General features: G+C 46.1%; 5 non-coding genes across 5 annotated transcripts; 1 reads left to right on the top strand and 4 right to left on the bottom strand.

Moving 5' to 3' along the window:
• Positions 1-3,544: 3,544 nt before the first annotated feature.
• Positions 3,545-3,615, bottom strand: TRNAG-GCC (transfer RNA glycine (anticodon GCC)). The gene has a single exon. It is a non-coding gene; the product is annotated as a tRNA-Gly (tRNA).
• A 7,605-nt stretch (positions 3,616-11,220) lies between these two features.
• Positions 11,221-11,291, bottom strand: TRNAG-GCC (transfer RNA glycine (anticodon GCC)). Its single transcript has one exon. It is a non-coding gene; the product is annotated as a tRNA-Gly (tRNA).
• Positions 11,292-14,289: 2,998 nt separating this feature from the next.
• On the bottom strand, positions 14,290-14,360 carry TRNAG-GCC (transfer RNA glycine (anticodon GCC)). Its single transcript has one exon. It is a non-coding gene; the product is annotated as a tRNA-Gly (tRNA).
• A 3,008-nt stretch (positions 14,361-17,368) lies between these two features.
• Positions 17,369-17,439, bottom strand: TRNAG-GCC (transfer RNA glycine (anticodon GCC)). Its single transcript has one exon. It is a non-coding gene; the product is annotated as a tRNA-Gly (tRNA).
• Positions 17,440-38,744: 21,305 nt separating this feature from the next.
• Positions 38,745-38,815, top strand: TRNAG-GCC (transfer RNA glycine (anticodon GCC)). Its single transcript has one exon. It is a non-coding gene; the product is annotated as a tRNA-Gly (tRNA).
• Positions 38,816-63,073: the final 24,258 nt, after the last annotated feature.

Below are 63,073 nucleotides of genomic sequence, written 5' to 3'. Positions count from 1 at the left end.
GGGCAAACAGAATTTACCGTCTGGGTCAATCGTATGTAGACGTCTGTGAATATTATCAGAGTGGGCTCTATAAGCCTTTGTAAGGTCCTGCATGAGTGCCTTGATCATGGAGTTGGTGTCAGGTCGCGAGTAGGCAATCCGTATTTCATTAGAGGAAGAGGAGGCCGATCTTGCCTCACTGTCAGCGAGTTCATTACCAAAGACACCACAATGGCTAGGCATCCATTGAAAGGTGATCACGTGGCCACTTAACTCGGCACTGTGATAAAGTTCGACGATTTCCAGCACGAGCAGATAGTATGGTCCTTTCTTTAAAAAGTGTTTTATCGCCTGTAGCGCTGATTTGGCATCGCACAATATCGTCCATTTATGGGGTGTCTGCGTTCTCATAAAACGGACAGCCTCTCGTATTCCCGCAAGTTCTGCAGCCGTAGATGTCGATTTGTGGTCTAATCGAAATCGTTGAGTAATTCCAAGTTGTGGGATGACCAATGCGGCCGTTGTGGCAGATGGCGTGACCGAACCATCGGTATATACTTGTACAGTCCCACTATATGATGTAAATATATGGGACAGGGTGAGCTGCTTCAAGCCAATGGAGGAAACGTGAGATTTCTTCCGAATTCCGGGTATCTGAAGCCTCACTAGTGGTCTTGGCAATGTCCATGGAGGTGTCACGGGGATGTCGGTGGCCTGGAATCTTGCTGGTACAATGCTTGCGTGACATGCAATAGCTTTAGAAAAAGCACAGTCAAGGTTGGTGCTTGGAAGTGTTGACAGTGGATGGTGTGAGTGTCTGGTTAGCAGGCGAAGATAGGTTCGCACAGGTTCACAAGACCTGTATATGTCGATAGGACAAGCCCGTGCTTCCGCTATTGTGCCCTTAGTTGACGTGCAGCGTGGCAAGCCAAGACATATTCGTAGTGCTTGTGCCTAAAGGCTCTCCAGCGTGCGTATACAAGATGACCCCATGTTAGATAACACAGGCATGCTGTAGCGCATGTAGCCCACAAAAAGTGCCTGGTACACTTGGAGCAAACTTCGCTCAGAGGGGCCCCATCTCAGTCCTGATATTACACGAAGAACGTGTATGAAGTTGGTCAATTTAGCCCTAAGCGCAGTAACATGTTTGGTCCAAGAAAGGCTGCGGTCTATTATCACGCCAAGATATCTCTGGTGGGTGACTAAAGGGAGCGCTGTTCCGTCGACAACGATTGGATAATGTGACATTGATTTGCGCGTGAATGCCATGACTGCACACTTAGTTGCTGAGAGTTGCAGGCCTCTACGGCGCAAGTACTTCGCCGTTATGGTAGCCGCACGTTGGAGCCTTGCACGCACTTGTGGACGTGTGACCTCAGATGACCAAATACAGATATCATCCGCGTACGTACTGATACGCGCTGTTTCAGGTAGCTCGTCTTCAAGGCCCACCAGTATGATATTGAACAATATTGGGGTAAGGACACCACCCTGCGGAACACCCCTGCGAACGTCATGTCTGTCAGTCTCGCCATCCGAAGTGGACATGAAAATGGTGCGGCCACTGAGGTAACTCTGCAGCCATGCATACATCCGGCCACCAACACCAATATCCTCAAGCGCCTGAAGAATCGGATGGTGGAAGACGTTGTCGTAGGCACTTTTGATGTCCAGAAATATTGCGCATACCAGACGACGGCGTCTCTTTTCCTGTTGAACAGAAGATACTAGGTCGATCACACCGTCAATTGATGATCGGCCTCTTCTGAATCCATTGATGAAATCAGGAAGTCCACCACTTTTCTCGAGTAGCCATTACAGTCTGTTCAGTACCATCCGCTCCATCACTTTACCGACACAGCTTGCCAAGGCTATTGGCCGATAATGTAAGAGATCATGTGGGCATTTCCCAGGTTTTAGTAAAGCCACAAGACGACTGCACTTCCAGTGATTAGGCACAGTTGCTGTATCCCACGTAGAGTTGTAGAGCGCCAGGAGAATTTCTCGAGCTTCTACTCCAAGATGACAGATCGCGGAGTATGTAATTCCGTCTGGTCCTGGACAAGTTGACCGGCGGGAAGCCATCCAAGAACCCTTTTCGTAAGTCTCCAGGTTTCTGCCCCGTACGTGAGTACTGGTAAGACGCAGCTGTTATACACTTTTCTCTTGAGGGATAATGGCGACCTGCTGTTCATGATCTGCGAATGCCTGCCAAACGCACCCCAGCCCATTCTTATTCCTCTGATTATTTCACTCTCATGATCCGGATCAGCAGTCACTACCTGTCCTAAGTAGATGTATTCCCTTACCACTTCCAGTGCCTCGCTACCTATCGTAAACTGCTGTTCCCTTCCGAGACTGTTAAACATTACTTTAGTTTTCTGCAGATTAATTTCTAGTCCCACCCTTCTGCTCTGCCTCTCTAGGTCAGTGAGCATGCATTGCAGTTGGTCCCCTGAGTTACTAAGCAAGGCAATATCATCAGCGAAGCGCAAGTTACTAAGGTATTCTCCATTTACTCTTATCCCCAGTTCTTCCCAATCCAGGTCTCTGAATACCTCCTGTAAACACGCTGTGAATAGCAGTGGAGAGATCGTATCTCCCTGCCTGACGCCTTTCTTTATTGGGATTTTGTTGCTTTATTTATGGAGGACTACAGTGGCTGTGGAGCCGCTATAGGTATCTTTCAGTATTTTTTCATACGGCTCGTCTACACCCTGATTCCGCAATGCCTCCATGACTGCTGAGGTTTCGACTGAATCAAACGCTTTCTCGTAATCAATGAAGCTTGTCCCTTGTAGCTTCAATTCAATTGGGACAAGGGAATCAATTCCCTTGTAGCTTCGTGCTAAATGTTGGGGTTCACGTTAACTTTCTCTGTCGTGAACTTTCCTCCACCCCGCGGGCTTCTGCAGAACTGTTTAATTTGATGACGCTTAGACAGCGAATGCAGCGGACTCGGCTTTTACTCATGACTTCAGTCAGGCACCAGCTGCGTGCACACAATAAGCGCTTGCGAATGCAAGCACTCTTGCCTCCACAAAGCCACAAAGGCGTATTGCACTTTTTGAAGGGGACCGGACTGTATACGAACGATTGTGAATGACAGTGAGCATTTATCTGCGTGTGCGTTCATGCTGTCTGACTCTTCATTGTGTTTCTTATTTTTCTCATGTGTCTTTATTCTTTTCTTCTTCGATCCTCTAGGATATGGCAGTCGACTGAGTGCGTCCTATAATAACGTGTTTGTCGTTTTTCGTCTCTGCTGTACGAGCGAGATTGGGTATATATATATATATATATATATATATATATATATATATATATATATATATATTGTTTTCTGTTTAACGTTCTAAGGCGCGAAGGGGCTAGGCCTAAGCATGGTTTTAGATTCAAGCGAAAATACCGGCGGCTAAATATGTGCTACATCACCTCTAAATAATTGTGCGACTTCGCACACGCACATTGCACATTGGGGTCTATAAACCCCAATGTGCGTGCCCAAATTGTACAAAAGTTATGTCTGAAGTTTACCGGCAATTAAAGAAAAAACATACAATGCGTCGGCCGGGAATCGAACCCGGGCCACCCGCGTGGCAGGCGAGTATTCTACCACTGAACCACCGACGCTTTTTTTTTTTCTTTATTGCCTGACCTTGACAAAGAAAGAACAGCAATAGCAATACGCAAAACAAAATATAAAGGACACAATGACCACGTCGTATTGACATAATCAGCCTGGTAGGGGGCTGGCTTCGCCACATTAAAATTCATTTAGAGCCATCAATGGCTCCACTTTTGACAGCCACTCGGGAGTATCGCCACCGGCCTTTAATATCTCAACAAACCGATGCACAGTTTCACGGAAATAAATTCGCGTAGGTCGTGCATCGGGATCGCACTATTATCCTGCCATTCGAGAGCGCCAAATACTGTGGAGGCAAATTAACATTATTAAATCAAACGGAAAACCATCCTCGTTAGTAATGGGTAGATACCGTATTGCCTGAGGGTCGAGGGGAAATTGTTTCTTTAACGTTCTTTGTAGTATGCCCCCCAAAAAATATCCCTCCCCAACAATGAAGAAAAACGTGATCTATCGTTTCTGGTTGTTTGCAGATAAGGCAGAGAGATCCACATGGAAAAAATAAGCCCTTTTCCTGTAAATACATTTGTACTGGCAACGTTTTAGTGTGTAACTTTAAAAAAGAGGTTTTAACCCCTGGCACCAGAAGCGTAGCCGGGGGGGGGGGGGGGGTCTTATGGGGCTTCAGCCCCCCCCCCCCGAAATTTTTTCGTGCTGTCGTGCGCCGCCAACCAAAATGACCCCCGGCGCCGGAAATCATGCTGGATTTAGTCTAGAATGACCTTTTCATGCTCGAAAAGACATTTCAGCTCGAAAATTGCGAAATTGGACTGGATTTCGCGGCAACGCCCATGCACAGGGAGTCGCATATCGTAACGCAAGGAGCCCCTCCCGAGCACAAAGTTTCAAGGGGGTTTTGATGGCAAGCGGGCTCGTCGTGGCCTCTCGCGGAGGCCGCGCAATCGACGGAGCGCATGATTTCAATTCTGGAACTTTACGGGTATGGCGTTCTCATAAACTGTTGATGGGAATGATTCACTTGCATTTCCAAAGTCGTGCCTTAGATTTTCAATTCCGTAACATTGTGGGCTTAATAAAGTTATAAACATTTGATGCCAAAGGTGCGTTCACTTTTCTAAAGTCCTACATCTGACCATACAACGAGACAAGCCAAATCAACACACTATCAGACAAGTTTACAAAGCACGCAGCGAGGTCCGAAGACGAAGCGTCGTGGTGGTTCATTTGTGGCAGATTGTCACAGAAAAGAATATCAACATTTTTCTTCCACCTGCGCCAAAGCATCCATGTCAAGGTACTAAAGCCAGCAAAGGTAACTACGTTCTTATTTATTTTTCTACTTTGACTTTCATTCCTGAGAACACATTGAGCCTCTTCGTTTTTTTTTTTTTTTTTTGTTCTCGCTACCCGCGGGCTGCCGGAACCACCCAGAACGTATGCGTTTTTCTCGTGTTGCCCCGATCACCGCGCAGCGCACTTCGATGCACGTTCGTTTTTCTCTGACCGAGTGGATTATCGTCTGGCATAGTTTTGGACGCTTTCTCGCTAGCAGACGAAAAAAAGAAACAAATGCATGGCCGCTCACCGCCATCACTACGGGGACTCGATGGATTGCAACGCGTTCGCTTGAGCGGAATTTCTCCGGAAAATTAGGATACGATACCGCGCAGCATGCGTATGGTTATCTGTGGACCAATCGTCTCACGTTTTCTTCGATATTCCTTCGGTAGCCGCATTAGGTGCCCAAAGTAGGCATTCGGTTATAGTCAACATGCCTTCCTTGCGTGTTTTTCATTTCCATGCCCCCGCCCTACAAAAGAAAAAAAATACATTGACGCGGCGCAGCAAATTGTCGCATGGTGAAAGTTTGATTTTGTTACTTCGTTTGTAGAAAGTAATGGGCCACGGGACGCTTCAGTTGGCGGATAATCACTATATTATTGCGGTAGCAATCTTGTGGACCCTCCAGGCGCATTCCTGCCGTCGCCCTCATGTTCCGTATACAGTCCAAGGGCGATAACATCGTGACCGCGTGCCGCATGTGAGAGGGAAAGCGTAAGGGGGCGTGGGGTGACATGGGTTTGCCGACGATGGGGTGGCTCAATCTTGGTGCGCAAGGGAGAAAAACAGGGAGGAAGCTCGCCGCCTCCTGTCGCGTGCGATACATCAGAGGGAGTTGAGGGAGGGGGGGGGGCTGCGATCTGTGAATCTGTGGTCGCGCAACATGTTTATTTGCCTTGTTTGACGCATTTTATATAGTGACTTTTTCTTAGATACGCAGATTTATTTGAGACTTATATTGAAATATCTTGTTGCGAGGTTTTGTGCATACGTGCAGTGAACTTTGTTTCCAGATACACTTTTTTGCCTTCTGTCAAGCTGTATCTTCGCATTTCTAATGCACGAGGGCGAGTGAAATGAAAGTGAGCCAACCCACCCCGGCCAATAAAGGTTCGGTTCATTATCTGCGAGGCATGCACATAGCACAGAGGCATCTCTCGTTTACGAAAGTGACACACAGGTGTGAGGATAAAAGTTCTTTAATGCTCTTGCACATTGGGTTGAACTTGGTTTCGTGGCATAATGGACACTCCGAAAGTGTCACAGAAGGTTGTCGTGAGGTTTTTGACAGCTTAAGATGTTTCGGAAAAAGAAATTAGTCGCCGTGTGGCTGCCGAGTGCGTTGAACATTGCATTTCATAGGCCACTGTGAAGCGTTGTAGCAAACGGTTCCAAGAAGGACGTGAAAGTTGCGAATACGATTCAAGACCGTGCCAAAGCCACTGTGCAATCAACCCAACACAATTGTAAAGGCTAATTAGAAAAGAACGGAGGATAAGCGTCGGAGAATTGGCAGAGCGTGTGAACATCCGTCATAGTTCGGGTCACACTATAATTCATGAACATCTCGGTTATCGGCTCTTGTGTGCGCAATGGGTGCCCAAGATTTTGAACCACGGCCAGAAGACGGAGAGGTTCGGTGCTGCCTTGACTCATCTAATCCTGTATCACAATGCGGGTGACGACCTTAGTCTGCAATTGCGACCGGGAACGAATCATGGTGCCACTACTACGAGCCTGAAAGACGACAGCAAAGCTTACAGAGGAAACATTTCAATTCATAACCCCCAAGAAAAGCAAAGGCCTTCATTTCTGCCGAAAAGGTGTTGACTTTTTTTCGGTCGTCAGGATCGAATTTGCTGAACCTAGAGACACTCAATCGTTTCGGATATCGTAAAACGTCGGATCGGCTGCGTGTCGCAATCAACAACAAATGGTGTGGAAATTCAGGAATGGGGTCATCTTGCTCCACAATGCCCGTCTCCACGTCGCTGATGTCGTTAACATAAAACTGGCAAAGTTCAAGTGGGAAACGCTGCAACATTTGCCATACAGCCTAGACCTGTCGCCTTGTGACTTCCACATTTTGGAGCATTTGAAAAAAAAAAACAGCTCGAAGGAACCAGAATTGTGTCGGACGATGACGTGAAAGAGTCCGTTACCGACTTTTTGAAGCGGCAACCCAAGGAATTTTATGAGACGCGAATCAGGCGGCTCGTTAGACAGTTGGTCAAATGTCTAAATGCTTATGGAAACTACTTTTAAACAAAGTACGCCGTTAGTCATATATTCGCATTGGCTGACTTTCATTTGACTCGCCCTCGTACATTTCGCCGAACTCCTTGTTTCTATATTTATTTCATTCATTCCATACTGATAGCCTGGGTGCCAGCCCTTAAGCAGGAGTGAGCATACATAATTTTTTTGGCAAAATAGTTGCAACATATAACATCACAAAGACATGGTGAAGAAAATGGAAAAATAACTGAACAAAGGAAAAAAAGCAGAAATAAACATGGCATTATCTATAATAAAGTGGATCATTATACAACCAACACAATAAGAAAAAAAATCAGGTTTGGTGCCTGAGCCCATTTATAAATAGTTCGACTATTTCACATTTTAACACATCAGCTGGTAGACAATTCCATTCACGGGTTGTTCTCGGAAAAATAAATTTTTGAACGTATCAGTGGAATTTATAAAATCTGCAACTTTCTTAGAGGGAAAAAAGCGCATTGTACATTCTGACGATGGTCTTATATACGATTCCTTATGAATTCCAATTTTGGCATGAAAAACTAAATAAAAGAATTTCAGCCTTTCCGTACTTCTTCTTCGTAGCCTTTGAAGTTCCGCTTTTTGTAAGACATGTGCTCTCTGTTGCGACTATAATTTCGGTGAAATTACTCACAATACACGGCCGATGACAGCTGCTCCTGCGCAATGCATTCTAACAAAGGACAGTGTTGTTCAGAGTTTTCCCTGTTCTTTGCATATGTACAAAAATGTAAACAAAGTTCTTGAACGACGGAGATAGAGAGATGCAAATGAGAGAAAAGCATGGAGGTTAACAAAGTTTCATTAAAATATTCGTCCTCAACTTGTTCATTCCATGGCCTTTACATGTTTCATATCAGCGGAATGCACTGCTTTGCTGGTTTCAAACTGATATAGTTCTAAAGTTCGTGGGATATTTTCTTTACGTATTAACTAGACAGAAAGCATGGAAGCATTGATATCAATTATTTCGGGAACAATTTTTGAGACATACGAGTATACTATTTTATGAAAAAATACATATTTTACTCCTCTAGCTGGACAGTGCGTAGCGTTCCACTATTCGTTTGCCGCATCTTTCGTAATGGCAATGCAGTTGTTATTTATGTATTTGATCCCTCGACAAATTCAATGAGGAGGAGGCAGAGCCGGACCGTGAGCCCCCCCCCCCCCCCCCTCCCGAACGAAATTTCTGGCCACGCCACTGCCTGGCGCAACTTGCATTTTCTTTAGTCTCTTTAACACGTCCCTACCAGGGCCTTCACTGTACAAGGCTCTGTACATGGGCTCCGGCAGAACAACGTCACACAAATCCTTGTACATTTTTTTTCTTTTTGACAGTAGATAAATATTCATTTGAAAACCTCGTTGCAAGGAATCGTACACTTGCGACAACTTCTCTAAAACATCCAAAAATGCCTCCCGTGAGTGTGGCAACAAAGTGTGGCAACGCGCGCCTGAGCCTTACTTGGCATGCGGTGCACAAGAAAGGATCGCTGACGTCGCGAAGGAAAAGAAACCTGTTCACAATCTGCCGCAAAAAAAAAAGGTGTCCCAGGCCCAATCCACCATTCTTCACTCCTTTGAACAAATTCGTTCGGCTGCACCTTTCCCATGGCGCATCCCACACGAAATTGGCGAAAATTCGATGCAGCTTCTGTACATTGAGCCTTGCACAATGTAACACCTGCATTACATACCACAGCCTACTAATAAAGAACAGATTGTACACGGTGGCTCTAGCAAAAATCGATAAGTTCGTTCCTTTCCACCTTTCCGCCTTTCCACGTGTATCATGCGTCTGCGCTGTCCAATATGTCGCGCTATCACGATAGCATTCTAGAGGTACTCCCAAGTACCTCGTTGGGGTCGTAACCCAGGACACGTTTGCAAAGCGGTCGGGCGTCGATTGCCATTCTCCGTGCCAGAGCCCTAGTGATTTGGCTAAGTTCACTCTGCTGTCTGTGACTTGGCAGAAGCTCTCTACACATTTAATAGCCTCAATTACACCTTCCCTACTGGTTGAAAAAACCGCCACATCATCCACATATGCCAACAGCTTGACTTCCGCTGCTTGCAACCGAAAGCCAGGAATTGTCTCTTTTTTCATGATGTTTAAGCACATCGCCTCTATGTATATGCAAAACAAAAGAGGGCTAAGGGGACAACCCTGGCGTACCGACCGCTGCACGCTAGTGGGCGCCCCCAGACTCTGGTTAACGATCAATCTCGTCGTGCAGTTCCGATACGCCAGGGCGGTGCCCTCGCGAATAACAGAACCAACATTAACATGGTCTAGTATGCAAAGCAAAATTTCATGCGCGACACAGTCGAAAGCTTTTTCAAGGTCTAGTTGCAAAATGGCCACGCGGCTATTTGTAATATCGCAGCACTCCAGCACGCATCTTGCTGCATTAAGATTAGTCGTAATAGATTGTCCCTTGATCCCGCACGTTTGATGCGGTCCAACAATTTCCTGGAATACTGACTGTAATCTTCGCGCTAAAGCTTTCATATAGATTTTGTAATCCACATTTGTGAGTGCAATTGGCCGGTACGCTGTTACTTGTCGTAACTTGTCTGCTTCGTCAGTTTTGGGGATTAAGACAGTCTGTGATCTTGCATAAGACGGAGGCAATTCGTTAATTTCGTAAGCTTCATTAAACACGACCGTCAATATTGGCGCGATTCCACGCTTAAAAGCTTTGTAAAACGCCGCGCTTAACCCGTCCGGCCCTGGCGATTTACCAGGGTTTAAATTGTCTATCGCCGTTTCTACCTCTGATTCGGTTATTGGCAGCTCTAATCTAATCCTTCTGCTCATCGTTGAGTCGCGGCAGTGCCCCAAGAAACTTATCCTTAAACGTGTTCGTGTCGGCAACATGTAAAGCGAACAACATCTGATAGTACTGAAAAAATGCACGCTTAATGTGTTCGTTATCATCCGATAGGACACCTCCCCATTCTATGTTGTCTGTGTGATTTCGACGAGCGTGAGCTTCTTCAATTCCGAGGGCTCGTTTAGACGGCGTCTCCCCAGCAGCTACATGTTCCGCTCTCGCCCGAATCAGCGCACCGCGATAACGCTCCTCTTCTATCACTTTAACTTTTTGTTTCGTTTTCCTAATGTCATCTATTCATTGACCAGGCGCTTCGCATTCTTTCTCGAGCAGTTTTGCAAGCATAGACCTTAGATTACGTTCATATAGTTTCTCCTCGTACGCCATGGCACAAGACCGCTCTATTGCTTTTATTTTAAGTTCTTCCTTACAAAGCTCCCACTGTTGCCATATTTTCAGTTCTTCATTCGGCTCTATTTTGCCGATTTCTTCAATTACCACACGGTTGAAAGCATCGTCTTTAATCAGCTTGTTATTTATCTTCCACAATTCCCAGCTAAAAGCACTGCCACGTTTTTGTGCCCGAATTCCGCACTCTACTAAACAGTGGTCTGTGAAAGACACCGGCGCTACTTGATAACTGTTGCATTTTGGAATCACGTCCAGCGTTACATAAATGCGGTCAAGACGGGCATGACTTGAACGCTGGAAATGTGTGCACTTCACATCCCCGCGCCTTGCATACACTCCGTCATATCCTCAAGGTTCCATTTGTCTATGATTTGCGACAGTACCTCAGTACTTGCGTCCCTGAACCCCCGATCACTAGTCTTATCACAAGCACTCAGCACACAGTTGAAGTCGCCCATGATAATCAGCTGTTTATCGAAGCTGAGACGCTGCTCAACACTTCTAAAGAAATCGACCCTTTCATCCACAACATTTGGTGCGTACGAACATAAAACCCGCCATTCTGTATCGCTGAGTGTGAAATCGACAGCAACACACCGACCTGACAAGCACGAGAAATCAGCATGCACGACCAGAGCCGGCAACGTCTTAATAAAAAGGACACAACCAGCAGATGTGCCGATGGCATGGCTTACAATAGCACGTTCAGCAATCATGTTTCAAGTTTAGAGACAATTAAAGAAGAAAAACATATAGTGCGTCGGCCGGGAATCGAACCCGGGCCACCCGCGTGGCAGGCGAGTATTCTACCACTGAACCACCGACGCCTTCTTCCTGTCGCAGCAGCGGTCGCCTATAGAAAGCTGGGCCGGTTGCGCAACTTGCTCACTGCATTGGGGTCATCGTGCCGGCGAGAACATGCAGGAGAGGCGGACTGCGTATACGTGGGGTAAACGTCGGGCTACGTATATCCTTGCGATTTCATCACGACGATGACGGATAGGGCAACTGGGACGCGTCGTTCAGGAGAGAAGTTGCTTCCCCTTGTTTATAAAATTGAAAGAAAAGTTCACAGTCGCTTTAATATACGCTAAAGAGGACGAAGGCGAAAGCCTGCGCACCCGCGAGACATTCGTTAAATTAGTTGACATTAGGATTCGAACACGTTGTTATTTCCTATTACTGATCTTGTCCCAGTGAAGCCCGTGGATTCGAGTGACTTTATTTACTCGACCTTGATTAATTGCGCCTTTATTACGTTCACCATAATTAACACGAAAGCTCGTGGGTTCAGCTCCCACCAAATGTGGTGCGTTCGAGTCCTACCAATAGTCGTGGATGGGAGCATCAATTTTGGCGAAATTGAATTTTGGTGCAATAATACCGTACGGTCAATTTTATTTATAATGCCGCAGACCAGATTTTTTCGACTCGTGAGCAACCTAAAGCTTTCGCCCTAAAAATACAAGAAAAAACGAAAAGCCCAGGAGCAAGTCGGCAGCACGATCGCTACTGACAGTCGAGTTGAGAAAAACAACAACAACCGAGGGTGCGCTCATTTAGCTGTTTTACAGTTTTTGAAGGGAAATCATTACCGTTCAGAAAGTGGAATATTGAAGCGGCTCCGCATAAAACGCCGTGCAACGTTTTTTTGTAATGTTTACGCGATATCCTATTTGCTCAGCCCAGTGCTGGAACAATGCTAACAAACACAGGTAGAGAAAGAGAGGTATTACCTTAATGATAGGTTGTTGATTGCCTGAAATGCTACTCCAGGTGTAAAAACAAGACAAAAACATTTGAAATTCTAGGTTTTACGTGTCAATTTTACGTGACTTTACGTGCTTTACTTATAATTTCCGGGATATTACGTTTTACACAATAATGGGGGACTCGGAATTAATTTTGACCACCTGTTTGTTTTTTCTTAGTTTCTTTTTTTACCCTGCTCCTAATGCGTGGTACAAGGGCGTTTTTGCATTTCGTCCCCAACGAAATGCGGCTGCTGTAGACGGGATTTGATCCCGCTCCCTCGGGCTTAGCGGTGCAACGACGAAGTGATCACAGTGGTCGCATAAACCCACAAAGGACAGATTCGGTCCATGGACATTCAAAGACACAATAAGTACATTCGCGGAATTTCCTTTAGGTCTGAGCACCTCAGAAACACCATCAGTGCTTTCGTGGCGCTTAACGAGCCGGTTTCATGACATTGACAATGAAGCGTGATAATCATTATACGATTGTATGGGAGTAACATCGGAAAGTGCAGCCCCAAGCGCAAGAGACATGTCTAAGTCAACCGCCAACAAGTCAAGGCGTTGGTCATGTTGCCCCCGCTTACAAAACTGTTAAAATGTTTCAACGAAAATGTCCTATTTTTGTAGCTTAGCTTATTGCAATTATTTTGGCTACATACAATGCACCAATTCATCCCTTGACTGAACTCTGTTATTACCAGAGATTTGCTTTTGGTTCGTGCGTCTGTTGCAGCCTCGTCAAAACCATCAATTTGTCTACATGACCTTCGTTTACGAAAGGTTCGAACGATCTTGACGCTGGGGTATTTATACCAGGCATTAGTAACTTTCTCCCTCTGTTTGCATTTTGCACAATAACCGTTCGCAAACGCAAGCACAAGACAATCAGTCATACCAATAAAGGAAATTTTACTAGCAAGAACGTTAGCCTTTTTTTCTCCCAGATTAAATGATCGAAATGGACAGTAGTCACGTACTTGGCATGCCCGACGACGTGACTACATTCGAAGCATATATGGAGACATACGAGACAACTCCGAGACATATGACATACCTTGGCTCATCCTTACACGGTGTTCAACAAAGCAAACATTTCTGCGGAACCCGTCTCCCGATGAATGCCGACGGTAATGCGATTAGTATTGAAGCAATGTAGCGACGCAACGTATCGTTCCCGACTGAAACGTGTCTTGTATGAGGCGTGTGCTGCAGCAGGGACTGCTCTCTTGCGCTTCCATTCGGACACGCTGCGCCATCTTGCAGTGCCGCCACGAAATACCCGCTTAGTCATTTTCGTGGCTTCTGCAATCGTATCGGTGGTGAGCCGATGTCTTTGATCCTCAAACTGCAGGTGCGTTAACCGGGCTTCTTTTCTTGCAGGCCTGCTACACCATCTAGCGACATCTTGTGGGCGTATATGGACACCTGTGATCATTTGTGCACCTGCTGCGCCATCTAGCGGTGCCGCCGCAAACACTGCGCGTGACCTCCTAAATGCATGCCACGCAAGTTCGTGCGAATGCTGAGAAACGCGTCATGTATGAGGCTTATACTGCAGCTGGGTTCCTCTTTCACCCTTCGATGATGATGATGATGACTTACTGGCATCCACATTGAAATGGGGCGGTGAGAAATAGTCACCCAGCCTGCTTGATTTAGTCAGGCATGCTATAAATGTTTGACATCATAGCATTTTTGTATACATCTCCTTAATCTCTTTTATTTTCTAAAAACTTCTACATGCACTTTGTACCGCTGCCTATAGCGGCACATGACCCAGTCGTGTCAATCTATTCGATGCTTTGTTTCAACAATACTCTTGACGTCTCTTGTTTATCTCGATTGCTCACTGGTTGATGCTTCCGCCTACTTTAAATCCAAACGCTTCTGGAAGGTGTACCTTGGGAACAGGTCTCGCTGGGTGCTGACGCCACCGCACGCTCACGTAGTCCAATAAAACCTTTGAAAAGATTAGTTCTAACAGTTTGCGAACGTATTTCGTTAAACAGACTTTTTTAGAAATAATGTTTCATGTTTAGAGGCAATTAAAGAAAAAAACATATAGTGCGTCGGCCGGGAATCGAACCCGGGCCACCCGCGTGGCAGGCGAGTATTCTACCACTGAACCACCGACGCCTTGTTCCTGTCGCAGCAGCGGTCGCCTATAGAAAGCTGGACCGGTTACGCAACTTGCTCACTGCATTGGGGTCATCGTGCCGGCGAGAACATGCAGGAGAGGCGGACTGCGTATACGTGGGGTAAACGTCGGGCTACGTATATCCTTGCGATTTCATCACGACGATGACGGATAGGGCAACTGGGACGCGTCGTTCAGGAGAGAAGTTGCTTCCTTGTTTATAAAATTGAAAGAAAAGTTCACAGTCGCTTTAACATACGCTAAAGAGGGCGAAGGCGAAAGCCTTCGCACTCACGAGACATTAATTAAATTAGTTGGCATTACGATTAGAATGCGTTGTTACTTTCTATTACTTGCGTTCTGCCACCGAAGGCCGGGAATTCTAGTGCCTTTATTTACTCTACCTTAATAATTTATGCCTTCATTACCTTCGCCTTAACTAACACGAAAGGTCGTGGGTTCAGCCCTCACAAATGATCGTGCGTTCAACCATCAATGGTGGCACCATCAATTTTGGTGCCATTAAATTTGCTTCCCGCCAAATGTGGTGGGTTCGAGTCCCAGCAATAGTCGTGGGTGGCGCCATAAGTTTTGGCGACATGGAATTTTGGTGCTATAACGCCGGTGGTCAATTTTTCGATAATGCCGCACACAAGAGTTTTCGACCCGTGAGCCACCTAAGGCTTTCGCCTTAAAAAAAAAATACAAGAAGAAAAAACGAAAAGTGGAGGAGGAAGTCGGCAGCCCGATCGCTTCTAACAGTCGAGTTGAGACAAGAAAAAAAAATATTAATTGAGGGCGCCAGAACCGAAAGTGGAATATATAAGCGGCATCGAATAAAAGGCCGTGCAACGTTTCTTTTTTTTTTTTTAATGTTCATCCGTCATCGTATTTGCTCAGCCCCGTGTTGGAACAGTGCTAACAAAGACAGAGAGAGAAAGAGAGGTATTAAGTTAATGACAGGTTGTTATTGATTGCCTGAAATCCTACTCCAAGTCAAAAAGAAAAGAATAACATCTTAAATTCTACATTTTACGTGTCAATTTTACGTTGCTTTGGGTGTTTTACTTATCATTTCCGGGATATTCGTGACTTTACGCGCTAGTGGGGGACTCGGGATTAATTTTGACGACCTGTTTCCTTTTCTTTTTTACCGTCAACCCAATGCATGGTACATGGGCGTTTTTGCTTTTCACCCCCAGTGAAATGCGGCTGCTGTGGTCGAGATTAGCACCGCGACGACGAAGTGATCACAGTGGTCACATAAACCCACAAACAACACATACAGTGCACGGACATTCAAATACACAATAAATACATTCACAAAATTTCCTTCAGGCCTGAGCGCCTCAGAAACGCCATCAGTGCTTTCGTGGCGCTTAACGAGCCGGTGATGACAACGATAATGAAGTGTGACAATGATTATACGCTAGTATGGGAGTGACATCGAAAGGTGCAGCCCCTACCGCAAGAAACACGTCTAGATCAACCGCCAACAAGTCAAGGCGTTGGTCATGTTCCCCACTTTACAAAACTGTTCAAATGTTTAAAGGAAATTTCCTATTTCTGTAGCTTAGCTTCTTGCAATTATTTTGGTGACAGATAATGTACGAATTAATGCCTTGACTGAGCCCTGTTATTACCAGAGATTTGCGTTTAGTTCATGCGTCTGTTGCAGCCTCGTCAAAGCCACCAATTTGTCTACGCGACTTTTGTTTTACGAAAGGTTCGAACGAACTTGACGCTGGGTTACTTATACGAGGCGTTAGTGACTGTTTCCCTCTTTTTGCATTTTGCACAATAACCGTCCGCAAACGCAAGCACAAGGCAATCAGTCCTACCTTTAACGGACAAACTACAAGCAAGAACATTACCCTTTCTTTTTGTTCGAAGATAAAATGCTCGAAATGGACAGTAGTCACGTACTTCAAATGCCCGACGACGTGACTACATTCCAAGCATATATGGAGACGTATGAGACAACTCGGAGACATATGCCATACTGTCGCTTTTTCTATTACGGTCTTCAACAAAGCAAACATTTCTGCAGAACCAGTCTCCCGATGAGTCTCGACGGCGATGCGATTAGTATTGAAGCAATGTTGCGACGCAACGTATCGTCCCCGACCGAAACGCGTCTTGTATGAGGCGTATGCTACCGTGGGGGCTGGTCTCTTCCGCTTCACTCCGGGCACGCTGCGCCATCTAGGCGTGCCGCCGCGAAGTACGCACTTAGTCCTTCTCGTGGCTTCTGCGATTTTACCCATGGGAAGCCGGTGCGAACGATATTTAAGCAGCAGGTGGATTAGCCGGGTTCCTTTCTGGCGGACATGCTGCACCATCTAGGTTCATCCTGTGGACGCATATGGAAATCTATGATCATCTGTGGACCTACTGTGCCATCTAGCGGTGCCGCCGCAAACACTGCGCGTGGCCTCCTAAATGCATGCCACGCAAGTTCGTGCGAATGCTGAGAAACGCGTCATGTATGAGACGATCACTGCAGCCGGGTTCCTCTTTCACGCTTCGAGGATGATGATGATATATTGTCATACACTTTGAAACGGGGCGGTGAGGAACAGTCACCAACCTGCTTGATTTAGTCAGCTATGCTATAGATGTTTGACATCCTAGCATTTTTGTATACATCTCCCCAATCTCTTTTATATTCTAAAAACTTCGACATGTACTTTGTGCCGCTGCCTATAGCGGCACATGACCCAGTCATATCGATCTGTTCCCCTGCTCTCTTTCCAGCAATACTCTAAACGTCTCTTGCTTATCTCGGCTGCTCACTGGTTGATGCTTCCGACCCCTCCACATCCAAACGCTTCTGGAAGGTGTACGTTGGGAACTGGTCTCGCTGGGTGCTGACGTCACCGCATGACACGTAGTCCAGTAGAATCTTTAAAAAATAAGTTCTAGCAGTTTACGAGCGCATTTCTTTAAACAGACTTGTTCAAAAATAATGCCTGAAGTTTAGAATCAATTGAAGAAAAACAGTACATGCGTCGGCCGGGAATCGAACCCGGGCCACCCGCGTGGCAGGCGAGTATTCTACCACTGAACCACCGACGCCTTCTTCCTGTCACAGCAGCGGTCGCCTATAGAAAGCTGGACCGGTTGCGCAACTTGCTCACTGCATTGGGGTCATCGTACCGACGAGAACATGCAGGAGAGGCGGACTGCGTATACGTGGGGTAAACGTCGGGCTACGTATATCCTTGCGATTTCATCACGACGATGACGCATAGGGCAACTGGGACGCGTCGTTCAGTAGAGAAGTTGCTTCCTCTTGTTTATAAAATTGAAAGAAAAGTTCCCAGTAGCTTTAACATACGCTAAAAAGGCTCGACAATATACGCAGATTGCATGAGTATACTGAGCAATATGCATCAGGCTCCAGATTAATAATCGCAGGTGATTTTAACGTTCCTGAAGTGAACTGGCAAACAATGTAGCATCATTCCCCCTGTGCAGATGTGTTACTTGACTTTATGGTATCGTTTAACCTTACTCAAATTGTAACTGAACCTACACGCGTACAGGGATCCAGCTGTTCCATGCTAGATCTAATATTCCTCAGCAATCACTTCATAGATAACGAAACTAGATTAATCTTTCTAGATGGTATTTCGGGTAACAAAATCACCTATTGCACTATACCCCTTCATGACATCGTTACCCCTCAGCAAATGATCGCTTACCCCGACTATAGTAAAGCTAACGACACTAGTTTACTTGATTACCTGATTAATGAATACGACCCGTTTTCGCAACTTTCACATAGCAGCAATATGGACATCGATATATTGTGGCTCGCATTTAACGTCATTATATCTCACTGTATAACCAATTACATACCAACTAGAAAAAAGAAACTTACCAGGCGTAATCCATGGATAACGCATGACGTTATACATGCGAAACATAAAGTAAACCGAATACGAAAACTGCTGAAAACTAACCCATTAAAATTTACGCATGAAAATCTCAGCGCAGCTATCCAACTTATGAAATAAAAAATTAAGACAGCCAAAAAGTTCTACTTTACTAATACGCTCACAAACTTTTTGAAAACTGCTCCCACAAAGTTCTGGAGCTACATTAACCAAAAGAATCGTAACGACAGCGGAGTCTCAAATGAAGATAACAGAAACTATGCTAACTTGCTTAACGACTACTTCTGCTCCGTTTTCACTGAGGAGAACGGCACGCTATCACAAGTAGGCTTCTCTAGAAATAAGCCACTAGAGCCACTCACACTAATCGAAACAGGCGTACTTAACCTACTACTTAACTTAGACCCAAAGAAATCCCCAGAACCTGATAGTATTCCAAATCCATTCTATCGCAGATACGCTGAGTGGATGGCCAAGTACTTAGTAATAATTTTTAATAAATCAATCTTCTCAGGCACCCTCCCTAAGGATTGGAAAACAGCTAAAGTGAAACCAATTCATAAATCGGGAAGTAAAACAGAACCCTCTGACTACAGGCCAATCTCACTAACATGCACTGTTTGTAAACTACTAGAGCACATTATCTTAAGGAATATAAACAAACACCTTGAACAGGAAAAAATACTAACAGATTGTCAGCGTCGTTTTCGCAAATGAATTTCCACGGTGACACAACTAATTGAGCTTGTCCACGATGTATCGTTAGGTATTGACCTACAGAAACAAATCGATCTAATCTTTCTAAAATTTTTCAAAAGCCTTCGATAGCGTAACACATAAGAATTTAATTTATAAACTCGAACTTACATTGGGAAATGGCCCTATTCTAAACTGGATCGAGGACTACTTTACTAACCGCACTCAATTTGTAGAAGTTAATCAGCAATATTCCATTAAATCTAGCGTAAGATCCGATGTTCCACAAGGAAGTGTTCTGGCTCCAGTTTTATTTCTCATATACATTCTGATCTGCCCCGCCAAATGTGGTGGGTTCGAGTCCCACGAATAGTCGTGGATGACACCATCGAGTTTGGCGACATTGAATTTTGGTGGTATAACGCCGGACGGTGAATTTTTTGATAATGAAGCACACCAGATTTTTCAACCCGTGAGCAACCTAAAGCTTTCGCCTTAAAAAATACAAGAAAAAAACAAACAGAGGAGCAAGTCGGCAGCACGATCGCTACTGACAGTCGAGTTGAGGAAAAAAAAAAGACATCAACTGAGGGCACGCTCATTTGCTGCATTATAGTTTTTTAATGGAAATCAATACCGTTTAGAAAGTGAAATATTCAAGTGGCTCTGCGTAAAACTCCGTGCAACGTTTCTGAGCACCTCAGAAACACCATCAGTGCTTTCGTGGTGCTTAACGAGCCCGTGATAACAGTGAAAATGAAGCGTGATAACGTTTATACGTTTTTATGGGAGGGAAATAAAAAGTGCAGCCCCGACCGCAAGAAACACGTCTAGGTCAACAGCCAACAAGTCAAGTCATTGGTCATGTTGCCCCCGCCTACAAAACAGTTCAAATGTTTAAGCGAAAATGTCCTATTTCTGTAGCTTAGTTTCTTGCAATTATTTCGGCGACAGACAGTGTACCAATTAATGCCTTGACTGAACCCTGTTATTACAAATGATTTGCTTTTGGATCGTGCCTATGTTACTGCCTCTCGAAACCATGAATTTTTCTACACGACATTTGTTTTAAGAAAGGTTCGAACGAACTAGACGCTGGCGTATTTATGCCAGGCATTATTGACTATCTCCCTCTTTTTACCTTTCACACAATAACTATTCGCGAGCGCAAACAACACAATCAGTCCTACCATTAACGAAAAAATTACAAGCAAGAACGTTACCCTTTTCTTTTTCGAAGATTGATTGCTCGAAATCGACACTAGTCAGGTACTTCAAATGCCCGACCACGTGACTACATCCTAAGCATATATGGAGACGTATGAGGCAACTCGGAGACATATGACATACTGCGGCTTTTCCTTACACGGTGTTCAACAAAGCAAACATTTCTGCGGAACCCATCTCCCTATGAATGTCGACGGTAATGCGATTTGTATTGAAGCAATGTAGCGACGCAACGTGTCGTTCCCGACTGAAAGGCGTCTTGTATGAGGCGTGTGCTGCAGCAGGGACTGCTCTCTTGCGCTTCCATTCGGACACGCTGCGCCATCTTGCAGTGCCGCCACGAAATGTCCGGTTAGTCCTCTTCGTGGCTTCTGAGATTGTATCGATGGCGAGCCGGTGCGTGCGATCCTCAAAGAGCAGGTGGGTTAGCCAGACTCCTTTTTCTCGCGGACATGCTACACCATCTAGCGATATCGTGTGGACGCATACGGACATCTGTGATCATCTGTGGACCTGGTGCGCCATCTAGCGGTGCGGCCGCAAACACTGCGCGTGGCCTCCGAAACGCATGCCACGCCTGTGCGTGCGAAGGCTGAGAAACGCGCAATGTATGAGACGTTCACTGCAGCCGGGTTCCTTTTTCCTCCTTCGACGACGATGATGATGATGATGATGATTGATTGATTGATTGATTGATTGATTGATTGGCATCCCCTTTGAAACGGGGCGGTGAAGAATAGTCACCTAGCGTGCTTGATTTAGTCAGGCATGCTATAAATGTATGTATTTATTTATTTATTTATTTATTTATTTGAAAATACTGCCAGCTGCTTTTTGGCAGCCAAAGCAGGAGTGGTACATAGAAAATAGAAAGGGATACTGTACAAACAAGAAAATGTCGAAATAAAATTCGAACACAGCAAGCTCACACACAGTGCAACACAGATCATACTTGTGCGCTATTGCGCAGAACAATATCTCTAAAACTAGAGACATGAGTTGAATAAAAATTCGGTACGAAAGGAATTGCGTGCTTCGCTCACAACTGAGAAATAGCCGATAAGAAAGAGTCGACAGTACGCTCGTTCGTTACCTCTTGCGGAAGCCTGTTCCATTCTCTGATCGTTCTAGGAAACAATGAAAATTGGTAAGCGATAGTTCTAGCCTGGGGTACAATAAGGGTAAGTTCGTGCTTTCCGCGGGTACTTCTGTACGCGTGTTCGACTGTAAGTATTTGTGAAAATTCATTTTAGTTTGGCCGTTGACTATCGTGTAAAGCATTTTCAGACGGTGTAGCTTACGGCGTTCCTCCAGTGTTGGAAGACCAGACCTTGAACGGAGATCAGATAGTGACACTTGTCTTCCATAGGCATTAAAAATAAACCTGAGTGCTCTTTTTTGTACTTTTTCCAGCCTATCTGTATCAGTCATAGTGTGCGGGTCCCAAACGGCATCACCATATTCAAGTAGAGGGCGCACCAGTGAAGTATAACGAGCTAGTTTTGTCTTGCTTGTACAGTGCTTCAGACGTTGTCGAAGTAACCATAGTCTTTTTGAGGCTGACGAAACTATGTCTTTAATGTGCGCACTCCATCTTAAATCGCGAGATATTTCAATCCCCAGATGTTTAAACGTATCGACAAGAGTAACGCCAACGTCGTTAATTTTGTATGCATACGACAGTGGACTCTTCTTTTTTGCTACGGTCATTTGGGAGGACTTAGGGATATTTAGGTTCATTTTCCAGGTCTGGCACCAGTCAGAAATTGATGTTAGAGAATTGCTTAAGAGTAATTGATCATCTTTAGTTTGAATGGCATGATAAACAACGCAGTCATCCGCGAAAAATCGGCATTGTACAGCAGTGTCAAACGAGAGATCATTCAGATAAACAAGAAAAAGTAATGGTCCAAGGACGGACCCTTGAGGTACGCCTGAAAGGACTGGAAGCATTGATGATGTAGAGTCACCTATTTGAACATATTGTTGGCGTTGCGTTAGGTAAGAGTCAAGCCACCTCAGAATACGCTCATTTCTAAATAGATGCTTTAGTTTTAATATCATCTTGGAATGCGACACGCGGCCAAAGGCTTTTTCAAAATCTAGAAAGATTATGTCGACCTGGCCAATATTATCAAGAACTGCAAACAAATCATTAGTAATGTGGAGTAGATGTGTCACTGTCGAAGGGCCACGGCTGAATCCGGCCTGACTGTTCATGAAAAAATTGTTGCCTTCTAGGAAGCTGCTTAAATGTTTGAAAAGAAAATGTTCTAACACCTTGCTAGCTGTGCACAACAACGACACCGGGCGACAGTTAGTTACTGTGAGCTTATCGCCAGTCTTGTGTATCGGTATAATTTTGCCTATTTTCCAGTCAGAAGGAACTTCTTTCTGTAAACGTTTGCTAAAAATAATATAAAGATACTTGGCATACCACTCCGCGTATCTAAACAAAAATGCATTTGGGATTTCGTCGGGTCCCGAAGATTTCCCAATGTCTAAGCTAAGCAATGCTGAAAAAATATCTTCTTCTGTGATTATTAGCTCTGGAACTGCATACATAGCTGCGTGGCTGAAATCTATATTGTTATCGGCACTGTGCAGAAGAACGGACGAAAAATAGTCGTTGTATGCCGTTGCTATACAGGTTGGGTCAGCGACGTGACCATAAGCCGCTTATAGCAATCGCGCAAAAGGAAACCGCCGACATGCCACCGCGAGTGCAAAGATTCTTGTTGCGGCTACTCAAATACAACTTTGTCTTGCAGTACCTTCCCAGAAAACAGCTGGTTCTCGCTGACATGTTGTCACGCTCAATGGCTGACCAGGGCAAAGATCGAGTTGGCACTACTTCTGGTACCACAGACGATGTGGAGATCCATGCGGTGCAGTCCTTGGGCTATATGGTCACTTCCGAAACGCAGCGGTTACTGCAGCAAGAAACGTCTCGTGACGTATACCTACAGGCCGCGAGGAAGAGCTTAACAAGCGGGCAGCCGGTGAACGGGAAACTCAAGCCATTTGATTAAATTAAATTAATTTATGAGGTTTTACGTGCCAAAACCACTTTCTGATTATGAGGCACGCCGTAGTGGAGGACTCCGGAAATTTCGACCACCTGGGGTTCTTTAACGTGCACCTAAATCTAAGCACACGGGTGTTTTCGCATTTTGCCCCCGTCGAAATGTGGCCGCCATGGCCGGGATTCGATACCGCGATCAAGCCATTTGCGAAAGAAGTATAAGTCGTTAATGGAATAGTGCTGAAGGGCTCTAAAGGTGTAATGCCGAAGAGTATGCGACAAAGCATCCCGAAAAGGACACATGCTGGCTACCTCGGGTTGCAAAAGTGCAAAGAGAGGGCCTGAATTCTTGTATTTTGGCCCGGTCTGAACGACGAAATCGCTGCGCTAGTAGAAAGCTGCGCAACCTGCCGAAAGTACGCTTACACGCAACCACATGAACCACTTCTAATGCGGCCAGTTCCAAAATGTGCTTGGTATAGGGTCGGCGTAGATATCTTTTCTTATGCTGGAAATTCGTGCGTGGTTGCATACGACGCCTTGTCAAATTTCCCTGAGGTTGAGAAACTTGACGACACAACTGCAGCAACTACGATCGCAGCCCTTAGCGCCATGTTCGTCAGGTACGGCGTACCTGTAGAAGTTTGCACGGATAACGGACCCCAGTTTTCAAGCCATGAATTTGCCAGATTTGCCAGAACATACGACTTCAACCATGTAACCTCCAGCCCCCGTTATCAGCAGTCGAACGGCTTGGCGGAGAAAGGTGTGCAAATCGTGAAGCGCACCCTGAAAAAGACTCGAGAGGCGAGGGAGGATTTCTGGCTGGGTTTACTAGCCTATCGCTCAACACCACTGGAAGATGGGTATTCTCCGGGTGAGCTTCTGCAAAGAAGCCGACTTCGTTCTACCCTTCTTGACTTCGGCAGGGTGTCCCGGACCCCTGTGAGGAAGCACCACCAAGCCAAGGCCGGGAAGCTTTTGCTAATACTGCGCAGAGGCACGAAGGTGAGGCTTCAGGATGCGACTGCGTGGTCCCCAAAAGCGAAGGTCGTTGGTGAATCTGCTCCACGTTCCTATTTTGTACGAACGCAAGATCACCGTGTTCTGCGGCGCAACCGCCGACATCTACTTAGGACGCGTGAACAGCATAGCGGTGAAAGTGATGACGACTGCGAGGAGAATCCACTATGTGAAAACTCCCGTGCGCCGGCGCCTGCAACACCAGCTGAACGAACAGCGCAAGCCTCCCAGGAGTCATCTCTAGAAACAGCCGTAGGATCAATGCTACCAGCAAGTGACGGCGATCCTTCGCCTGGCATCCAACCGACGCATGCTACTAGAAGGTCGACTCGTGTCGTCCGTCCTCCTCAGAAGCTTCATTATGATGAACATTTTCAGCAGGTGTAATAAGTTTTGGCGAATGTGTATATGTATCTAATTCTCTTTTTTTGTTACCCGAAGGAGGATGTATCGGACACGTGCACTGATTATATCAACGCGGATGCGCATCGGTGATGCGCAGTGTGTACAGCGCGCTGCATTCATGTCTTTATAAGCCACGCTCTCAATAAATCTTCGTTCTTTCCTGCACTGACTATGCTGCTGTAAGCGTCGCCTTCCTTGGCACGTTACATGGTTTGACATCCTAGCATTTCCTGCCATCCAGAGCTCAGAACTTTTACGGCAAACTTGGGCTGTACAGAGCGCCCACGATGCGGCGGTTAGGCTCGGCCTACCAGTCCCCACGTGGGAGCGGCCCGCAGCTCTGCCCCATGGCAAAGCTTCTCAGGACCTTGTAAATAAAGTTCTTTGTCTGTCTGTATGCCGATCCTAGCATTTTTGTATACATCTCCTTATTCTCTTTCTTTTTTCTCAAAACTTCTACATGTACTTTGTAACGCTACCTATGGCGGCACGTGATGCGGTCGTATCGATCTAGTCCCTGCTTTTTTTTTTTCCAGCAGTACTCTAAATGTCTCTTGCTTTTGTCGACTGCTGACCAGTTGATGCTTCCGTCCACTTTAAATCCAAGTGCTTCTGGAAGTTGTACGTTGCGCACTCGTCTCGCTGTGTGGATGCCTTCGCATTCCGTTACCATGCGCTCAGGGGTCCCCAGATTTTTTTCTGCAGCATGTACGCGCGTCATCACCTGCCTTTTTAATGAAGTCAACTAGATATTACTTAAAACTAGCCCAACAAATGATCAGACCGTTTTTCACAGTGGTTGACAACAAATGGGCTTGAACTCAATATGACAATAACAATACGTAATATCTTTATTCTAAAAAAACAGTCGCGAAACACAAATGATTTTCTGAGGGATTATGATTGAACTTATGCTTCATAAATTTTAAGTTGCTTTGTTTTAAGGAAACATAAAATTCGTCTTTTCATATCGATGAACTTCGTACAGATATTTGTCGATCTGTTGTCGTTATAAGCAATACCAGGGCTCTCGCGCCACTTTACGTCATGAAGCAACTCTACAACGCGTTGGTTTGCTAACGTGTGGATTACAGAAATCGCATTTGGGTTAATATTGATAAAACAGGTCACAATTAGTACATGATCGGTGTAGTTGGAGAAGTATGGGAGAGGCCTTTGCCCTGCAGTGGGCGTAGCCAGGCTGATGATGATTATGATGATGACGATGATGATAATAAAACAAATTCTGACAGCATTTATATGCTGCAAAACTAATTTAATTCTTGTGTGAAGAGCACCAGATCAAACACGCACTGTCAAGCTCTTTCAGAAACACTATTAGCAATTGAATGTTTGGTCAACGAAAACAATTTAGCCTTGCGCAAACACGGTGTAATGAGATCTGGTGTTGATGCATTCCTGTGCGTCTAATGTCGAAAGGAAGACGACTTTAGTCTTATAAACACAAAGCTCTATGTCAAAAAAGAAAATGTGCGGAAATCAAAGTTTGCAGCAACTGAGGCCTGAGTTACATATCTAAATCCTCACCATGTCACGAGGACCTTGTCTGAAGAAATTCCGTTGGCAAAAGTTTGGAAAATGAAGACTGCCAATTATTAATGGAGAAGTCCTCGAAAGCTGGGAGCATTCGGGCATGTATTAAGATAATCTAACCGCCATATTCGATCTTTCTCTTTTATCTTTCTCTTCCTCCCTTCGTTGACAGTTTAGTTATCTATATTCATCTTCATCTGCTTCTATTCCTGACACCGGAATCCCATGTTCTCTACGCTTTCTGTCGTGATTCCTCCGTGGATGGTACCGAATAACGCTTCGGATGAATTCTTCTTCTTTCTTCCCTCCCGATCTCTTATTACAAGCAGTTTCCAGAATCCCTTGTTGCCTGGCTGTTCTGGTAACAAGACACGGGTCGAATAATACAGTCCTTGAGTCCAAGCCCTTTTTCACCGAAATCATGCCTCCAGAAGTTATATTCGGTATTCTGGGCCGATGCCGTTCATCAAAGTTTCTTTTCATAACATGGTGGTATCTCCGTCATTGCTCAGTTGACGGCGGCTTTTCCCTTGCGCATAATCCCTAGTTGCTTATCGGCTGCAAGCCACGCAGGTATTCCAAAACGTGAAATGACGGCTGTGTAGGAACGATTCTTGTGCGAAACAGCCGCTTCCAGTGCGCTCTTCCAGCTGCCTTTGAAGTCAGGGTAGAGAGCAAAGAATGTCTTCAGGTAGCGTGGGACTCTCTCTGCAAGAGAATTGGGTTCTTGGTGGTTCGATGTAGTTCGATGTATGTAGAACGTAGTTCGATGTAGCGTTGGTGTGTCCAAACGTGAAACTTGTCACTACAAAAAGCGGGACAATTGTCAGCGACCACGACTCTTACTTGCCTACATATATCCCTTTCAAGAAGAGAACTGACACAGTTCGTGTCTTCCTTGCCGGGCTTAACAGCCACGGATCTGGTGCATAATCTATTGCCACCAAAAATGCTTGAGTTTTTCTTACTCCTTCCCCTTTCTTTTTAATTTCGGTGATGTCAAGGTGAACTACTTTGAATGGGGTGTCTGAGTAGATTGGTAAGACCATAAGGCTTCCGCGAGGCCTGAATTTCGCCTTGCATATTTGGCACCTATGGCCAGTCTTGAAGTACTTAGCCACATAGGTTTCTTTCATTTCTCTAAATAAATGTTTGTGTCAGTTTTTGGAACGTCTACCAAAAACCGTCGTGCTCTCCTGACCCGGGACTATTATGACATAGCCGCAGTATTTTGTAACGCATGTCTCACGTACGTACACGCGGCCATCCTTCACTTCTAAGTCTTGTGTTCCCTCCCACAGCATGGCCAAGTTTACGCTTGGGATACGTGAAGTTATCAAAATCTCGATGATTTACCCCAGGTCGATGCAGCGCTTCGAAGGTGATTGCTGGATCTAGTTGATCCATCAGGCCACGCTTCCTTTAGGCTGAGACAGTTGAAGAAGCTGTGTTAATGCTTGATTGTCAGTGTAGAGCTTAAAAGTGCACCCTTCCAAGTAGCTCTTGAAATATCATTGAGTCATGACTACTACCAATGCCTCTTTTTCTGCTGTTGCGTAGTTCACCTGTGCTTTTGAAATCGTGTAGGAGTAGTACCCAATCACTTGTTGTTGTCTTCCGCTAGGTATCCTCATATCTCTTTGGTAAAGAACAGCGCCAATTCCACAATGCGAATCGTCAGTATATAATTCGAAAGACAAATTAAACTCAGGTCATGTCAGTATAAGGTCTCATGAAACGGTCCTAACGAGTTTAACATAGCAACGTTCGCATTCTTCGTACCATATAAAAGGAACGCCTTTTTGCGTTAAAGCTGTCAGGCACCCTGGCTTCGTAGCTTGGTCTTTATTGAGCGTTCGGAAGTGTCCTGCGAATCCTAAAGATACTCAGAGAAAGTGCAAGTCGTATGGTTTGACGAGTTGCGCGATGCGTTGCACACTTTCCTCCTTTGTGCTCTTCGTTGTTTCATCGAAAATCCAGCTTAGGAAGACAAACTTCTCCAAAAGGACTCGCTTTTGTTGATATTAATCAACAGTCTTGATGGACTGAGTGCTTCAAGGACTTTCGATAAGATGATCACGTGGTCAGTACTTGTACTCGAGTACGGGATTAAATCATTAACGTATACGTTGCAGAACTTTGCTAAGCAGTATTTGAGAACCGAATATGTTATTTTTTGAACCAGTCTTCAGAATTTGTACACCCGAATTGTAGCCTGTTGTATTCGTACATGTCAAACGGTGTAAGAAATTCTGTGAAATTCTTTGTTTCTTATTTTAATGGGACCTGCCAGTATCCTTTACAAAGGTCTATTCTTGAGAAACATTCACAGCCACCCACCCGCCTCATCGATGATTTCGTCTATACATGGCATTGGAAAATGGAAGAGTTCTGTTTGCTTGTTAATGAATCCATAGTCCATGCATAAGCGCAGTGATTCGTCTTCCTTTGTTATGATGGTGATTGGAAGCAAAAGGTGAAGTTGACGGTCCAAGAATACCAGGTAATCGAGCATTCCTTGAAGCTCTTGTTTAAGTCAGTGCATTTTTTCTTGGCTTAGGCTGTACGGCTTTGTCATCGCAACGAACACGTCTCGCAGTTCAAATGGAACTTCTATAGCCGTTGGAGGTGGTGGATATGCACCTACACATATTCTGGAAAGTTAGAGGCAACACCTTCAGAACAGGGCACAGTTCTTCTTGTCTTTTCGATGGTTGTTCCGTGTCTGCTTTGTAGTGATCTGCAGTAATCCTGTCGTTCCACACTATATTGTTCTTGAAAGCTTCATGTCTTGTCTTGGAAGAGAGAAAATTTAAATGAACTCCAGACAATACCAAACATATTGCCGTGATCTTGGGGTCTCTAAACTGGACCTTCGCGTCTGTTCATCGTTTCAACTCCTGCGAGGCTGCATCATAACTGTAGATTCTAACTGACTTTCCATAGGTGATGTTCGCCGCGTCTACAATTTTTGTCATTGACTGACATGCCAGTGTCTACGAACGCTGTCATTTGCCGGTCAGTTACAAGAATAGGGACAAAAAGAACGTTTGTGTTAACGAGAAATATAACCTGTTTTTGTTTGATTGCTTCATGGTCACTGTAGTGTGACTTCGTAACTGGGTTCTCACATTCAGTCAATCGACTTTGTGAAATTGCTGTCTCGCAATGATGTATACGCATTGGGTTTATTTATTTATTTATTTATTTATTTATTTATTTATTTATTTATTTATTTATTTTGCCCTCAAAGGTTTACAGCACTGTGGAGGGGAGGTGCATAAAAAAAGCACTTACAAATTTGATAAGGAGCACTTCACATAAAACAATATTACAAAAAGCAGCAAAAAAAAAAGGAAATGAAAGCTAATGACATGTTGACATAAGGTACATGGAATGGGGCACACAGGTCATTGCGTTATGCACGAATACACGCCCCCCCCCTCCCACCGCAAAGAAAAAAGTTCGAGAAAAAGTTTAAAAAGAAAAGTTCGCACTTTTCTCATAACTTTTCTCAGTCCCCTGCCCTGTTGTTGGACATGCGGTTTCGGCGGCAGGTGGTGGGTGTGAGATGGTGGCGTATCTTAATAGGTAGAGAAGGTCATTTACGCTGGAAGGCCGCCTGATTTGGACTTGTTACCGACATTCGCTTCTCAATCAAAGCATCACAAGTGGCACCACTCATGACTCGGTGGAGACTGTGTTCCGCTATCGGCAACAGCCAGCGCTTTTAAAAAAAAGTAATTCAAAAGACCCCCATCTTTCTGGCTATAAGCGATCGCCTTGTCCCACAAGTCAAATGGATTTCCTTCAAATGCATGAAAAAAGCTCTCACTCCATGCTTTCGAATGATGCGTGTGCTCTGAGGTGTGAAGGTTGAACTATTTTTTAGCATTTCTATGGAAGTATTTCGGCACGTGAAACAAGCGATTAGTATAGATGCACCAGTTTTTGTGTTCACAGGCGTACTCATAGTAGTCGAGCCATGTATAGTGGCGCTAGACGAAATACCGTCGAATCGCACAGGTTCCACTGGTCAGTCACAACTTCTGTAGTTCGAAAGAGCAGCTATAAGAGCTTTCTGCTGCTGAGTTTGTTCTATTTGTATTGCGGTGACCTGGACGTATGCTTCTGAGAGACTAATGGAAGACGAAGTTGCGCTTGCGGTTGTGTTGCAGCTAGCAGGAAGACCGCGACTTTTTCAAGGGGCGACTACACGCAGTGCCACGTTCTTTTTTGCAGCACCTTTAGCAATGACGTCTTCCCCTGTAGCACTGGCCCTGGTGACGACGACGTCGCGCAGAGTCGGGGTGGTCCTCTCTTCTTGTGCACAAGCGAAGACCTCCCTATCCGGCTTGAAGCCTGTGATGACTGGCTGGCTTCCTCGCTGTGTCACGCAGAACGTTACCCACATGTGCAAGCCCCTAGCCGATTGCGCCAAACTGTAGAAGTCCCGGAAAGTTTGGAGCCTCCTAGCATTTATTAAGATATCTACATCTACTTAATCGCCACATTCGATCTCTCTCTTCTATCTTCCTCTCCCTCCCTTCCGCACAGGCTTGTTATCCGTCATCTTCATCTGCTTCTGTTCCGGCCCAGGTACTCTCATAACTCGCACTTCAAATGTGTGTCGTGTAAAATGTGATTTCCAAGTGTACTTTTCAATATGTAGCTTTAAGAAACGCTGCATAGGAATGAGTCCGGCAGTATACTTGAGATGTTAAGATGTGTTTATTGTGTAAGTTTGTGTCTGTGATAACACGATTTGTAAATGTTTGTGTCTGCTGTCCTCAGCTTTTTTTCTTTTGTGTATTCATGCACAATCCTGCGAAAATTGCGTTCATTATGCCGCATAACCATGTATTCTTATGTGAAATTTCGTACGCCGAATTACGCGACGGCACCGCTATACGAGGCACGAGATGCAGGTGGCACAGCACAGCTCTTCGTCACGCGTCCTGTACCCTCGCGCCGATATCGCATAAGGAAAAACCTACAAGTCCAACTGAACGTGTTCACTTCCTGTGCCTACGGCTGTCACATGTGGGAGGACAGCGGCTGGTGTATTTTAACGCGTTCAATCGCCTACTCTCCCAGGCTACAACCATCGTGTATAAATGGTTTTCTTCTGAATAAACTGAAACTTAGATTGTGAACATTGTCAGGCGCCTCAATTCATCTTCGCGGTTAGCAGCTTTCTTCAAATCGCCGTTCTCATTCTCTTCGTCTGTTCTAGTGTTTCGCCCTTACAAAAAATACGGTAGCAAACCGGACAGTTATTCTCACTAACGTCCATGTGTCTCATTTGCCATATTGTTTGCGTGTGCGCCATAGTGGCTACACTATGAGAGCACATGTATTCTGTTCATTGATATTTGCTACCTTCAGGAACTCAAGTCGCAAATGGCTCACATAAACGAAAAGCTACGCCGGCGTGCAAACGCCGCACATATCTGCGATGGTCTTTGCAATGAGCGAGGAAGGTCTCTGGTCGCAATCTCTCGATGACCAACGCGATATGAAGCTGAGAACGGCAGCGAACTTATGAGCGTCACATTCCTGGAGGACGAAAATAGCAACGCGACGGGAAAAGAATCGCCTTCACCTTCGACTCATGCAGCGTCGTCTTTCGACGATGGGCCCAGCGAAACGCGCGAAAGTGTGTATAGCTCTCACAACACGCCAAAGAGCTCATAAATGCGTGAACGCCTGTAAGCAACAATAAAATGTCTCCACGACAACTCTCTGAGGGCCAGACTCTGAATGGGTCCCTACAAATAACCTAGCAGCGAGCTGGCATCCTGGAGCGATTGAGGTGAATGTGCTCGCCGTGACGGTTAAGCCGAGGCAGCATCGGCGGCACGAGCGATTTTGCTGTAACGACGAGGAAGAGTCCGCTCGATCGTTTTCTCATGCTCTCTTAAGCGGGAGGCTGAAGCGCCCCCCGTGTGGCGCTGATTACTCAAGTCACGCATAGCGATAACCTCTAGACGCGCAGACGAGACTTGAGCTGTCGCATTCCTGTCGCTTTCATCGGATGACACGCAGCAGCGTGTAGATAACTTTTGTGGCAACTACTGGCAGGGAGCGGTGACTGTTTCCCAGATAACACTGTTGCACAGAATGACTTTGCTCGGCCGTGCGACAGCCATGACTGCATTTGAAAGCTTTCGCAAAAGCAGCACGCGTTTATGTGCCAATAAGAAACACCTAACAATTTAACGTTTGGCGTCCTGCGCAAGCGAGAGAGCAAGAGAGAAAAATAATTATTTACTGGACAGCTGGCCTCCCCAAAGAAACAGTTGCTTTAGGTTAGGCTGGAATGAAAAAGAAACTAAGTGACTGCAGCATCGAAAGCAGGCGTTCGTTCCTTTCAAGTCATATGTTTCCAACGATCCTGCTGCCGACTTACTCCTCCACTGCTTTCTTATGTGATGCCTTATTTGCCTTCATTCTTGACACTTTGCGGCAGGTAGGTAGGCTCCTGTCATGATTCGCTTTAATAATAGAACATAATGTGTGACCGATGGTGGAACCGAATCTCAGCCATCGAGCACAGCATTGTGGGTCTCTAAACATTAGGCCACGATTGCGCTTTCTTCCCCTTTATTACAGGGAAGCAAAACCGTAGCACTTACATTAAACCCACTGCCAGTCGATAATCAGCTAAAGTTAAACACAAATCGAATAGGTAAAACCAGCCAAATGATTCACTAGAAGGCGCGTATATGCGGCGTACTTGTGTTATTTCTTCCTGCAAGATGTTTTTCCTTACTCCGAGTTTTCGGGCATGACTGGCTGGTATTCTCGCTCTCCAGATTCTATGCAATCTAATAAGGACAATCAGGTAGTATGGCAATGATTTGTCTTTTTGCCACGTCGAGGTATGTGAAAGTGATGTGCTTGATTTCTAATGCTTTTTTCAATGTTCCCTCTAGAACATCCCACAAACATACTGTCACGCACCAATAAATGAAACAATGATCAATTGTTCGTGTTTTTTAACACAATGTGTAAGTTGTATCCTAGCAAGGAAAGAATCCCTTAGTCTTCCGCCACATCTTCCCACGCAGCGTGGAGGCATGTATTTAAAAAAAAGAAGAAAGCCTTGGCTCTCAGGGAAACACGTTTTCGCAACGCAATTCAATACATCAAACAAATGATGATTACCAAATGTAGTATGGTGCATTGGCACGCGAAAGCACATGTCAATAACATCCCTCCTCAAAGTCCTACAACTGGATCTAAATAAGTAGGCTGTTTAAAATTTTATCTGAAGAAATAAAAGATCATCAGCTATTTCCTTTTACAACCCATACAGATCAACGTTTTCAACAACAGAGGTCGCAACACAAAAAGGGGAATGATGTGCGATACGGCGCTAGATAACCTATTCCTCCCGCTTGAAAAGGATGGTCTTGGCTTTTGCACATTTGCTTATAAGGCAGTTAGCGATGGCATACATCCGCTTCTACGCGAGTTGTGCTATAGGCCACGATCGCACGCATACCTTTCTCCTTCCAAAGCAAGCCAGCTTTTTTTCTTGCTTGTTCCTCACTTGCGGCGCTTGCCCACTGCATGGGATTGGCCAAGCCGGCGGCTGAAGGTTAAAGGGATGGGAGAGAGAGAAAAATCAAAGCGAAAGAGTAAATCAGGGTGACTTATAACGGCCAGCTAGCTCTGCGAGTGCCGCCTCGTGCCACTTCCTCGTTTTCTTTTCTTGTGATGGTTCGCGCTCTGAGGCGCCGTGTTGTAAGCTTTGCTATCTCCAGGACTGGCCTACGTTCCCCAGCACTTTTCCCTTAGCGCGCTAAGAGAAATCGCATAACGTGTCGTCGCTGCTGACGTCGCAATCCGTGTTTCTCTCGTTTATGCTCCTCCACTGCCGATGTAGAGACCAACAATTGTCATGTCATAAACTGGCGTCGAACGACCGGCCTCGAAATAGTGCCGTTGTTGTCACGGACACGTAAGCTCGCGACCTACACACGCAACCACTAAATTTACAAAAAACAACACCCTAGTCCGCCTAGTATCGCTTAGTGGAACCCGAAACAAAGCTAGACATCCAGGTACTTTCAAAATGCTTCGCATACAACGTCTCTTCCCACAATGCATGGGATTTATTTATTTTATTTATTTATTTATTTATTGATACTGCAATCCCGGTATCGGGATTATAGCAGGGTGGGAAAAAGAATTAAGCAGTTTCACAAAAATGGCACAATGTAAACAAGAAATAAGGGTGCAGGTTGAAGCTCTGCAGCCAGCATCAGGAATACATTTGAACAAGATATCAAACAGTAAAAAATAAAATACACAATAGAACAGTAAAGTGATGAAATGCAGTAACACAGACTAGGCAATATGTTGGGGAAATAACGTCAGTGACGGTTGCAACACTTCATTGTTAGTGAGATTATTCCAATCGGTAATAGTTCGTGGAAGAAATGAGTATTTAAAACAGTTATTACGGATGCGAAAAGGAGTTAAAGTTAGCTGATGTCGTTGTCGGGTCGCATACCCTGACGAAAAATGAACTAAATGGGTGATTTCAGTTCTGTAGTGTCCTTTAATTAATTGGTACATGAATTTAAGTCTTGCAGAACGATTTCGCTCATTTATTGTCGGCAGACCAGCTTTGATTAAAAGATGTGTTATCGATGTACGTCGGTAATTATTATATATGTATCGAGCAGCCCTCCTTTGAACCCTCTCTACTTTGTTTATGTTAGTCTTAGTGAATGGGTCCCAAATGATAGCAGCATAATCTAAGGTAGGCAAGACAATACATCTGTAAGCAAGGAGGCGGACAGATGGAGTGGATAACCGCAATGCTCGTCTTAAGAAAAACGATTTACGATAAGCGTTACACGTTATGAAATGAATATGTTTGTTCCAGCTGAGATTGTTAGTGACCCAGAGCCCTAAATATTTATATTCTGTTACTTCTGCAAGTGTCACATCATTAATACTGTAATCAAACGGTAAGGCATTCTTTTTGTGAGTAATCCTCATCAATACAGTTTTTTCAAAATTAATGGACATTTGCCATGATTCACACCATGCAGAAACTTTCTGCAACGTGTTATTTAGTAGTATTTGATCTGAGACACTTCTTACTTCTGTATAAATGACACAATCATCAGCGTAAAGCCTAATCTTCACAGGAATGTTAGACACAATATCATTAATATATATTAAAAACAATAGAGGCCCAAGAACAGAGCCCTGAGGGACGCCAGAGTGAACTGTAAGCTTGTCAGAACAATGATTGCTAAAAACGACGAATTGTTCCCTGTTTAATAGGTAGGCTGAAATCCACTTTACTAATTGTTTCTTATGAAGTATTGTGTCTAACTTATAAATTAACTTTTCGTGAGTGACCCTGTCAAAAGCTTTCGAGAAATCCATAAATACGGCGTCAATCTGTGTTCCATTGTTAATTGAAGAGGAAAAATCATGTATAGTTTCTACTAGCTGTGTACAAGTTGAGTAACCCCTCCTGAAACCATGCTGATATTTAGTAAAGAAATTGTTAGCTTCGAGGAAGTTTGATATGTGATTGCGAATTATGTGCTCAAGTAGTTTACAAGCAGTCGATGTTAGCGAAATCGGGCGGTAATTCTTGATCAATCGCTTGTCTCCACTTTTGTGAAGCGGTTTCACTCTGGCAGTCCCCCAGTCTCTTGGGATTTGACTTTCACACAAGGACCTTGTAAATAAAACAAACAAATATTTAAATGTCCATTGTGCATATCTTTTCAAAAAGGCATTAGGTATGTTGTCCGGTCCAGGTGATTTCTTTACCTCAAGGTTAAGCAGCATACTTAAGATACCATGCTCACTAATGACAAGATCCTCCAAAGGCGGCAGTGAGGCTTCAAATTTTGGAAAGATGTTATTGTCGTTAGTAAATACGGACTTAAAATGTTCATTGAAGACATTAGATAGTTTGTGTGCATCACTGACCAGAACACCTTTGATTTCAAACTGATCATGGGTCTTTGAGGTTGGGGAAACCGAACGCCAGAATTTCTCAGGAGACTCTGATATAAATTTGGGCAAAGATTTTTCAAAATAATGCTGTTTGTCAATGGCTGTTTGCTTTTTGAGCTGAGAACTAAGCAAAGCTATATTTTGTTCCAATTCCGGAGAAAGAATGTTTTCTTTTCTTTTCTGCTTCATGCGCTTCAGTTTTCTTTTCAGCTGCAGTGTCGCCCGAGAAATCCATGGGTTTTTTGTTTTCTTTTTAACAATAACCGGCACGTGACATTCAATACATTCATGTACCATGGCCTTGAACTGGTCCCAGAGTTCTTGAACACTTGCAGTGTTGTTACAAAATGCACCAAAATTAAAGGAAAGAACATCAATAATGGAAACATCGTCAGCACGGGAGAAGTTTCTAAAACGCATTTTAGGCCAAACCTTATCAAGAGTCATGCCGTAAAGGGTCAGGAGAACAGCCTGGTGATCGGAGATACCAGGTATCACTACACACTTAGTTGCATCAAGGATCGTTCCAGAAACAAAGAAGAGGTCTAAAATGAATTTTGAATTCCCTTGTATTCGGGTGGGGTGCTCTACAGTTTGCGTCAAGTCAAACGAGAAAGCTATATCAAGCATTGCCTCACTTAATTCGTCACTATGCGTTTTGAGTGCGAATGTTGACCAGTCAATATCTGGCAAATTGAAGTCGCCTGTTAAAATAATGCGATCATTTAGCTTAATAAAGTTTCTCATATAATTTTTAAGGTTATCCAAGACCATGACAGGCGATCCAGGCGGCCTATACAGTGCTCCTACAATATACCGGACATTGTTATGGTATGCCTTACAGAAAATGCATTCAATATTAGGCACTTCAGGCATGCTCAATATATTTAAATATTGTTTAAAGAGTATGGCAACTCCTCGACCTTTACCACCACGGTCTTTCCGAAGTACACTGTAGGAAGCCGGCACAAATTCACTATCCTGAATGGTATCATTTAACCATGTCTCGGTTAAGACCACGATGTCAGGATCTTCGCAAAGTAAAATTCCTTCCAAATCACTAATTTTGTTTAATATGCTTCTACAATTTACATTTAGTATTTTCAGTGATTTAGGAATGGGCTCGTGCTGTCAGTTATTTTTATTGCTCAGCTTATAACGGGCGCCTTTAACTTCATCCCAGCCGTACATTACATTGTCAACAGACAATTTATTGTGCATTAGTTTCACCTTGGCTCCATTGGCCTTTTCTTGCGTGGCACTCTTCCACAGGTGCTTTCGTATTTCTCGCGTTCTGGTGGAAAAGTCTTCAGAGATTGATATTTCGGAACCCTTTACTTTGTGCGCGGATTTCAATGCTGACGCCTTTTCTCGGTAGTCTAAAAATTTGAGTACTACGGGGCGTTTCTTGTATTTAAATTTGCGACCAATTCTATGACACCTCTCAATGCCGGAGACAGTTAATCCTAATTTGTCCTGAAAGACCTCAGTCACTACCTTACTTTCAAGCCCAGCTGCTGTCTCTTCGTCATCGTCAGGTAGCCCGTATATAACTAAATTGTTTCTGCGACTCCTATTTTCTAAGTCGTCGACTTTATAAATGAGAGCAGATAACTGTTTATCAACCTTCGCAACAGTGTCCTCCATTGTTTTCACACGTTTGTTCAGTGCGTTCAAACCAGCCAGCTGTTTTTCGAAACCTTCTATGCGTTTGGTCAGTGCTGAAATGTTCTTCTCAATATCGTTTTGAGAACTCTGCAAGGCTTCCACAAATGTGGTCAACTTTCCCTGGCCAATCAGTAATTCGGAAAGCATTTCTTTTTCTGTGGGACCCGGATTTGCCTCTATATCGCCACATACCAGCAAGTCACTTGGCATAGAAAAGACATAATTGAAAACATTTAAAAAAGATAGTGGGCAGGGCAGCAGCACTAAGAAGCGATCATCGCTTCGATAGCATTTAGTAGGTAAGTACTGACTAACCTGCAGTACGAAACAGAAGGGATTCCTTAGCATGTTGCCGCTGAGGCTGCTGCCATGCCCACTGGTGAAGCTCGGTGTGGTCTGGCCTTTTATAGCGGGGAAGCGTGTCATGTGGTCCGACGTAAACGCAGTTCGCATAGATGCGGTGATGATAGTTGGCGGCGACGAATCTTTCACGATGCAAATGTCACCGGCGCGTGTCGATGGCATCGGATACGTCCCCAGGATTTCATTGCTGCGTGGTGCAGCGGGGAAACAACCGCATGATGATGGCTCGGTTTGCAGCAGAACTGCCACAACCTGCAGTACGAAACAGATCTGTATATTCTTCCTTTTTTTTTATTTCGTAATGAAATAATTAGTTTTTCTTCAGAATACCGCGTCCAAATAGCGCTGTTCGTAATTAGGGTAATTAAATTACCAGCATTTCCGTAGCCCCACGTTTACTCTATCTATGCCATCCGCCCTTTCCTGCCCAGTGTTCGTCGGCTCGATCACCTCGATACCGCGAGCAAGTTGAGCAACCGGTCCGGCTTTCTATAGGTAACGGCGTCAACGTTTGGGACAGGGCGTCGGTGGTTCAGTGGTAGAATACTCGCCTGCCACGCGGGTGGCCCGGGTTCGATTCCCGGCCGACGCATGCATTTTTTTTTGTTTCTTTTCGTTGCCTCCAAATGTTTCAGCTACGATCTTCAATTCGACATGATTTCAGCAGCTTTATGCGCCAAAAGCCGATATGATCGGGAGGCACACCGCACTTCTAATTCTGATCACCTGGGATTCTTTAACCTGCACCAAAAAGTACTCAGGCGTCATTGCAATACGCCCCCCACCGAAATGAGACCGCCGTGGCCGGCATCCAACCAGCGGCCTCGAGCCAAGTAGCGCAAGCCATGGCCACTATAGTCTACCGTGGTGGGTATTTTTACAATTTTAACAACTTTCCTCGTGACAGTTTTTTTGAGTGCAAGTCCTTTATTTGGGCAAAAAAATACAAGGTTTGGCCGCAAGATAAGGCCAAAGGAGTGCGTAAACCTCCTGACTAAGGCTTTTACTTCGCTGGAGCAACTTACAAGGGTCAATACTATTAAAACCAAATACAACTAATAAAACAGAACAGATCAAAACTATTTACACAAAATTTTTTTAACACTGAAAACTATCGACTATTTGCAAAAAAGTAAGTAAATAACTAAACACTGCACTGAAAAGACAAATAAGAACATTCTGTTACTAAAATAAGATTTACATTTAGAATATAACATTTATAACATCACTATCGACATCGAACAATTTAAAACTCCATTTACATGAAACATCATCTTTCCGTAGTGTGCTTTTTTTTTACCCCAAGCACTTCTTCTTTAAAAAAAAAGTCCGCAAATGTTACCGAAATACGTCACTACACATTAACTTATTCGCCCAGGTGGACACAATATGCGAGAAAAACCAAAGCGATTCGTTCTTTAATCAAACACTTTAATGTTCTTTTAGGTTACGAACTTTACGGCACATGATTATACTAAAAATTGAAGGGGATTGTAACGAAGTCTAGTTCACCGTTTCACCATATCATAGTAGCCATATACAGCGAAATACGTAGGTGGCCTCAAATGAGTCCTCAAATTTGCAGATCTATTGCGCCGCACTTCGAAGGGGCGTTGCTCCCGGTGCAGCCCTCCCGTGACGTGGAACAGCGGTGTATAATGAAGCTGCCGTCACACTTCCTTCTTCCCACGATCTTATGCCGATTGGCACAGTGGGCTTCTCCCGATTGGATGCACGATCACTTCAGCAGCAGGGGCGATATGGACCACTTTATCGCGCGGGCTTTTAAATGTTGAAACAAGGAGCTGGAATTTTATGACGATCCTATTCAACTTTCGGATATAAACGAGTACCATAAGGTTTGTAACTAAGAAGTTAATTAGCGCGATTATTTCAATAAGTGAATGGATTGTTCTGGCTTTTATTGCAAACGATGTCTGCCCGGGCACATAGTTAATCTGTCCTCAGCGCGGGGCTAGTTAATTTTTGTTCGGTAAAGATGTAGTTGATCGTGTTTTAAAAGATTGTAAGATTCAAAATTGCAACTTTCGATAACATATACCCAGCCACAATCGGCCAAATACGAGCTGGTATTTCGAAGTCCGTGGCGTCCCCCTTACGTACGGAGGCTGCTACGTTGAGCTTCATTTTTCTCTTCTTATCGCCAACATATTACCACCAAATTAACAAAAACAGCTATTTCAACGTAACTCAATCAGTCTAAAGGAAACTTCCGCTGAAAACGAAATGAGTAATTTTTCTTTTTTTGCGTTTGCATACGAAGGAATACAACGCGCCGCCTGAGGCAGCATCTCTTCAGGGTTTGCACTCGAGTGGACTTCGCCGTGTAATGCGAGCCCCCGCGGACGTCTACCGACAACGCGCGAGAGAAAAAAGAAAACAGCATTTCCCACGAGGCCTCTTCCCACGGGCGGAAGCCAGGGCGATAGCCATTGTGACGCAACGTCTCGACGGCTGCCAGCGCGCCATTGTTTAGCCCGCGATAGGCGCGGTCCGTCACGCCTGGAGGGTGCGGCTCGGCAACAACGCTGACAACCTTTCGGCACCGCTGCTCTCTCGGGGTCAAGAGCGCTGGCCCTCGCGTGTCGCGGCTAAACAAGCATCTGTTCAAGGTGGAATTTGCGTTTACGATGACATTTCGAATCGAAGCTTTAGTGTCTTCTGGGTATGTGTCACTGGGCGCGTGACCATAGTGCGCTATCTCCCAACACCGGTATGTGTCAATGTGACACAAGGGGGTACACAAGCTGCAAATGTACTCAGGAATCCGTCGTACTGCTCGGTGCGTGTGCTTCTGCTAACTGTTCATCGCACGACAAGCAGCAGTCACCCTGTGAGATTGTTGTGTCGACACCTGTCACAGTATGTAACCGCACGAATTGGTGTTTACATCTCGGCATAGATGCCGAAAAGCTTGAAGCATTTACATAAACATTGGATGAAATAAGATTGTGTATTGGTGCGGTGAACAAACAGATAAAGTATGAGGAAATATTGCGACTTGTGCAGTGCATTGACACCAACATTCGATAAAATAAAACTGCCACCTGTACAGCGCTTGAACGTTATTCAGGAGTGCTGGAATACTGAACTTTCTTAATCGAATCGTATATGAATATTCGAGAAAGACCACCTACGAGTATCAATTGAAGTATCTAATATTTCTTTTTTTTTATTTCTAAACAAAGCGAAAGAAAATGTTTGTGTGGAGTCCGTGAGGTAAACAAAGGATTCTTCATTACAGTATGTGATACGTGCCTGCAATGCCTTTCGCAAATGGAAGTCCGGTGAACTGGATAGCGTGTAAATCAGAAAAAGCCGTTTTCAGTCACCTAATGCACTACGACAATCGCACTGAGGAAGCAAGGGAACATGACGTAATCAAATGCAAGTACAGTTTAGTGTTCGCTGAAAGAGAGAAACGTGGTACTACTCGAGCGTAGGGCACAGCGCATAGTCTTAAGGCATGCAAACACGACGATACTGGTCAGATATTATAATACTTTGCCAAATCGAGACAACAAACTCGTGCGTACACGCTGGGCAAGAGCGCGGTATATTTATTGACTAACTCGAAGTTATTGAGCAGAACCTATCGGCCCCACGCATTGGCTCAAGCTCTTGTGTCAGTGCGCGACAAACTCGGCTCTCCGGCACTCAATGATTCGAAACAGTCCTGACTTGCATTACACCGATATCTGTACCTGGAGACTCCAACAAGTGTTCTTATATTAAAAAATAAGCGAATATGTTTCGACAATGACGCATATAATGTATTCTTGAATCTAACACGAATCAAATAGCGGCTAATATTCGATTCGAAATAGAAATTTTTAACATTCGAACGCACATGGTTGATCGCTTAATAGGCTTTAATGATGCTAGGGCTAATTTTGGCCAAAGAGCGTCAAAAGCATGGTGCAGTGAGTTAACAGCGGGAACAAAAGATGTAACATGGCTGTAAAGTATCCGAAAATCAGTCATTGTAAATTGCTTACAGCATACATATATTAAAATAATGACAATGATTAGTGATGTGGGCTATGAAGATAAAGCTTTTGCGACGAAGATTGATTAGTGTGACGTATAGGTGACATTAACGGTAGTATCTCACAGATACTTTGGGCACAATGGCTCGTAGGCACCTGCTCTACAAATATACTTCCATTGCAGCTACAACCGCCAAGTGGAGGTCATGCTACAGTACATCCTCAACTGATGCCGTGAGAAAGGTGTAAGGTCTGTGGCCACCGTGACAATACTTAAGTCGGTATCACTGAAGGCCGCCGATGTGGCACTTTCGTTAGCAGCTTTACACTGCCATTTATGCCTTTGTGGCCAGGTACCCAGCAAAGGGCAATAACTTGGTTGCACATGTACGCTGCGTATATAGCGATATGCACAGCTCACTAAAAACATGGTTTTTATGCATTCGTGAGCTTATTATGGCTCTAACAACGCTCAATGAGTCGGTGAACACAATAGCTTGAGTGGCATTTGCCTGTTTTATATGTTTGACGGCCGTGAGTATCACGTGTGCTTCCGCAGTGAACATACTGGCTTGTACATTTGATTCACGGGATGTTGAAAACGACGCTCCATGAGCTGTATAAGCCACACTAGAATTCAGCCATGTTAAAGCCATAGCCATAGAATTCAGCCATGATAAATAGGCAATAGTGTGGTCCGTTTCGCGGGCTTTTACTATCTGAGGGTTGTTGCTCTTCTTATCATTGATATTATTACGATATTATCGGTAGATACCCGAGAGACGAGCCGCCACGAGAACGACGACGAAGCGGGCCGGTGCCCTTGGCGCCAGAAAATGTCGGCCTGGCGCTCTGACTCCAGTCCAGTGTAAATAGCTTGTAAACAGCCTCTTCCGTCTGTATCTTTCTACACGTAATATCCTGGTGGAGGTGAGCGATCCCCGTCCTCGCCACGGAACTCCGGAGTGGTCGGTACATCGAGCTTGTCACCATGCCTCCCGGTGACGAGACCACCTCTGCAACGGCTTCGGCTTATCCAACTGCTCCCGTTGTCACGGTTGCCCAACACCGCGACCCTGGTGTGTTCTCTGGCCTGGAGGGACAGGACGTCGACGAATGGATCAAGCTATATGAGCATGCCAGCGCTAATAACAGGTAGGACCCAACGATCATGCTCGCCAATGTCATCTTTTATCTCGGCGGCACCCCACGCGTGTGGCACCATACGCATGACGACGAGATAACCAGTTGGGACAATTTCAAAGAAAAGCTCAGGGAACTGTTCGGCGACCCCATTGGCCGCACGGTTGCCGCGAGAAAGGCTCTTGCGTCTCGTGTTCAGACATCTACAGAGCCGTACGTTTCATACATCCTCGACGTCTTGGCTCTATGCCGAAAAGCTGACGACGCTATGTCTGAAGCTGATAAAGTGTCACATGTCCTAAAAGGTATCGCCGACGACGCTTTCAATTTGCTTGTTTTCGGCAACGTCTCGACAATCGACGCCATCATTAAAGAATGCCGTCGCCTTGAACAGGCTAAAAGCCGCCGTATCACATACCACATCACGCGGCTACCCAACACTGCTGCTACGTCGATATGTGAGGGTCGACCACGTCAGGCTACCCCCCCTGTGACGACGTAACCGGTATTGTTTGCTGCGAGTTCGAGGCCACCTGTCCGCCAGCTTTCTCCGCGACGCCTCCCGATCCGCCAGCAGCCACGATGGCGATGATTCAGGCCGTAGTCAGACAGGAATTTGAGAACATGGGTCTGAACTCCGTGTGTACAACGTCTCAACCTAACGTTCCCCAGTTCTCCAGCGGCCCTCCTCGTCCTCGGCAGTCCTTTTCCGCGACATGTCGCCGCAACCCGTCCGATTGGCGTACCCCTGATGACAGACCAATCTGCTTTCCCTGCTGTCGCATTGGCCCCGTCGCTCGTCACTGCCGCAACCGATGGCCACTGCCTCCTCGGACATACGCCGCCACCTATTCCCGCACCTTTGGACCTTCTGTTCCCTATGCTACCCGCCATGAACCCACTGCCGCTGATGCCCCTGCTCCGAACCTTCGCTACAGCCGCTCACCCTCACCTCGATGCCGTCAGTCTCGTTCGCCCCAACCCCGCCGCTTCTCTTCGCCGCCTATCGCCTCCCAGGCCCAGCTGGAAAACTAGGCACTGCAGCTTCTGGAGGTGAAGCTGCGTTGTCGACACTGCCCTCAAATCCTCTGCTCACGTTAAACACAAACCAAAACCTTCTTGACGTTGACGTTGATGGCTATCCTGTCACGGCACTCATCGATACAGGGGCACATCTTTCTATTATGAGTGCTGCCTTCCGACGACAACTGAACAAGCTCCTCACCCCTGCGTCGACACGCGTCGTCCGCGTTGCGGATGGCGGTACTGTGCCTATTATCGGCATGTGTACAGCACGAGTCAGCATTGCCGGCCGCCACACCCCTGTCCTCTTACCGTGATTGCTCATTGCCCCCACGACCTAATCCTCGGCCTCGATTTTCTCTCCGCGCATTCTGCTCTTATTGACTGCTCTGCCAGTACCCTTCGCCTTGAGTTGCCGATTCTCACAGAACCCTCTGACGCACCCCAGTGCCTCCTACACCCCACCGACTTAATTCGCCCGCCGCCAAAATCAATAGCCTATATTGAACTCTTGTCTTCTCCACCAGTCCCTGATGGCGAGTACCTCGTCACTCCTCTGACCGACATTCCACTACGGTATGACGTTACCGTGCCTCACAGTATACTTACTACTAATGCGAACCGCACTTTCATGCCTACCTTGAACTTTGGATTGGCAAAGCAAATTCTACCGCAAGGTATTTTTGCCTTGCCAACTTTGACTGTCTCGGCGACCATCACGTGGCAGCGTTATCAACCGATGCTTCTTGCGAGCTTAGCAGGCCCATCGTGCCAGCCTCGGCCGCCGATCCCAAGATACAGAAAATGGTTGCGTCGGACCTGTCTTCTGCGCAGGCTGAAGACCTTTACCATGTATTATCGTCCTACAGAGATATTTTCAACTTCGACGATTGCCCTTTAGGCCAGACGCTCGCGGTCAAGCATCGGATTCTCACTGGCGATGCTACTCCTATTCACCGACGACCGTATCGAGCTTCTGCGTTGGAACGCCGAGTAATTCAAAGCGAAGTCAACAAAATGCTAGACAAAAACATCATTGAGCCTTCTTCGAGTCCCTGGGCGTCACCTGTAGTGTTGGTTAAGAAGAAGGATGGCACGTGGCGCTTCTGTGTGGACTACCGCCGTCTGAACAACATTACCAAGAAGGACGTCTACCCGCTCCCACGTATAGACGATGCCCTTGACTGCCTCCACGGTTCCAGCTATTTCTCTTCTATCGATCTTCGTTCTGGATACTGGCAGATTGCTGTTGACGATATGGACAGAGAAAAAACCGCGTTTATCACACCTTATGGCCTATACCAATTTATAGTAATGCCGTTTGGATTATGCAACGCCCCTGCCACCTTTGAGTGTATGATGGACTCCTTGCTCCGTGGTTTCAAATGGTCCACATGTCTCTGCTACCTCGACGACGTCATCGTCTTCTCGCCCACGTTCGACACTCACCTTGAGCGTCGAACAGGTATACTTGATGTATTTCGAAAGGTGAAGCTGCAACTTAACTCGTCCAAATGTCGTTTCGGCCGCCGCCAAACTACTGTTCTGGGCCACCTTGTTGACGCTTCCGGAGTACAGCCTGATCCGACAAAGCTCGCGCTGTCCGAGACTTTCCCGTTCCGAAGACAGCCGCAGACGTTCGAAGTTTTGTAGGGCTATGCTCGTACTATGCTCGTCGTTTTATTCAAGATTTTGCGGCTATTGCTAGACCTCACACTAATCTTTTGAAGAAAGGCGTTCAATTGTCGTGGGGTACTGCAGAAGCCGTCGCCTTCTCTAGTCTCGTCACTCTTCTCTCCTCACCACCCATTCTCGCCCACTTCGACCCTGTTGCTCCTACAGAATTGCGTACAGATGCCAGCGGTCATGGCAGCGTCAGCGTTAGCCCAGCGTCAGCGTGGCCAGGATCGCGTTATTGCTTATGCAAGCCGCCTCCTCACACCATCGGAGCGCATCTATTCCATTACGGAACGAGAATGCCTTGCTGTAGTCTGGGCGGTTGCGAAGTTCCGTCCTTACCTCTACGGTCGCCCTTTTTCCGTAGTCACGGACCATCATGCTCTCTGCTGGCTCTCATCCCTAAGAGATCCTACAGCCGGCTTGGTCGATGGGCTTTTAGACTACAAGAATTTTCGTATTCGGTGGTCCACAAGTCTGGCCGCCTGCACCAAGACGATGACAGCCTGTCGCGTTACCCTGTTGACGACCCTGACTCCTCCAATATTACCAGTGCTGCTTGTGTATTCTCTGTGTCGCTGCTGCTTCATTTCGGCGACGAGCAACGTCGTGACGCCTACATCAGAGCACTCATCGACCGTTTTGAACACTCTCTGGCCGACGCCACTCTACGCCTCTTCGTCCTCCGCGACGGTACTCTGTACCGTCGTAACCTTCATCCGGACGGCTCTGAGTTCATACTTGTCATACCTAAACACCTCCGCTCAACCGTTCTAGAAGAGCTCCACGACGCACCAACGGCAGGACACCTCGGCGTATCTCGAACCTATGACCGTGTACGTCGCCGTCTTTTCTGGCCGGGCCTTGCCCGTTCCGTACGACGTTACGTCGCCGCTTGTGAACTTTGCGAACGACGCAAGAAGCCTTCCCAGCCCCCCGCTGGTTACCTGCAGCCGCTCGACATCCCTGCCGCGCCCTTCCATCGTGTTGGCTTAGACCTTCTCGGCCCATTTCAGGAATCTACATCAGGAAACAAGTGGGTTGCAGTCGCGGCTGACTACGCGACCCGCTACGCCGTAACCCGCGCTCTTCCGACCAGTTGCGCAACTGACGTTGCGGACTTCCTTCTACATGATATCATTTTGATGCATGGTGCTCCGGGTCAATTGCTAACAGACCGTGGCCAGACGTTCTTACCCAAAGTCATTGACGACATCATGCGTGCCTGCTCCATTCAGCATAAATTTACTACCTCCTACCACCCTCAAACGAACGGCCTCACTGAGCGTTTGAACTGCACCCTTACAGACATGCTATCCTAATACGTTTCAGACGATCACCGTGACTGGGACCTGGCTCTACCCTACATTACCTTTGCATTCAACTCTTCCCGTCTCGAAAATGCCGGCTTTTCCCCGTTTTACCTCTTGTATGGCCGCGAACCGACGCTACTACTAGACACAGTGCTTCCGTCCACCACAGCTTCAACTAGCGCCTATGCCCGTGATGCAATCGCCCGTGCTGACCATGCTCGTCAACTTGCGCGCGTTCGTCTACAAGTCTCTCAAGACAAACAGAAGCGACGCTACGACCTCCGTCCCCGTGATGTCCATTTTGCGCCCGGCACCCTCGTGTTGCTTTGGTCACCATCGCGTAAAGTTGGCCTTTGTGAGAAACTGCTTTCCTGTTATACAGGCCCATATCGCGTGCTCCGCCAAGTGACCGATGTCACCTATGAAATCGTTCTAGCCGCGCCCACTACGTCCTCCGGTGTGACAACCAGTGACATTGTCCACGTCAGCCGACTCAAGCCCTACAACTCTCCACGTGCCTTGGATATTTAAAAGCACCGCGACGGCGCTTTTGCCACCGGTACGATATTATCCGTAGATACCCGAGAGACGAGCCGCCGCGAGAACGACGACGAAGTGGGCCGGTGCCCTTGGCGCGAGAAAATGTCGGCCTGGCGCTATGGCTCCAGTCCAGTGTAAATAGCTTGTAAATAGCCTCTTCCGTCTGTATCTTTCGCCACGTAACAATATCTTAAGAATGTGTCTAAAACATGGGATGAACTTGTACGAGTGTGCACATAGAGATTAGCTTGATCTTCGAGGGTACCTCCTTTGGCAATTTACTAATGGTATATGATTATAATGTCGCCATTTTAATTTGATTATATTGTTACAGGCTTTTCATTCTTCTGTATAAGAATCGACGCTACTGATGCATTTTTGCCAACTTTCCCTATTAGCATGGAGGCGTGTCCTTCTACCATGTGACTTAATCATCTTGAAGTTAATTAGGTACTCTGTGGTTGGGAAGTTACGAAGGAGATTTCAAGCCTTGTTTTGCTTCTTCCGGGCTTAGTTCCACTCCTTATTCCACAATAGAACGCGTCGCTTCGAGGGCAACCCGTTTGTTTCGAGAATAGTTACTGAAGCAGCATCAATTACAAACACGGAACTATGCTACTCATGTGACAGTTGGGGTCGGTCATGACAAAAAGGATAGCATATCCATGCCGTCGTCCGAATCATTCACGCTAAGGACGTTGTTGAAGGGAGTAACATGTTCTTATCGAGAACGGGAAGTACTGGGTTCATTCACAATAACTACATAAAGAATGAATGAATGAATGAATGAATGAATGAATGAATGTGTGTGTGTGGTTTAGTGGCGCAAGGGCCAGATATGGCCAAAGAGCGCCAAACTACATAAAGAGTAGCGAACGTTACGTTTCATCAGTCTAGCATTGAAGCACAACGAGGAGCCGAAAATGCCTGCTTAAGTCCTTTGTGTCCTCCCTAGATCCCTAGGCCAGGGAAATGTGTCGTCCCCGTCACCCCATCGTCCGATGGGAGCATCTAAAGCCGTCCAACGACCCGTGTTGAGGGCGAGGATTCACACAATCACTCCCGCACCTTTGTTCACTGAGAACAAAGAAAGGAAGGGAGCTTCGTAGACAAGGATTGTCGCGCTTGACTCAAACTGGCGCGTCTTGGTTACTGGGATGACCCAGCAGTTATCTGGGGCGTCTGTCAAACGACCGTGGCGGTTACCGGAGTCTGTGAGGAAACGCCGTAGAACACCCTTTTCCACGAATTTCTTGCTCCCACCGTCAGCGACGGCGACAGTGAATCAACAAACAATACTAGATCCGCCAAACGTGTCTCGTCTTGCTGGTGCCACAGGTCCATCCGAGGGGAACGCATTGTTAGCTTGAAGTGAATTATCGCAGTGGTGCAGGAGAGGCTAGAAGGCCACTTTCGCCGCTGGCCGATCATAACACTGCATCATCAATACTAAGTGGACGGACATCATCCCAGGGCGAATATGTTGGTTCACGAAACCGCGTACAGTCGGCTGAATCAACTTTTCATAGACAAATGTGTGCAGGTCATTCAGCTTGTTTTGGAGGGCTTAAAACGATAGGAAAACGGTCACTTCCATAAAGGTTATTAATCACGTCCCACTTAAGACATGGCACAATCGTAGTGGACACTATGCGCAAGTGTGGGGAGGAAAATGTTTGAAATGTAGGGCTGTAGAATGTTGTTTCCTTCTTGTTAAGCAACCAAGCACTTGAGGAGAATATGAAGTTTTATATTGGGTGTTCTCTAGGCATCACAGAGTGAGTCGCCCTACCATGTACTATGCGCATTTAGATCTCCGACGACTATGTAAGGGTGAGGAAGTTCATCAATAAAGCTCTGTAATATCGCTACAGACAGTTGATAAATCGAGGGGATGTATGTAGACGTGATGTTGACTGTTTTATCGAGCAGCACTGCGTGGATAGCAACTGCCTCAAGGGGGGTTCGTAGTTGTAGTTGACGACAGGCAACCCCCTCCGTAGACTATTATGGCTACACCACCCTGATGACGCGTCAGAGTCTTCTCGGTTTCTGAGAAAAATGGCGTATTGCCATGGAAAGTGTGCCTGCGCAGATTTAAAGTGTGTCTCTTGAATACACAGCACCTTTGGATTAAACTTATGTAGAACTTATTCAACGTAATCAATGTTCCGGATAAGACCTCTGATGTCCCGTTGTATAATTTCAATATCCATGTTAAAAAAAAAGTTTGCGCTGCGTGTTCAAGAGAAGGTGGCTAAGGTAGCTTAGCTTACAGGGCCCTTTTCGAACCCCGTAATTTGGGGCTTGCCTTTCTTGCTGCGGTCATCCAGCGTTTCCTGCGCCATCTGGCTAGGCCTAGCATCCATCGTCTCTTGCCAGGCCCTGGACGTCCGATCTTGTGAGCGTTGTGTTCGTCGTGAAGGCCTCACTTCAAGAGAAGGGGCCTTGGAGCCTGCCCACCCAGAGGTCGATGCGCCCTGCTTCAGGGACGGCGAAGCAGCACTGGCTGCTGTCGCCAAGGGGGCTGGTGGCACGGCCGTGGTAAGACTCTTTGCGGCCCGTGTAGATGCCGGAGTCTGCTACGGCGTTACCCCCTTACGCACAGCATCAGCATATATTGTGGTATGAAGATGTGAAACGCGCTGCCCTGTTTCTTGGAAACACATGTTTTCTTTTACGTTTAGTGTGATAATTTATTTTTCAGTTTTCGCCGCAGGGTAGGATCCAGAATATGTTGAATTGTCACCGTCACAGTTTGGACAATGGGGCGCAGCAGCACAATTGTGAGAAGCGTGTTCATGGTCCGCACATTTTGCGCATGGTATTCGGCCTCGGCAGTTTTGCGAGTCATTGCCGAACCTTCGGCATTTGAAACATGTATGTACGTGGGTTTAGTCGGCACGGAACTCGGATATTCGTATATCCTGTCTCGAGGGACTCTGGAAGAATGCCGGAGTGAAATGTAGGAATCGCATGCGTTGGGGGAATTTCATTGTCTTTTTTAACCTTTATTCATCGCACTTGAGTCACGTTGTATTCTTTCCAGCCCTGTAGAAGCTCTTCCTCAGTCAAATTCAAGACAGTTTCACCGAAAAATACTATTCTAGATGTGTCCATCGATTGGTGTCGGATCATCTTGATTTGCAGATCACCGAATATTACGAGCTTTGAGAGCTTTTCATGCTGATGCCGGTCGCGAACCTCAAGCAGGAGATCACCGTTGGCCATCTTCGTCACCTTGCAGCCTGCCCCTAGTGTGTCGACTAGACATTTAGCCACAGGTAATGGTTAGATTGTCCTGACTTTCTTTTCAGGGTTCTGACAGTGAGAGTTCTGACAGTGAATAACATGAAATCGTGAGAAAATTTTTTTTTGTGGGGGGGGGGGCAATAAGCTGCGACATTTCTTCGGTGCGACCTCTTTTGATTATAGGGCGATCAGGCCGACATGGGAAGGAGGATAAAGTCATAAATAGTTATCTGCTTTCGGCAGCTATGCCAGCCGTGCACCATCTATCCTCACAATGGAACGCGACGAGACCCGAAGGAATCGTAGACGCCAGCTATACATACAAACTGCTGTAACCGAACATGATATATCCAAGGTTGTCTACCCCCGCAATGTTAACCTTCGCTCCCTGAAAAATCAGAAGTGAACGGAAAACCGTTGAAGACAGGAAAGATTGAAAGTGAGAGAGAGAGAGAGACAAAAAGTCGACGCTAGCAAGCCGGAGTACCGATTGCGATAGAAAATTAGCAGACAGCTATACGAAGTAAGGATAGGAGTTTAATCGTCCGTACAAACTTGCAAACATTCGCTTACTGACTGAATCAACAAGCATGGTGTAAGCGCGCAAAAGCTAACATGAACACATCAAACGGGATGAGCGCTGAAACTCGCTGTCAAAACGCTGGTGCAAGCAAGCGCGGCCCAACCAGCGAGCCAAGTGACCTTCGTTCGGTCTATCCAACGCAAGAGCGGCGAGAATATAGCGTGCACAAAGGTATGAGCCGTCTACAGAGCCCTTTCAACATACAGCGCGTGATCGTGCGCGGCCGTGCAAACTACGGACTTCTTGGTGGAGTCAAAGCCGCCCCCTCCCTCCCGCGCTGCCTTTACGCTCTCCTCCATATCTGGTGCACGAAATTGAGCCGCGATCGTCAGTTCCCCTACGCCCGGTTGCGAAATGCGCAGTTGCTGCCAGAGCACAAAGCCCCCTCCCCTCCCTTCCTCCCATACGCCGACGGCCTTTCGCGCGACGAAAGACGGTGCGTTTGCTCTCTGCTTTCTTCCTTCGCGCGCGCCAGATTGAGACGCGATCGTCGGCTTCCCTAGCGTGCTTTCACTCGCACATACAGCATACGACGCGTGGCGACAGTGTTTATTGGCCTTGAACTTTATTCGGAACATCACGGCGACGGCAAAAAATGTGCATGGAGTGCCCATATCATCCGCCTTTGGCGATCTATTGTGGCGCCATCGTGCGGTGGCCACGAGAAACAATTTGGCAGACGCCGCTGCACGCCGTGACAGCTGCCCTACGCGACACTCGCGACCAATCAAGCAGCGCGTGAGACAAGACCGAAACAACGTGTACGCGCCGTCATATTTTGTCATCGTCAGCTAGCCATCGAGCCCGCGGGTGAATGCTTTGTACCCGGAGGTTTCTTCAGCGTGACGAACGGCTGGAAGAAGAGCTTCGGCAACGCTTTACAAGCTGCTCCTTGACCTGATCAAAACCGCTGCATCTGTGGCGTAAGGTGAATAAATGACAAAGCAGTATAAGTACGCACAAAAACGCATGACTCGAATAGGGCATGAGGTGTAGTATTTAGAGTGACTATCATGTTTCATTACTTCACGTCTTGGCCTAGGCGTACATACATGCACAGGGAGTGGGGAGGCCAACAGAATGCCAAGTTGCATACGTTATTTACCTACATAAAGTGTGTGTACATCTACAAAAAAGCTAAAGATGGTCAGAATGACGAAAGTCGGTGATACCTCCCTGTTTGTGGGGCGCCTGTCTTCCTCTTAGAACAAGCCGCGGTACGAACATAGGGGTCAACCGTGTCATCTCTTTTTTTGAACTAGTGTGTGTACCCGAACAGCGTCGGCATTGTCACGTAGTAGTGATGCCAAAGAACACAGTAGCAATACTGCGAATGACGAAACTAACTTTTATTGGCCGAACCTGTGCCCACAAGAACAGGCTATACTTAAAGCACCATGATAGCGGCGAACACAGTCGGCGATTGCCGAAAATCTGATCTGCCGGTCGAGCGCGTCGGCTTTTATACACGAGCCATCGAACGTTCAAGAGTAATCGCTGGTGCCCACGTGCCTTCCAGAAACTTCTACACCATTCGCACCGTGCATATATGCAATCAGATTACACAAGGTTCGGCGACGACAGACAGCGGATAGAATGATCGATAGCATTCGAGAAACTCCCGACACATCCGGGCACGTCTCGCGCTGAGTGTAACATTTGTTTGACGGTGAAAAGCGGTCATCCGAAAAAGGTAAACAAGTACACGTGTCACTGTGAAGTCCAGATGTCTGGACGACAGCGAAGGCGCCCCTGAAATGTGTCAGTTACACAGTAAGACGCGCCACTCGACTCCAGAAGATGCTGCGCAGGAAAATGAGCCTTAATATGTACCGTACTACATCCCGATTGGCTAAACGAACATAAAACCCTTCTGCAAGTAAATATTACTTACTGCCGACAAGAATGACCAAACGACAATTAGCAACGATTGCTAACTAGCACTATCAGCTACTTCCACAGTGCACGCTGTTTCCCACGCCAGCCTGGCAGTGCAGGTGAGCTTGGCTCGGACAGATAACTACGCCGACATCCCGAGCATTCGCTGAGCGTTTATAAAGCTGCAAGTGTGCACGGTGTGAAGTTGCGAAATGACGGCGTTCTAGCGACGGACGCACAGAGACCATATTAAAAAAAAGAACACTTCGCTTGTCACTCAACCAGGTCACGCGAGCTCAGAGATCGTTTGCTTCGCTAGCTTAAACATACATTTGCGTCTTCGCCGAGATTATTCGTACGAGTCAGTAATGACAAAAACAGAGGTAAACTGCATATGTCAATACATACCTGTCACAAAGTGCAGCCCTAATCCAGGCTTCACGGCGCTGTCGATCGTGTTTTACCGGCGGAAATCAGAAAATCCGCATTGCCCTGCCGGGATGGTCACGGGAGGTGCAACGGTAAACGAGACACGACATTGGCATCGCGCCAAATTTGGATGGCAATAACGTTTGAAAGGTGTTCCATGCGCGCGGCAGCGAGAATGGCAAGGCTGACAAGTGAGTGAAAGAACTTTATTGGAGTTCCAGCGAGGACGTGAACTTGTCGCGCACCCGGCTAGTCCCACGTCGCGACTGGCAGGTCTAGCCCACCGGCCCGGTCACGGTCACGGCGGACAACCAGGATTTTCTTGTCTAGAGCGGGTCTACGCAAACGCGAGTCCCACTCCTCCTTGCGTAACTTGGGGAATCTCGACCCGCACTGCCGGAGCATGTGTGCTAGAGTGTAGGGCTGTCCGCTGGACGGGCAGGCATCGTCGCGATATACGTGGGGGTAAACCGTGTAGAACGGTAATACACGGATATGTGCCGGTCTGTAAGAATCTAACAGAAACGACTGGCGCCCTATTCCACTGGCAAGTGCAGCGCCTGTCACGGCCGTACACCACTCACTCGGAGGAGAGAGTCGAGTCTGGCCGCGCGCCTACCAAATTGCTTCGGCCCTCAGCCACTAGGGCGTTGCGCATGCGCAGTTTGGCGTCGCAAAAGGCGGACTGATATCGCAATAAAATTGGAGACAAAGACATAAAAAAGCAACTACCGATTTCCTCCGGATGGGTAAGTCCGGGGTGGAGTCTACTTGAAGCGAAAGCCAATGAAATGTGTGGCGTCCGCCGAGGGTCCTTAAAGATCCAAGCACTCAGTATCGGCTCAACCTCGGGGGCCCCTTTTCGCCAGACATGGGGAAAATTCTAATCCTAAGCCGAGGACGGCTTAGGAGGACGGCTACATGCGGTAAGGTCCTACAACTATGTGCGCGGGTCCGTGGTGTCGCAACATACCAAACGGCGGCTGACACAGACGCCCCTGTGGTGCACACACATAATTACATTACAGTCTACATAGCAAGCTAGCCTACCTTTACGAGCCAGCGTTGTTCTGGATAAACGCGAGGTCACAGTTTCTTTGGCGATAAGACACTGTGAGGAGACCCTGCATTTGTACGGCTTTGTCTGTATCGGTGCGCTCGCTTAATGTGTGATCATTGTTATAAACAAAAAAGGTTGTGTACGTTCACGTCTGAGTATTGGAATAGGAAAACGCAGTTGTTCGCGAGCGGGCACCTAGGTCATTTGCTTCAAATGTAAACTGAAACGCTACTTCTAATACGCGCTTGAGTGTAAAACACAAGCTACTCTGAACAGCAGAAACACTTACCTTTATGGCCTTCAGTTTTATGCTTTATAATGTCATTTAGCTGTTGGAGAATATGCTTCGCTCTTGCCTTATGGCTGCCTAAGGCCTAAGGTGTGTTGTAATATACAGCCCAGAGGGCAACGATGTTTGTTGACTACCGTGCACCTTATCGCGATAAAATAGAGATAAGACGCTCATTGTCAACAGCAGTAGACGGACCTTGACATTTTCGCAATCGGATGTACATGTAGCTTTTCGAAACATGTAGCATGCGCGTCTTTTCCTGTCATTTAAGCTGTTTTTTTGTTTACTTACATGGCGCACTAGGAGACCTTAGCACATTTAGGTGGCACCGACTACGTCTCGCTGCTTGGCAAAGAAAATGAAGCCAGAAATCTTGCGGGAAACACTGAATAAGTTGAGACAGCATGACCACAAAATTCTGCACATAACTCCACGGAGCTACAGAAAATAGGCATCTACAGTTACATAAGGAAATACGTGTGCTTCTAATTCTCTGAGAACACACAAAATCACACACTTTTAGCAGCCTCCTTTTAGCAGCTCTCGAGCCACAGGATTTGGCGCTTCTGATAGGTCAACATGCACTGCACGCCTTGATGTAACTCCGGCGAATGCAACGCTAAGAATCTTCCACTACATTGCGCAGTTTCCTCCTACGCCGCTAGGCATCGACACTGACGCAGCCTGCCTAGTTGCTGCCGTCAATATTGCGTACTCTGCATTGTCTTGTTTGCCCAGTAGTGGAGCAAGACTTAACTTTGCCACCGTGCGACGAAGACGGCAAAATATAATTTGAACATCGGGAACTGGAGCACAACCTTAGTCATTTGCAGCGCTAGTGCAAAATTAGTCTTAGCGAGTAAGTCCTAGCGCCAATTCGTAAATTAGTGGCATCGAGTCATTGCGCCAATGTGAATTCCGACGTACAGAAACGTCATAGCTGCGCAGCCGAGCTCAGAAAACGAATGAGTGCCGACTTGAGCCGGTTAGTACATGTTGAAGCTAAACCGAATAACGGCGCATGGGTTAGGCGCAGAGAGAAGGACCGAATGCAGCGCTGACTTTCAACAACAGCTTATGGCACACAACGCAATACATATAGGTGCGTGAAGGAGAGAAGCAGATGACCGTGTGATCTACCATGCAAAATAGAAGGAAGACACAAGCGAAAAATAATAAATGATAATTATAAAATGGGCACCATCACCTGTGAGAAGGAAACGCAATTTCTCTAGCGGCATGTGCGAAAAAGTGAGCACAGAGGACAGTGGCCTGCAGAAGTGGCATAAAAAACACAGGCAAAAATATCGCATTTCTGCAAGAAACGTGCAGCAACGAACATGCCGCGCAAGCGTCAACCCATGCAATGGTGGTGGCAAATTCTGTGCTTTAGACCGACGGTGTTGCGAGTAACTTTTCGAAAATTACACGTTGATAGTAATGAGCATGCTCTTCCGGAAAAGACGCGTGCAAAAGCAAACGGGTGGCGGCGCGGGAAACGGGCGCCATATGGCTCATATGCTATGCTGCACTAGCCAAATACGCTCACACAGAATAGCAAACGTCTTGCTAACAATGTTCTTAACGCAAGAAACATCAACATCATTTCTGCAGACAAAAGGAAGGACCTTACCGCAAAAGCGAGGTGACCCGTAGAGAAGTGCGGTGGGGTGGGCGTAACCTGCGGCACATGAACGGGGCAACATCAACGTCGCTATGGAAACGGTGCGCGTGGACGCAATCCGCTGGATGTATGATAAGCTCTCTTCCACCTAGGTGAAGTGTAAGCGTAGTGTTCCTGTGTGTAAGTGAACATCGCTATGCCGGCTGGCGGTTGGTCGGACCCCTACTAGCTCGGCCGCGAAACGGCTCGAGCAAATTCTCTGTTTCCGTATATGGAGTCACGCATACCGCGCCTCACTTTGTCGAGGATGACGCAGTGTGCTGCAAGTATTGCAATGGCATATTGCAATTACCTAATTGGTGAACCTAATTAGTCGGCAATAATTTTATTGGGCGACATTGCTGTAATCCTAAATAATCTGAATTAAGTATTGTAATATGAATTAACGTCCATCGCCCTTATTATTATTGATTGGGCTTACGTAATGCAATCGCAATTAACACTGATCAGTGTTAAATCAGCTTAATCACCCCTAATTAATTATAATTAGCCTCAGACAATTTCACGTTACTCAGTCTAAATCCGGTTCAAATATGCTTAACTACTCTTCCTAATTCTTACTTAGGCTTGACGAATTTACCCCAATTACCCTTGATTATACTTACTTTAATTTAAACTAATCGTATTAGATTAACTATTCTTAATGACCCTCAAATAATGGTCAGTACGCTTAAGTAATTTCATCGTAATTAATCTCTATTAGCTTTCATACCTTTCGTTAGTCTTAAGGAATCTTATTTAGGCTTAGCGAGTTCATCATAATTAATGTTATCAGTATTTTTTAAACCTTAGTCACTTTATTACTTCAGTATACTCACCACACATAATGTCATAATCTTGTTAATTGTTCTTCTATGCTTACTGTAAAACATAATGACGCGAGAAATTACTTGTGCATAAGAAAGCATCAGTCCGGATCCTAAAAACAAAAGAAAGCACAACAACATCGCTTCCACTTGCACAGTTATACAGTGACAAATAACATTAATGAAATCACGCCCGTTGAACTAAGAGCCTTCACTCAACGAAACCATGGTAACATTTTATGAAAAAAGTGTTGCAAACGCAAGATAAGTTCCATCTCAAATTCAAAGTACAGCATCTAGAAGCGACATATTTATAGAACATTCAACCCACCTTAGTACTCTCTAAAAACACTACAGAATAACCATGATCGCAGCGCGCGGAGTAAATTCCCCCAGAACTCGACAACATAATTAAAATAGCGATTATGCATCTCACTACTGTAACTCAGGGAACAAAATGCGCGTGCAATAGCTATGCCACCCCACACTCCAGCAGCAATTCGATATGTATATCAAATTTCACTGATATTTAAAGAGTACACGAATGTCACTAAAACAATGCAAATAATCATTGACGTAGGGCGAAATGATATATTCATGGCCTTCATCATAATTCACAATCCGAGATGGCATGGGAAAATGCAGAGACCACGAAGCTTTATTGCTAAAAAAATAATACGCAAGTAACAGTTGATGTAGTAGACTGTGTAGAATCAATATTGAAACAAAATTTATGGGCCACATAATTAGAATGTCAGTGTGCTAGATTTCGGCAGTTTTATTAAAGAGTCCGCTTGAAGTGCAGAATAGGAAGCTAGCATTACACCACAAATTTCAAGCTCCGCCATCCATGATTTCCGCTGGTGAAGCGAGTGACAACTTTTTCACAGTCAACAGGGATGTCTTTGAGTATGTTCTCAGGCCATGCCCCTCAGGCGGGTTCACTCATCTGTGATCAAAGACATCTCTTTAAGCGATGGAGTGCGTAGAAGGATATTTCGGGGCTGGCACCGCTGACAGGGTGAGTGACCAGCATTTGCAGAAGTGTCTGCATTGAAGGAAAGATGTCACAGTAGCACATATAGAGCGCTTCAGCAGCAGTCCCAGGGATGTTTTCTCCTTCTTCGCTTTCGCGCTTCCACTTTTTCTGCCATAGCCGCAGTTCGGCTTGAATAACGCAGCTATCGGAGCAATCCTTTCAATCAGTGAGATTTAAAGCACTGGGCAATATTACTACTTTTGCCTGGTCTTCTGTTGTGATTGTAAACAGCTGAGAGGGCATAAAGAGGAAGAACCCACAGACTCTATAAGTCTCTTCGTTAGACCTTGATTTGAGGTCTGCCAACACATTATCTAGTAGTGGGATGTATACCGACAGCCTGTAGAAGCTCTCTAGATAAAGCGATGGAGTGTTTTACCCGTGGGTCTGTCTCGTCCTGATGCGAGGGAGCTACAGCTCTGTTCTAAGCTCATCTGTCGGCGCGGCGGCTTGCTCGAAGAGAGGCCTGACTACATCTTCGCAGTTTTTAGAGCGTAGCTCTTAGGCGCCCGTTCCTGCGTTGAGCGTCAGCGTGCCTCGGCATCTCTCGTAACCGAGTGAACGAGCACAGCGAAGGACGAAGCACTGCGATAGCGAACAGAGCGCGAGTAGAAAAGCGCGTAGGCGGGTATGGCGAAAGCATGAGAAGAAAAGCGCAGTGCCACGCAAGACGTGCTCTGTGGCGACGATGGCTACGAGATGGCGCCCGAGTAGCGCGCGTCAGTCTAATATGGGAAATAAAGCGCTGCATGAGCGGAGATCTTTCTACTGCGGCTGCCGTGAACCACGCCCACGCGTCACCTTCGCCCTGCCTTTCGCTATCTCCCGTTTAGCGAGGCAGTCGTGCTACACTTCCCTCCATTTACAACGTGCCGCACGAGACAGATTGTCCGTGACAGCAATTATATCGTGAAATGAAAACACGTATAGAGCTGCGCTGAAATTCCGCATTAGGCAGTATCGCAATTGTCAGTGTTTTTTTTTCCTAAGCACATAGAACAGCTACGGTGTCTGTCAACGTGTTCCTTGGTTTGTGCACATCGACGCACTACTTCTGGTAGAGTGGGCTCAATGGAAGCGTCTGCACCAGTAGGTCCGAGAGGAAAACTCTCTCCATTATAAACTCGTCATCGCCAATAGCGACGCGGAGCGTCCTCGCTTATGCAGCGCTTTGCCGCTTTCTCCAGCTGGCGACGACGTCGAGAGCTTCAGTCACGGAACCAAGCGAGCCTCGAAGATAGATGATACTGCCGTATTGTTCGACTCGGCTCGCCTCGCAAAAGCCTTTCAGTTCCTGGGCAAGTGTGTTTTTCAGTACAAGATTTCGTTTTCGTGACGCAGTGAAGAAGGAATTAATTTTACAATCCCCACTGTGTTCCTCGCCGCTTGAACGTACGATCACTTGGATTATGATTGGAATCCGATGGTTTCGGTTGTCGCTCACTTTATGCACACATTGAATGCAGATTTGACCAGCCACATCCTTTTCAGGCTCGCGGACACATGCGAGGAAGCCTTTCATGGCTTGCATTGCTTCTTTGTAGTAAGGTGATCTACAGGAAGATCACCTTATTTTCCCAGCAGTATTGCAAAGAACGTGAGTGGCTTTGTCAGCAATATTTTAAGGGAGACACTTTGGGGTAGCCTTTCATTGCACCTGTCATGAACGAAGCACAGTACTTGCAGTACAGGCCCGCTCGAGAATCGGCGAGGACAAGCTTCTTGAACTTGTTTAAGCTCAACTTAAACTTGTTTAAGACTGACTTACGTGTCGCGTGTGAGCTTTGCCGTTTGATAGCGAATCTGTTGGCGTCTCCTTGCTGGTTATTTTTCGTGGGCTTGTGCTCCTCTAAAAAAAGTACCGCCACCTAGCGGATGCGGCCACTCAGACAGACCTCAAACGGTAACTGAAAAGGGGCTTTGCCTTGAAGTTTCCGCGTAGCAGAATTATGTTTTCTCGTATATTCGAATTACAGTCCGAAGCAATCATGTCTGCAGCTGGTGTGTAAGTCGTATATTACGGATTTTCTGGCACAGTTTACATTGAAGAAGGAACATTCAATTAGTTCAATAAGAGACTTTCGCTTGGCGGAGGACCAAGGAGAATGACGGTGTATGTAGCACTTCCGCACACGTGCGTGCGTGCGTGACGCACACTGCTCACGGGATGAAACGCGTCAATTTAGGGTGTACTAATGCGTATAATCTTGTTTCCGCCGTGAGCAGTTCGCGTGAAATCGACGTAATTTTGGCGCGTGCACTCGGATCAGAGTCCGCGTGACTGTTGGCAACCAGATTCTTAGCAACATGACGTGGTACTGTCGAGTACTTGTATGTATTGCAGGGTTCTACTAAATGCTTCCTGTCACCTTTTATTCCGTGAGCACTGCACGTGAGCTCACAATGTATGTGTCCATGATGCGTGTGCGCTCTGTCCGTTGCGTCTGTCGCACAACGCGGGTTGCGACGGTAATCGACATTATCGCAACCACTGGATGGATGGATGTTATGAGCGTCCCTTTGGAACGGGGCGGTGGGTTGCACCACCAAGCTCTTGCTATTATACTGCCTAATGTCCTGCCTAGGTTAAAAAAGAAAAAAAAAAACACTATGAATTCCCACAACCAAATTTTCTAATCCCCTATTGCAAACTTTGCTTGTGTACGTCACCGTTTTTTGTCGTTTCCCTACTTTTCTTCCACCAATTTTCCAATAGCCTCTTAATAATCTCTTTTGCGGACATGTTTTCTTTTCCGCTTCTCTCGCTGAGCCCAAGGGCTTCAAGGAAGCCAGTGGTGCCTAAAATCGACCACTGGGCAGACGCCTTCATATTCTAATAAAATATGCTCCATCGTTTCCCTAGCTTTAACGCAGTCCAAAAACAGTGCCGTGGCGGTACCGTGGTACCATAACAGTACCGGGGTGGCAGTACTGTCCAAAAACACTACCGCCACCTAGCGGCCGCGGCCACTCAGACGGACCTCAAGCAGCAGCTGGAAAAGGGCTTTGTCTTTGAGCTTTCGCCTTAGACAATTATGTTTTCTCGTATATTCTAATTACAATCAGAAGCTATTATGTCTCTATAGCTATAGTGTAGGTCATCCTTTACAACTTTTCTGACGCAATTTACTTTAGTTCAATAGTTTCGGACGCAATTTAGTTAGTTCAATAAGGCACTTGCGCTTGACGGAGGGCCTAGAAGAATGAGGATGTGTGCTGCACTTCCACACACGTGTGTGCACGCTTGAGGCACGTCGCTTGTTGTGGTAGTGCTTGTCTAACGTCTTCTAACGTCAGTTGAGGTGGTGGTACTTGTCTAATAGGTTCGCCGTACACCCACATTCACAGCGTGGAATGAACGCGAAATTTTTGTGTGTGAACTGAGTATGGCAAACTAGCAAATGTCGCTTAGTGCAGTCTTAGACATGTCCACCAACAAACGTTCCGATGTCGCATTGAGCTGGCACTAAGAAAGTGACGGACGTCCTCCAGCAGGCGCTGGATAATATCACCTCCAATCCTTCTATTTGGTATTTGGTATTTTGGTTTCATGCAGAAGCAGGGTGCGAACATTCGCCTTGAAGAGGTAGCGATATGCTGCATGATGCCGACCCAGGGGGAACACACATGTGCATGCTTTTCTAGTCCCATCGCCACATTGGGAAGATTGCTGATGAGGTGGCTTGTTCGGTGCCTTCAACAGTAGCTTGTTGTGTTTTCTTGGAAACAGAAGGTAAAAAGCCTATTGGTCTTTTGCAAACTTGCTCGCCCCATTCCTCAGAGGAAACTTTAGGGTTGTAAATAAACACATATATGGTTGTCACATACTTTCGGTAAATAATCCCGAGCCAGTATTGCGAGCTTCGTGTTTTAAAATGCATGTCACTCGACAGTACGAGCATTCGTGATGGGCAAGCATAAAAAATACTTGACCAAGGTGTGCATCGTGCCATAAAACACATTGTATTTGTATGTTATGCACAATAAACAAACATGTTGCAAAGGTACCCGCCGTGGTTGCTCAGTGGCTATGGTGTTGGGCTGCTGAGCACGAAGTCGCGGGATCGAATCCCGGCCACGGCGGCCGCATTTCGATGGGGCGAACTGCGAAAACACCCTTG

Source organism: Dermacentor andersoni, chromosome 4 (genome assembly GCF_023375885.2).
Source record: "Dermacentor andersoni chromosome 4, qqDerAnde1_hic_scaffold, whole genome shotgun sequence".
NCBI lineage: Eukaryota > Metazoa > Arthropoda > Arachnida > Ixodida > Ixodidae > Dermacentor > Dermacentor andersoni.
The sequence above is the reverse complement of the archived record's forward strand: the minus strand, read 5'-3'. Positions and strand labels throughout refer to the sequence as shown.